Source organism: Macrotis lagotis, chromosome X (genome assembly GCF_037893015.1).
Source record: "Macrotis lagotis isolate mMagLag1 chromosome X, bilby.v1.9.chrom.fasta, whole genome shotgun sequence".
NCBI classification, from domain to species: domain Eukaryota; kingdom Metazoa; phylum Chordata; class Mammalia; order Peramelemorphia; family Peramelidae; genus Macrotis; species Macrotis lagotis.
Window position 1 is genome coordinate 448,583,109 of NC_133666.1, and position 72,089 is coordinate 448,655,197.

The 72,089-nt window shown below is 35.2% G+C and overlaps 1 protein-coding gene across 5 annotated transcripts; it reads left to right on the forward strand.

Annotated features, from left to right (window-relative positions):
- The first annotated feature begins 31,936 nt into the window (after positions 1-31,936).
- AQP4 (aquaporin 4) lies at positions 31,937-49,401 on the forward strand. 5 transcript variants are annotated; one of them, XM_074200510.1, is made up of 6 exons: positions 31,937-32,022; positions 35,443-35,857; positions 36,733-36,897; positions 37,179-37,259; positions 39,877-40,041; positions 48,465-49,401. In XM_074200510.1, the coding sequence occupies exons 1-6, from the start codon at positions 31,991-31,993 to the stop codon at positions 48,468-48,470; spliced, it is 864 nt and encodes a 287-aa protein (XP_074056611.1). In that variant the 5' UTR covers positions 31,937-31,990; the 3' UTR covers positions 48,471-49,401. The 5 variants fall into 5 exon arrangements, with proteins under 5 accessions (XP_074056611.1, XP_074056610.1, XP_074056607.1 ...); XM_074200509.1 differs by lacking the exon at positions 48,465-49,401 and adding an exon at positions 43,750-45,250; XM_074200506.1 differs by lacking the exon at positions 48,465-49,401 and having other exon boundaries at positions 39,877-45,248.
- The last annotated feature ends 22,688 nt before the right edge of the window (positions 49,402-72,089 follow it).

Genomic DNA, 72,089 nt, shown 5'->3' on the forward strand with positions numbered 1-72,089 from the left:
TCTTTGAGTCAGAGATGAGGAAGCAATTCAGTACAGAAATTAAGGATAATCAAGTGTAAAGTTATGAACGCAGAGAGTCATATGTGAAGAACCAAGAAGATAAATTAGACTGGATGAGAGTAAGTAGAGGGGAATGATGTTTAGTATGACTGGGAAGATAGTTTGGGGTAAGCTTTAAAATATATAGTCATTTTATTTGATCCTAGAGATTAAGAATCTTTGGAAATAGGAATGATATGGCTAAGTATGTGCTTAGAAAGATTCATTTTGACAGCATGTAAAGGATAGACTAGGACAGGGAGAGGTTTGAAGTGGGAAGACCAATTAGGAATCTGGTACAAAAATCTAGGTAAGAAGTAATGCCTGAATTAAGATGGTTGCTGTGTGAGTAGAGATGAGAGACATAAGAGACATAAGATGGGTTTAAAAGTAAAAATGTCAAGATATGACAAATTACTGGATATATGGAGTGAGAGGAGAAGGAGTCAAGAATAATAGAGAGGTTTAAATTTGGAAGACTAGAAGAATGATGGTGCCTTAACTAGAAATAGGGAAGTTTGAAAGAGAGGCATATTTAGGAGAAAAGATTAAACTCTGTTTTGGATTTGTTGCATCTGAAATGTCTCTGAGACATCCAGTTTGAAATGTTCAAAGGACAATTGATACTATGGGATTGAAATTTAGAGGAAAGATTTTGTCCAGCTAGGTAAATTTGTAAGGTATTAGCTTAAATATGAGAACTAAACCCAAGGGAATTGATGAGGTCACCATGAGTGACCCTATTAAAAAAATAGAAGAGAGGGACCCAGGTCAGACCCTCTAAGAATATGAACAAAAGTTGGAGGCTAAAGACCCTCTCTGTTTCACTTCACCTGCATGCCAATCAGTGATCTCAAGAGAGGAAAACCTAGTCACCTCTGTGGCTAAGGGGAGCCAAACCCAAAAGTGTAATGAGGGGAGAGAGAGAGAGAGAGAGAGAGAGAGAGAGAGAGAGAGAGAGAGAGAGAGAGAGAGAGAGAGAGAGACAAAGACAGGGACAAAGACAGAGAGAGAGACAGGGACAAAGACAGAGAGAGACAGAGAGAGAGAGAAAGACAGAGAGAGACAGAGAGAGAGAGAAAGACAGAGAGAGACAGAGAGAGAGAGAGACAGAGAGAGAGACAGAGAGAGAGGGGGGGGACAAAGACAGAGAGAGAGACAGAGAAAGAGAGACAGAGAGACAGAGAGAGAGACAGAGAGAGACAGAGAGACAGAAAGACAGAGAAACATTTAATTTTAGGCTAGGACATTTTTTCTGTTTTTGTTCCATGTCTTTTATTAATATGCTAAAAAAAAATTTTGTAGATCTACCTCGCAAAAGGAGAAAAGAGGAGACAATCAAATGACCTCAAAGAGGCTGAATAGATAAATTTAGCACAGTAGCTGTATCAGAGAACAACTTGGTGATTATAATACCAGTGAAGATGTTAGGCATAGATAAGGAAGGGACCAAATGCAGAGCAGAGATGTCACAGTCAGCAGAAAGCTCCTGAGATATCACCAGAGAACATCACCAGCCATGCAGCTGTGTGTGATTGTGCATGACTTTCTTCAGTCACATATAGACCCTGGCTACACATACTCCCATGTGTATACCCTCCATGTGTATGACCTGGTCATGTACTATCTTATATTGGCAATTTAATAGCTAGTGGATGAGTATGTATTTAGAATATTTTTTGTCTATCGGGGTCTATCTCCTATTTTTATCCATCTTCCATGGTGTATTTTTCTCTTCTCAGTTTTGTACCTCTTAAGAGGGGAATTGAGGAATAGGAAAGATAAAGGCAAACAAACTAAAAGCAAAAAGAGGAAAGGAGGGAAGGATAGAGGGAAGGAAGGAGAAAGGAAGGGAGGAAGAGAGAAAGGAAATTTACACAGAAACAAAGAAAAGAGAGGGGGAGGGAGGGAAGGAGGGAAAGGGGAAGAAAGGAGGAAAGGAAGGAAGGAAACGGAAGGAAGATGAAGGAAGGAAGGGAGGGAGGAAGGGAGGGAGGAAAGAAGGAATCATATTGATATGGAGGTGGATGTGAAGAAAGCTGCTGCCCTATCCTTTAACCTTCTATTGACTGTCCTGTTCCCTAGAGTTCAATCATGCCTCATCTCACTCTTACAGCCCTAGGCCCAATCAATTTGACAATATGTTATTTTAATAAATGCTTTTTCTTTGAAGTCACATGTCTTAATTTTGAATGTTAAAAATAAGCACATAAGTTGGGGCTCATGAGCTATGATTATCAGAGTGCCTTGAACCCTGGTTCACTTTTCAGGTGGCCCAGCAAAAGAATAACACCCATAAGAGTATAAGTGAAGCACAGGATAAAGAACCCATCCTGGGAAGATGCAGACCCTAGACTCTATCTCACATGAGGTTTTGGGACAGAGAGAAGCACTTACTGTAAGAGGGTAGCAGAAGCAGCAAGGACACCAGGGTCCCAAGTCAAAATGTAATTTCCATCCAGAACTTATCTTAATATGCTTCTAGATTATGCTACTGAAATGATTCTATTGTAGAAGTGGCGTTAAGAGACTTTCCCACTTAGTCTTAGATCCCAATCTGTAAAGTCATGCCATCAGCTTAAATGCTCAATAGTCTCAATGGCTGTTCAGAAGAGGTTAGTATTCTTCCCAAGAAATGCAGCAAAATTTCCTATTTGCATTTTTCTTCCTCCAATAAATTGCTGAACTATTTTTCCTAGCAACTACCATCATCAGTATTGGGGAAGCAGAATGACTATTTGGGGATCAATGCTATATCCAGGTCTTCTCCCCCTTCCCTAGCCTGGCACAACAAGGCAACAGGAAAGATGCAAAGTTGGAATTCAAGGTGGAAATTTCAGGGAGGAATTTACTGTAGGAATTTATGAAAGAGTTTATTTTTGTATATAAAAAGGATTTTCTTTGTCATTTATTTTATTCCAGCATTATTTAAATGTCTTCTGCTTTGATCTAGTTGTCAGTATTAGTTTGGTGAAAAGAACTTCCCACAAGCAGTGGGTTTTGAATTTGCTATTAACCTGTGATACCACATGCCTGGGGTAGCTTGAGAGGTAGGAGGAGAAGGGTGGGAAGAGTTGGTGAGAGATACTGGCTACAACAACTGCTGTTTTAGCAGAAGACTGAAAGGCAAGGTAAGAGGATACAGTGGAAAGACAGTTGTATTTTGTATCAGAAGACCTCTGTCAAATTCTAGTTCTGCTACTGACCTCTACCACATTTTTCTGTGTGATCTGGGGCAAACCTAACTTCTCTAGGTCTCCATCTCTTCATCTGTAAAATGAGGGGTTTGGATTAGGTGACCTCCAAATACCCCACCCCCAGCTCTAAATCAAGGATTCTGAATAGCAAGGAAGTCTACCTGGTGGAACAGGTAAATAGCTACCTCCATGGTGGGAAATGTAACATATCATTGTTAGATATGAGACATGTCCTAAAATTCTCACCATTAGAATCACTTCTCAGGTTATACAAAAAAAAGTAGAGAAATTGTATCCAGAACCAAAAAACCACTTTAAAATAACTGTACATAACCTGAGACAGAAGGGATGCAAGCCCTATTGTACTCTCCCATTAGTACCTTAACAAAGATTAGTTGTCACCTTGTAAGATAGCCCTGAGGATATAGGACACACAGATAAATTAGTCTGGGGATGGGGTGGGGGTAGGGAAGAGATTGTGGAAGACTGATCAGGAGAAGATAGCCCCTAGATATATATTGGGGTTTGGGGAGAGGGCTCAGTTTAAAAATGCCAGATTGACTGGACCTAGGGCTGTGAGAGTGAGTTATAGAGATGCGGCATGATTGAACCCCAAGGAATATGAAGTCAATAGAAAGCTAAGGGACAAGATAGCAGCTTTTTTCACATCCAGCTTCTCCATCAATATGATTCCTTCTTTTTTTCTGATCCTTTATCTTTCTGTGCAAAACAGAGAAAAGGAAAATATATCTACTCTGGAAGGATATATTGGGGGCAATACACTAGGCAAAAAAAATTCTAAAAACAAAAAAAATAACTTTTAAATGGGATATGGGATATCTAAGCAGCCTAGCCCTAAAGAAATGCATTCGAAGAGTAAAATTTTTAAAAACAAAAAAATCAAATATATTGTGACAATGGGGATTACACTATGCTGTGTAAAGCATAACACCTTTCCCTTCATTGATCTCTGTTTATCCCTCTTGCTCTTTATCTCATCTCAGGAGAGAGAAATGAAGATGAAGGGAAGTAGGAGTATTAGAGTCAGAGAAGGAAGAGAAAAAGGAGAAAAAAACAAAGGAGACAAGAAAGGAGAAAGGGGAGTAGGAAAGGAGATAGCAACAAAACAGAAAAGGGAGAACATGGGCATAAGAAGATTTGCATGAAATTTGTGCTACAAAATTTATAAAAAAATTTAAGACTAAAATAGCATTTATTTACAAGATGCATTTTTATTGTTATTTTCTTGAATAATAATGAAGCAGAGAGGGGAGGAGAAGCCTTATGGCAAGGAGAAGGACCTATCATTTAACTTAAGGCTTGCTGCAGTTTAACCTGTAATTAACCATAATGCCTGATGAAATACTCAAGTTTGAACTTTAAGTAGATATTTTTTAATCCCTACTAAAGAAAAGGATACTAGCTACTGAGGGCTGCTTTTGAAAGGGACTAATAAAAAGTGAGCTCTTCTCAGTAAGTGAAAGTCATCCCCAAAATGACTATATAAGGGGCATCAAAAACTTTAAAAAATTAAAAATTCATGAAGTGTATCATTACAATATGAAAAATACTATATATTCACGCTGGATCGAGAGCTGAATTTTACTATCATTAACCCACATTGACAAATAATGAACCCATCTTGTCTAAGGTGACCTCTGCACCAAGATTCATTTAATGTCATTATGTGTCTATGCCTCAATTTTTTTCACATTTGCAAAATGGGATGAATCATTTTTGACCACATGATTCACAGGAATGATCCTAATTAATGAATGAATGATCTGTTTATGTATCATCTTTACATTTGTAGTTTTTATCGAACTAAAACTTGATTTTCAAGCTGTGATTGATCACAATTAATGTCTTGAATTGATATGGCATGTTAAAAATTGGCTCTAGGCAGGAAAGAGAACAGCTCTCACAGTTAAACTCTAGTTCAAACATCCCCTGGGTTTTCTTTCATCATATGGATCAAACCAACCTCTAACCTGTAGATGGCCAATGCCTAACAGAGCAGGTTAGAGACAGGAGAATCAGAAATCCAACAGAAGTTTAATTTCAAAGGGAGGAAAATGGCTTGCAAGCAGGATGGCAGAGTAGACACATGTGCTGGGCTCCTGCCCCTAGTGGGAGGACCCAAGGTTTTCTGGGGAGATCTCAATACTAATGGCCATGGCTATACAGTAAGCTATAGACCTGATAATGAAGGGTAACAGCAACAATGAGACAAGTTTGATTAATAGCAGGGCTTCCTGACCAGAACATGGATACTTGTCTGAACTTGTCTGGTACTTGTCCAATCAGAGAAAATGCCTGGTGATCAAAGCAATACAATAATTGTGATTTTGCCAAAGGGTGAGATCATCCAAAGGATGAGCACAAAGCATTGTAATTATGCCAAGCTTAATGGCACAGTTTGCTTTCTGGACCTTAGCCAGAAAACAGTTTTATCTCTGAAGATCTTGATACCTTCTTTACTGCCCTTCTCAATTCAGTCAGTTTTAGAGTTTCTTCAAAGTTTTCTGTCCCACCACTGCTACCCATCTAGCTTGAGCCTTAGTAGAGACATTTTAACTCTTTTTTTAGTAATCCCAAAGCAAGACTTTGTTGTTTTTGTTTTCTTTCATTTCATTCTTTTTTTTCTAAAAAGAAAACAAATTTACAAAGACTAGAATTGTTACATTATAAGGCAAGGAAATTCTATGGAGAACTAAATTAAGACACAGTGGCTGATTCTATTTCCAGACCTAATCAGCCCTACTCTCATTTAACTAATCCCTAAATCTAAACCTGACCTGTCCAGGTACAAAGCTGATTAAGTGAAGGTCTATTCCTGCTTGATCTTGGGTGAATCCAGCCTCATTTATTTTCTGTTACAAAAATGGCACCCATCTAACAACTCCCAAAGTCAGTGTTTCTAGATACCCTTACTAATAATAACTATCATTGATACAGTGCCTACTATGTGCCATGCACTTTGCTAAGCCTTTTATAAATCTTATCTCAGTTGTTCCTCACCACAACCCTTGGTGGAAAGGGCTATTATTATCCTCATTTTATAGATGAGGAAAGTGAGGCAAATAGCTTAAGTAACTTAACCAATGGCCACACAGTTTGTAAAGTGTCCAAGGCCAACAATCTATTCTTTGTGTCTAACTTCCCATTAGACAAAAACATATGCATGAGTTCAGTCATTCCCTAGAATTTTATATGCAATTTTAATTTCCATAAAGAGTCTTTATTATGCCTTTGGTGCTGCTCAGAACACAAGGATGATTAGCAGAATTCCAGATTTTTCCTCCAGATAGTTTGATATCCCATTCCTCTAAAGTTCTGTTTTGATGCTTGATCATTGGCATGGGGTGACTCTAGGTTCTTAAAGCTGATTGCAAGGCACCTAAACCTTGAACTTACCAAGCTAGAAAAATATAAAACTACAAACAATGTCATGTCATTATAGCAGCTAAAATTGAGGTAAACTGAGACAAAGTTCTGAGTATGATGCATTTATTAGCAAAGTGCAAATTTATTGATAAATTGGATCTCAGTTTCCCTAGATAAGCTAAGACCCAGAATGAGGAGGAAGCTCAATTTTATAATTTTGGGGAGTACAGAACAAAGAACAAGATTTCAGAGACAAGGAACAAATTATGATTGGTTAAAAGAGCTAATCATCATGAATAGTGAAATCAGTATGGTTGGTTACAGAATTGAAATGTGGGGGACAATGTGATTGATTGGAAATTGGGAATAAGGGGCTAGCAATAATTCCTTCTTCCTTCCTGTGACTAAGAAATGTTCATTGTTTGAGTTCATCTGCAAGGTAAGAGATAGTGAATGAGACATCTTTGGATAACAAACTAGACATCCTTGAAGGATACCTTGAAGGTTACCTACCTACATTCTTCAAGGGTAACATATTTCCCTGACCCAAGAATAGAACAGTGATTAACAACAAAAAAAATAAATTTCTAAACTTAGACCAGTCTAAACAGACCAGTTGAATTTCTGAACTAAATTTAAAGACAAAAAAAAAAAAAAAACACCTATGCCCTGGGCAACTACATAACAAAATCAACTAAATGAAAATAGACTCCAATGAAAAGTGACAGAATCAATATGATTATTTCATCACTAATGTCCAGTTAAACCAAGTATAGCAACATTTCTCATTAGAAAGTTAACTCTCTCGTCATAAAATTTTTTGCCATAATAAAGGAATTAATATATTAAGCCATGTGGTATAAGGACTCATCTAAAGTTTGTCTCTCTCTAAGACCTTGCAATAGAGCTCTGCTTACAGTGCATTCCCAATGAACATTTGTTGAGCAAATGAATGGATGAATCTATACAATAGATGAAGAGTCTTATCAAATTCACAGTGCACATAGGTATAAGCTTGAGTCTCCTGATTCCATTTTCATTGTTACTACAGAAGCCCTAAATATGAGGTTGAATCATACTGGCTGGCTTAGTTTGCTATTTTTGTCTTCTAGAGTGTGATTTAACTTTTTTAATATAATTATTCAAATATGTCTTTTGAAGAACATGAATGTAATACTTATGACAGTGTAGTCCTGTATGACTTCATATGACTTAGCTAAATTGTTATATGGAAGAGATAACTGAATTGCACTCTACTAATGGGTAGGAACTGAATTAGCTGACCTCTGAGACTCTTTACAGATCTGATAATACAGTTCTCTGATCATAGATGTACCTAAAGTTCCTCAGTCAGTTACAATACTGTAATGACTAAATGTTGTGCTAATAAAAGTATAGCTTTAGTATTAGGCTTCTATTTGACTCTGAGAGACTAGAGACATTAATATCATTTGCTATGGAATTTTGCAGAAAATAAATCTAGTGGCATGTCGATGTGGAGGTTTTAAAATATAGCTCATTTGTCAAACAATATACTTTTCCCCCCATCAATAGGGATTTGATCTAAAAAGAAAGCCCATATAACTATTCCTTCTAAGGAAATGCCGGATCCAAATAGATGAACTTGTGAGTTATTTCTTTATCCAAACCACTTTTAATTCTTCTTAGAAATATCTTTCTATATAAGAAATGCTGATCCCAGAAATACTCAAACCCTAATCATAAATAAAACCTCTTTCTTTCCATTTTTATCATGGAAACAGAGAACTAGCAAGTGTTTTTTTTAAGAAACACCGAGTTTCAAGATAAGCTGAGATATCATTTAACCTAGCCTCCTATCAACAAGCTGAATTGCCCTCTAATCATTTCACAAAAGGCAGCTGTCAACCTTTTCCATTTTACACAGGCAGATTTGGTGCCCTTGTCACATTCACTATGACTGCAAAAGTAAAATTGAATTTAAAGGGCTTGCTCTCCAAGGAAGACTTATCTATTTCATGAATAAATAAGTTAGTGGCTTAAACACAGAGTCAGTACACTCTGTTAAACATAATTTTCATTATTCCAATTCATTTATGCCTATTTTCATCTTTATTACATTTTCCTATTGTGTTTGGAATAGCTTTTTACAACAATTATGACTTTCTTTAGCTATAATGAAAAGAAAAATATAATTAATATGAAAGTTTTATTAATGATGCTCCAGTACCCATCCAAGGAATTTTCCATCAAAGCAATTTCCAAACATTAATTAATCTTATGTCTTCTCCTTGAAGAAGCAGGGAAGGTTTAGTTTTGCAATAAGAATGTCTTACATTTATGAACTACTTTACTTTTCAAAATGCCTTACACACATTATTTAATAGTATGCTCATAGCAATCCTATGCAGCATGTAGGCAACTATTTTTGCAGTTGTTAAAACTGAAGTTGAGATGTTAAGTTACTTGCCCAAGGTCACATGACTGAAGAGAGTGAATCCTACCTAGTAATATAAATTACAAAATTAAACCCTTTCTGGAAGTAGCTAGGTGATGCAGTGGATGGAATGCCAAGCCTAGAGTCAGAAAGACTCAACTCCCTGAATTCAAATCTGACTTCAGACACTTAACCCTGCTTGCCTCAGTTTATTCATTTGTAAAATAAGTCATAGAAGGACATGGTAAACCATTCCAGAATCTTTGCCAATAAAACCCCAGATGGGTCACAAAAAAAGGATGATAGAAATGTCAGTTTTTGGTCTTCTATACACAAAATCTTCATTTAAAGCCTACTTAATAGTAAAAATTATTAGTCCTAGTTTTGTCTGGGGTTTTTTTTTCATATCCCAGGGAACCTCTAAGTATTTCAAGAGGTATCATGAAATTCTCATTTTAATTCATTCTGGCTATACTTCATAAAAGACTTTTTAGAAGGAAAGCACAAGAGAATCATTAAATCCAATAAACAAGATGCTGTTGTGGTGCTAACAAGTTGAGGATCATTAATATGCAGGATTGTTAATATTATGTGATTGAGAAGAATCTTTTTCCATTGGCTTTATAGCTGGAATTATTGGTGTCTTCAGAATGGTCTGGTCCTTGGCTTTTCTTGGTACAGGAAATGAAGTCTCTAATCTGTGCTGGAAGTTTAAGCTACTGGAATCCAGGAATACAGGCCAGTAGTTTTAACCAGTCCAACAGACTGAACAATAACATTTCTCTTTCTTTTTCTTGTTTCTTTTTTCTAGAACATGACTAATGAGGAAATATGTTTTGTATGACTTCATGAGTAGAAGGAAAATTGTAATTCTTGACTTCTCAAGTGACAGGCAGCATAAAGGGAGAGAGACAACCTGGAAACAAAAATTTTTTAAATAGGTACTTCTTTTAAAAAAAAAATACAGATAACAGGAAGAAAGCCTGAGAGAAATATTAATGAACAGCATAATTTTGAAGACTACTGCCTGAATTTATTATATGTTTTAAAAGTAAACACAAGCTATACATAATAGAGATATGTGGCCTCATGTACTATTCTCTCTCTTTTTTATTCTACTATGTATGTACCCATTTGGTTTGGTGTTTCTTGAGTTCAGAATAAAAGTAAATAATATTTAAAAGAATACTTTACCAGTAATTTTTATGGATATTGTCACATTATGCCTCTTCTATTATTTCACCTGAAAATAGAATTTTCTCTCTGAATGCCTTTGGTATTTGATGAAAGCAGCAACTGAACTGGACTGTGGGGTCTCAAATTCACCTAATACTTATTAAATCAAGATCCTAACAAGAGAATTATCACCAAAAGAGTACTGTAACATATTCACTATTGCATTGCTTTAACATTATTAACACTAGAAACTTATGTCTCTAAAATCTAGCTTATGGAAAAACAACCCCTGGAAACACCATGTGAATGTCTATGTCTATGTGAGTGTATGTGTGCGTACATGCACAAATTAAAGTCTACATTACTTTTACTTTCTATTGCTCTTCTGACTTGACCCTCTTGTCTTGGCTCCCTAACAAAACCGTTAGTGTGGACAATGGGGATTTCATAAAGAACTCTTTTCTTAACTGCTAACAAAACCTTAGCAAATGTGTTTCCCTCTTACCCACAGTAAATGTCTTTCAAAAAGGAAACAAACTAGGAATAATCTACATTTTAGTAAAAACAGCATTCCAAAGCTTTCCTATTCCATTGAAATGCTGAGACTATGGTCACTTCATACAATTCTGAGAAATCACTGGGTTTAGAGGATGTTTCCAGAAAGACTGGCATTCTCCTCATTTTCATGGCTGATTTAAGCTCTTCCCTTTCCAAGTATATTCAATTAAAAGCAACTGTTGACTCCCTCTCAGTGTGTGTGCCAAACTCCTAAACTTGAATGATGAATAAGAAATTTTCTTTTCCTTTCCAAAGTTGGTGCTCTGGTCAATAAACCTCTGAACTCTACCTCTTTCAATGTCTCCTTCTAAAATGTAGATTTCAAAGTTTTAAAACACATTAAACTGACCCCTGGAGCATAAACTTTCAAAAGACATAATAAGTTAGGACAGCAGATCTGTTCTGCTGGAAACCTTTGCCAAAACAAAACATCAATATTGTGTTTACATTAAGAGATTTTTCAATTATTTTAGAATGCTGATTGCTATTTTCATCATCAGTGACAATGTGGAAGTCACCCATTTGAAGTTAGATTTCTCTTAGCAATAACAACTCTCTCCTTGGCACAAGTGTACAATAGGGAGAGTGGTGAATGCATTGGATTTGGAATCAGAGGACTGGGGCAGAAATCCCAGTCTTATTACTACTGGGGTGACCTTAGACAAGTCACTGAAACTCACTGAGTCTCAATTTCCTTATCTGTAAAATGGATGGGGAGAGAACATCTTGAAGATTTTTTTCAGATCTATTCCCATGATCTTATGATCCTGTGACATGTGAGAAAATGACATGTGAGAAAGTAAATAGAGTATTGATGATAAAGTGAATAGGAAACAAAGACTGACCAAGCCAAGTATACACAAAGAAAAACAATGAAGAGAGAACACAATTTTGAAAGCATTGAGAGATTGGTCTTTTTTTTTCAAAACAGTTCAGGAAATAAAAGATACTTATAGAATAGAAATAGTCTTGAACAATACTATTTCCAAAAAGGCAGTTGAGAAGACTTTTGACTCTACCTCTGTCACTTATGACACAAAAATTTGGCCAAGATGCTTGACCATCCTGTATCTTACTTTCCTCAATCATAATATAAAGGGGTGACTGACTGGATGGGCTAAAAAGATTCTTCCAACCTGAAAGCTATGATTCTATAATCCAGATGATTATTTACTCTTGTTCCCTGGGCAATGGTGAAAACCTAAATTGGTGTCTAGCCTTCCATCTACATTTCATTTTCCAAAGTATTAGCTAATTGTATATGTCTTTAAGCTGTTCAACTGAATGTTTTAATTGCATGTCATTTTTCCCTTTCTCCTCACTCTCAAACTAGCCAATAGTTTTACTGTGTACAAAAGAGATTTAGAAATGACTCAATTCCAGTAACTAATGATTCCCTGTTTAATTTCAAATTTTGTGTTGTTATTTGATCCACATTATATAGGCCTTTCTAAATCATCTAGCAATCTTTGGTTTCTTTTGTTTCTTTATTTTGAGGTACATTTTTTTCTGTACTCCCTTATTCTGACATTTACAATGAAGTCACCAAGTTTACAAATGATTGATCTTATCAAGTTCTTCAAATAATTTCTCTATCTTATCTCCTCTTTAACAGATATTTATGCATAAGCTTTAATTATTAAACTTTCTGCAGATGCTAATAATAAGTACTACAGTGTGAAATAGCAAAATGCTTCATGAAATCATGTTCCTCATTGCTGTTGAATATTTGACAAAACTACCTCTGTCAAATCCTTAATTTGCCTCTCTGAGAACCTATGAACCATTCTTCTTTTAAGATGTAATTTCCTTTTGCCTTCTGAAAGAACTTGAGAAAAATTCTGCCCATCTCCTGTTCCCTCTAGTATTTGATCTAGAAGTCTTTTCTGTGGTTCTTTGGGGAACCCTAATTTCCATAGCCACTTGAGGTCAAGAAATGTTAGTGACTATTGCAGCACATTTACAATTATTTTAAAACAAATAAAAGAAGCAAAAATCACTCAATGTATGATTTGTAATGGCAGAAATAGTCTTGAGAAGTTTATCACAGCATGATAGATTTTCATCTTGTTCTCAATAGCTTCCTTTATGAATTTGTTCTCTGTGAAACTTGGAAGAAGAGATAATTACCATCAAATTTTGTAACTAAAAAAACTACCATAGCAATAATTCTGATGAACTAGTAGTTAAAATTCACTTATTGGGAAATGAGATTTTGCAAGATAATTAAAATTGGGTAGCAATATTTTGAATATATAACCTAAAGATAAAAGTATTGAACTTGTGATTTCAGTGATCTAGGATAATCTAAATGATTAAATTATTCTACCAATGAAGGTCAGCATCTTCTCCACAATGTTCCTCTCTTGGCTGTGCCACTAAATTTCCATATTTCAACACCATGCCTCAAGTGTATTCTTTAATTCTCTCCCTTCTTCCAATGCATCTCCATTCATTCTTTAGTCATTCATTTGTGTATTGTGTTTTTTCCTTTGGAATATAAGCTCCCAGAGGGCAGGGTTTTCTTTGGGTTTTTTATTTATATTTGCCTCACCAGTGTACGTAGTAAGTGTTTAATAAATACATATTGCTTTAACCATGTATTCTTAGTAACTAGCCTGAGTGATTTGCCTGAGAGGTTGTCACTTGTTCAGGGTCATATTGCCAGTATATTCAGTGGCAGAACTTAGGCCCAGATCATTTTTCCTGGGCCGTGCTCTTTATCCACTATGCCTTTAGCTGGGCCATATGTATGGAAAATGCAAAGACTTGAATAGTTCATTTTGAACAATCTTTTTAAAATGCATTAATTGTGGAATCTGGTATTTCACAATTATCATTTCAGGATGAACATCAAAGAATAAAACAAGTCCCCTTAATTTTTATTGCTCTAATATTCTTTGAAACTTAGGTTTTGAATGTTTCTAACATCTTATAAACAGAGTTGCAAGGAGTTTAGTCTGACCAGACTAGAGAGCCCAGAGCAGAGGGAAAGAAAAGTTAATCGGGGAAAAAGAGCTATCTATTCTCTCTGGGTGTGAGAAGGAAAGGATGTCTTTGGAAACATTGGGTGAAAAGAAAAAAACAAAAAAAGCTAGCCAGAATCAAAAACTGCTCTAAGTTAGTTCTTTCATTTCAGAGTAAACAAAATATTGTTTCAGATTTACAGAGAAAGAAAATGAAAAATTGCCTTCAAAATAGTGCCATTGGAAACAATTGATTTTAGTCATTGAAAGAGAAGTTTGCTATGCATGAATTATTGGGTTAGCTGAAAATTCATTATACATGTCCCAAAGTACACACATGGTATCTCCATTAAGGTTCTATTATATTTTAGCAAATGTATAATGAGATTAGATTAGTCAAACCCTCTATAACAAACAAGATGGTCTGAGAGAGCTGAACCTGTGGTCAGGAAGTTCTGGAGTTCAAACCCTGCCTCAGAAGCTTATACCTGGTTGATTCTTTATAACTTGGCCTCTTTTCCAGTCTTCTAACACCTTGCTCCTTCACACATACACTTTGACCCAGTGATACTGGTTTTGTGCACCATTTTCTCTGGTTCTCCCCCACTCTTAGAATGTTCTCCCTTCTTCACACTGACTACTGACCTCCCTTGGTTCCTTTATGATCCAAATAAAATCCCATTTCTACAGGAAGCTTCCTAGTCCTTCTTAATTCCAGTACCATCCCTCTGTTAATTACTCTGAATACAGTTTACTTTGTATCTATTTGTATGTTGTCTCCCCCCAGAAAACTGTGTGCTTCTTGAGGTAAGGGATTGTGCTTAGCACAGTACTTAGCACATAGTTGGCTCTTAATAAATATTTAGCAATAAACTGATCCTTAGAAAGTCTCTATTTCTATCTCTTTTTCCTTATAAAATGAGGATGATATTAATTGTAGCCTATAATCCATGACTACTATGAGAATAAAATGAGATCATGCTTGTAAAGCACTTTGTAAAACATAAAGTATGCCAGTTGTTTTTTGATTCTTTGGGGGTATTATTAAAATTATTAAAATAATAATTGAATTCTGAATTGTAGAATTGTAGAATTTTCAAACTGGACACCGCCTTTTTCATCTAAGTTGTCTAAATCTTTAAAAGGTAAAAGATTAACTCTGAAATGTAATATGGAATGTTATGGGGGACACTTTTTACAGAGTGAAAACAAAGAGTAGTCATGAACAGTTCTGATTCTTCTTAACCTCTGCAGTGAAAATTAAAGTGCATTCTCTGACAAACTTGTAATCTCATTTACAAATAATATATTTCAACTCTCACTTTATAACTAATTCTTCCTAGTTGTAAAATGAAGGTAAAATTTGACATGTTCAGAAGTCATTCAGCACATATTTATTAAGTGCCTGTTATGTGTCAGGGACAACTAGGTGGCACAGCAGATAGAGCACCAGCTCTGAAATCAAGAATACCGAAGTTCAAATATGGTTTCAGATATTTACTAGCTATGTAACTCTGGGTAATTCACTTAACCCTTTTGCTTCAGTTTCCTTACATATGCAATGTGTTGGAGAAGTAAATAGGAAAACAATGCAATGTCTTTGCCAAGAAAAACCCCAAATAGAATCATAAAAATGTCACCCCTCAATGCTATCTATTACAATAACTTCATTTTATGAGGGAACTCAAGCCAAGAGAGGTTAGATGTGGTATCCTTACTTAAAGGTAGTAATAGAGGTGTCAGATGAAATTTGTACCTTTATCCTCTAACTTCTGGGAATCACATCAGCTGGCTTGCCTCAGTTTCTCATCTATAAAACGGTCTGGAGAGGAAAATGGAAAACCACTCCAGTATCTCTGTCAGGAAAACTTCAGAGTCATGACAAGATTGGAATGCTCAACAACTACCTCTAATTTCAAAGTCAGCATTTTTCCTACAATGCTCTACCTTCTATTCCAGTAGAAAGACCATCTTTTATTATGTGTGTGTATAAAAACAATTTGTCATTGCTAAAAACATTTTGTCAATCACTAGAAAATATGTCTTGTCCTCCATGTTTGCTGAAACTGAAATACTTAATTATCTTTCATTGGAGGCTATTACTGTAGCAAATTTCCAATTTGCAACATTTTCTTCACTTAGAGCTCAGTCATTGTGGGTCTAGCTAAGGTTTTGTCTACAGTTATTTTCCTACTTTTTCCATAGCTTTTCTCTGATATTTGTTTTGAAATGTCAATATTTGTTCAAAGGAGCTTTATGTGATTTATAATTAGCCAATTTAAGAGAAAAAATAGTACAATGGAGAAAATGCTGGATATTTATTTAGAAAAATCTAGGTTTAAGTACCATATTACACATGTACTATTTGGCCCCTTGGCAAATCAATTAACCTCTCTGAACCTTGGTTTTCTCATCTATAAATAGAGGGGAGGTGTACTTGGCCTCTGATGTCCTAACGTCACTAAATTGTAGAATTGGGGGAGGGAGTGGAATGTTAGGTGAAAGAAGAATGGAAAGGTAAGAAGAAGGAAAGGACCAGGTAGCAGGATTTTAAAATTCAAATACAAAATTTTATAATTGATCCTGAAGGCAATTAGGAAGCCACTTAAGTTGGTTGAGTAGGGGATGGCATGGTCAGGCATGTGTTTTAGGAAGATCAATTTGATAGCTGTGTTGAAGATAGAATGAAATAGAAAGAAGGATTGAGAAGGGGAAACCAACTAACCAGAAAGCTGTCCCAATAGTCCAGGGTTAAAGAAATCAGGGCCTTCACAAAGGTGGTGGCAGTTTCAAAAAGAAGTAAGTATATGCAAGAAATATCATTGCAGCAGAAACAATAGAATATGGCAATTGACTGATTATGATAAAAGAGAGATAGAATAAAGAATTGATATGATACCTAGGTAGCAAGCATGGGTAATTAGGAGGATGGAGATACCCTTGAGAGTATTAAGGAAGAATAGAAGAAGGGAGGGTTTAGGGGAAAATATAACATTCAATTTTGTACATGTTGAGTTTAGAATGTTGACAAGATACATGTCCAAATGGCAGTTGGAGAAGCAAGACTGGTCATCAAGAGAAAGATTAGGGCTAGACAAATAAATCTGTGAATTATCTCTACAGAGATGATGATTAAATCCATGGAAGCTGATGAAATAGTATAAAGTGAAATAGAATAAAGAGAGAAGAGAAGAGGGTTCAAGTCAGAGCCTTGAGAGAACTCATGATTAGCAGACATGAACTAGAAGCTGAAGGTTCTGCAAAGGAAACTGAGGAGTAGTCAAAAGAATGGGAGATGGGTGGCTAGGTGACATAGTGGATAAAGCACTGGCCCTGGAGTCAGGAGTACCTGAGTTCAAATCCAACCTCAGACACTTAATAATTACCTAGCTGTGTGGCCTTGGACAAGCCACTTAACCCCGTTTGCCTTGCAAAAACCTAAAAAAAAAAGAATGGGAGAGAACAATGGCACAAAAGCCTAGAAAGAATAGAGTATCAAGAAGAGAGTTATTGTTGCTGTCAAAGATTGCAGAAAGGTCAAGAAGAATGAGATTGAGAAAAGGCTGTTAGGATTTATCAAATAAGAAATCATTATAAGGAAAAAGAAACTGAAAATATGGAATACCAACTAACCAACTGTATGACAATATTCATTCCCACTAGGATTATATGTAGACAATGCCAAAGATCATTTGGTCCAATCCTCTCACTTTATAGATGAAAAAACTGAGGCCCAGGGAGGGCTAATGACTTGCCCAAGGTCACATAGGTAATGATAAAGGTAAGTTTTAAATCCAGGTCCTCTAACTCTAAAGCCAATATCTCTTTCTACTGTGCCACTAGCATTGGTTGAAATCCAATAAGATGATGTAGTTTATCTTTCCCCAATTTCATGCTAAAACTATTTTAACACTTAAGCAGGGTTTTTTGAAGTTTTGAGTTTCTATCCTATCCCTCTGTCCTTTTTCTTCCCCTCCTCTCTGAGACAATAAGGAAACAGGCATAGGTTATACATGTGCAGTCCTGTAAAATATTTCCGTATTAGTCTTTTTATACAAGAAGATTCAGATAAAAGAAAAAGAATGAAAGAAAGAACAGCATCTTTTGGTTTGTATACAAACAATAATCAGTTCTTTCTCTGGAAGTGAATAGTATGCTTCATCATTAGTTTTTTGGGGTATTTTGGATCATTGTATGGCTGAAAAATAGCAAAGTTATTCACAATTTATCATACAATATTGATCCCCCTGATTTTGCTATTATCTCTTTGCATCATTTCATGTAAGTCTTTCCATGTTTTTTTTAAATCATCCTGCTTGTCATCTCATATAGCATAGTAATATTCCATCACAATTATATGCCACAGCTTGTTCAGACATTCCCCAATTGAAGGGCATCCCTTCAATTTTTAGTTCCTAGCCCCCCCAAAAAAAAGCTGCTCTAAATATTTTTGAACAAAAGGTCCTTTTCTCTTTTTTGAAATATGGTAAGAAGATTTAATAAGATAAATATAAAATCTTATATTTTGGATAAAAAACAAGCTTCAGGGGCAGCTAGGTTGCAACAGTGGATAGAGCACTGGCCCTGGAGTCAGGAGTACCTGAGTTCAAAACCGGCCTCAAACACTTAATAATTACCTAGCTGTGTGGCCTTGGGCAAGCCACTTAACCCCATTTGCCTTTCAAAACAACAAGCTTCATAAGCACAAAATAAGAAAGCATGATATATATATTTTCTAAAAGAAGAATACAGCTAAGGGTTTTGGCTCAATATGAAATTCAATTTGAATGAGCAGTGTGACATGGAAACCAAGAAAAGTAATGTGATATTGGCTTGGACTAAGAGAAAGACAATATCCAGAAAAAAAGGAAGTGATGTCTGTAATAACTCAGCCTTGGTCAGAATACATCTGGACTGTTATTTCAGTTGTGAACACACATCTTGGGTAGTTAGGATAAATAAACTGGAGTGCAGAGTAAGACAATCAACATGGTACAAGACATAAACTTCATACCACATAATCATTAAAAGCAAGTAGGGATAAGAAGACAGATTTATGGAGGGCTGATTGCTCTCCTTATCTGAATGGTTACCTATAGAAAAGGGATTAGCTATATTCCAGTTAATCCCATAGGACAGAACCAGTAGCATTGAATAGAAGATTCAAAAAAGAAACATTTATAACTACTGTCAGGAAAAATCTCCTAACAACTAAGGATAAAATGGGCTGCCCCAGAAGTCAGTGGATTTTCCTTCATTGAGAGTCTTCAAACAAAGACTGGATGACCACATCTTGGGTCAGATGTAGAAGAGATAATTGCTCAGGAATTGGAAGAATTAGAGGGCCTCCATGGTTTTTTCCCCAACATTGATTTGATTAACTTCACAATTCTTTTATCTGCCTAAAAGAATAAAATAACAGTAACATATTAATTCTATAAATAGAGAAATCAGATAGGCCCCTCAGCTTCTTTTCTCGGAGTCCAGCAGAAGAAGCCACAACCAGAAATTCAACATATCTGTTAACAAGCACCAAGCAAGAGGTCTTCATCACCCATGGAAATACCACCATTGAAGTTGATCTCTGCCCTGCAAAAGATCAATTCTAATTTGCTGTGCCCAGCAGTACTTGTACTGGCATCTTGAAACCCTAGAGCTCCAAGATAAGGGAAAACTAAAGCAGCTAAGTATGTCAATAAAACTATTGTCCCAATTTTGACTAGCAAGAAACAGAATGTTGTGTAATAGGAGGATGGTGACAAATTTATATTAGAGATATATAACACTAAGAATAAATCTAGAATTAATGCAAATGTCATATTTGGGGTGTCTCTGGTTGTTTTTAAGCCCAGAGCTGTGAAGAGTCTCCATACTGCTGACCTTGTAAGCAATGATGAAGACATTGAACTGGTTCCAGCCTTCAACATGATCAATAATTAACTCCCATGATTCTAAGAAGCTAACAATGCAGGAATTCATGTTCCTCTCTATTGGATCAGCAAACTTCAAGGAGGTCATGAACATTGGAGTTGAGGAAATATGATTTGAACTAGAAATCTCCTGGTGAGTCCAGCAGAAATGTCATTCTAAATGAACTTGGGGACCTTTATAAGACCTTCAACAAGGACTATTCAGTGACATCTATTAAAGTTCTCTTTCACCAGTATGATTGGGAAGCTTGAAAGTCCTTCACTGCTATTGCAAACATCAAAGTGATAGGGGATAAACTCACACTGACCAAGTCAAAATAACTTAAGAAGGTTATAAATGAAAAAGCCTACAAATGCCTTCTATTCAAAGAAAATAGATTTTATCTATGATTGAGAATCTCCTTTCCCATAGTTCTGGGGAGACTGAAGATACTTTCAATGCAGACCCAGTGGTATATCTCTGTCCTGAGCAGATCAAAACTAGTGCCTCTTACTAATCTGAATATCTGACCAAGTTTAATTAGATTCTAGGAACTGAAGAAAAACTGAAGAATTTTCTGGGAGAGATTTCAGAACCCCTCAAGTCAAGAAAGTTTGATGGTCAGGAGGACCCCAGAGCTAGCAAGCATAGTAACCTGAGTAAATATTTGTTACAGTCCTAAGAATGGATAGTTCCAAATGTCAGAATTCCTTTTGTTAGCTGGGGAGATCTCTACTTCTTAATTCCTTTCTCACCTCCATCTCTCTGTAATGCTCTCACTACTTTGTTAGAACTTTCTCATCAGAGTCTGCAACCAAACTTTCTGAAGAAAGACTTCACTTTGTGATCTTAAGATTGAGCTGTTCTCATCCTCTCCCCAGAATCATATATTTGTATTAGTCTTTGATGAACCCCTAGGTCAAATCCTTACTGATTTTTATTTGCAGAATAAAAGTTTTCAATAGCCCATGAAAGAAGGAAGAAAGAAAGAAAGAAAGAAAGAAAGAAAGAAAGAAAGAAAGAAAGAAAGAAAGAAAGAAAGAAAGACGAAGGAAGGAAGGAAGGAAGGAAGGAAGGAAGGAAGGAAGGAAGGAAGATCAGACTGTAGATTAAATTATTCATTCAGGTTCATATAACAAATTAGTAGAAACAGAAAGGGAATTCAAGTTCCCAGGTTCTAAATTTTTTGCTGTATTTCACAGCATAAATAATTACACTTGTAATTGGGAAACTACAAAAGAAATCAATTCACATCCTACCCCCCCAGAATATGTAATTGAAAAAAAAGAGACAGAACTAGTTAAATAAAAATGAAATAGAAACAAGTAAAAATTAATAAATACTCAAAGTAAAATCATAAACAACTATAAAAAAAGTCAAGAACTATTGAAAACTATTTAGCAGATCCAATACAAATTCACATTATCTAACCTCAAATTGACCCTCACTGTTCCTCAGCAATCTTTTAATTCACTTCTTTTCTATTCCTTGTCACATTCCCTACAGTACCTATTTCAGACTTTTTCTATTTTCTCAAACCCTAACTGCACTACCAAAACATTTGCTTTCTATTGATGACCTTACTTTACTGCAAAGTCATGCAAAGTAAATTCTCTTAAATCCTCTCCTCACACCCCTAAGATTTCTGAATCTTTGCCCCAAAGAAAGGATTTCTTTTTCATTTACCTATATCTTTTCCTGTCCTTTTTTCTTCCTTTCTCAGATGAAGCGGGGGCACTAGCCCTTGCTAAGATTAAATCCTCCATCAAACTACCTAATTATACCCCACACGTCCACTGGCTCTTACTTCTCTATATATATTTATAAAAATTAGGTTTACTTTATTCTAAAAATTCATTTCATCAACTAGGCTGCTACCTCCAATATGTTTCCTGATACTTATAAATAAAAATAGTCTTAAAATAGTCTATGCTAACTGCCTCCACTTGCCTTCTAACTATTCACTCCTCAGTTGTGTTCTATCTCCCATTCCCTGAAACTGCTTTCTCAAAGATCACAACTGATCTCCAATACAAGGATTTCCAACCTTTTCAAGTAGAACTATTCCTTTTCAAAATATTAAAACATTAGGTGTATACCCTCATGACTGTTCTTATATTATTTGTATTCATTGACTGAGAAAATATATAATTACAGAGCTATTAATTCAGCAGTATTTTGAATTCATTTACATTTTACACAAATGCATTTTGTCTGCTACTTCTTCTAATGAATCATTTAACATGATTTAACAATCAGCATCTCCAACCTCATTAGAGGTCCATGGCCTATAGGTTAGAAAAGTTATCCTAATAAACAAATGAAACTTCTATATCTTCACAGTCTGCCGTATTGACCCATCTATAGAATGTAACATTATCAAATACTCTTTACTCCTTTGTTTTCTCTCAAATAACTTTGTATTTAGATACTTTATTTGTATTTATTTCCTTGTCTTTTATCATATATGCTCATATATGTATTGTCATCCCCCTTAACAGAATGTAAGTACATTGCAAGCAGAACTCATTTCATTCTTTGTCCTTGAATATCCAGTGCCTAGAAAAAATCTCTGATATATAGAAGACACGTTCCTTCCCTCCTCAGATTCAGACCCAAATTTCCTATTGGTGATAAACAGATATAGTACTCATGCATGCTCATTATCTCTCCTTCCATACTCTCTCCTCTCCTAACTGCTTCCTTCTTTCCATAGTCCTGTTTTTTCTCCCAGTAGTCTACACCTGAAAAACTCTCTATTTCCTAAACTGCCAGTTACACACCCAGAGTTGCCTGCAAAGGATCTCCATAAGGACCTGAAACTCAATATATCCAAAGCATAATGCCTTTTTTGCTCCTCCTTCTGATTTCATTGTTTCTATCACTATTTCCATCTTTCACCCATGACTTCAATCGCTGAAACCTTGAAATGATTGTGTTAGCAATAATTAAAATTTATGTAACATATTAAAATTTACAAAACATTTTGCATTCATTACCTTACTTAAACTTTAAAACTACTTTGTGAGGTAAGTGTCATAGGTAATTATTATCCCTGTTTTACAGATGAGGAAACTGAGATTCAGAGAAAGTAAATGACTTCCCTAGATAATAAGTGTTAGAGGTCATGTACTTCTCTTAGAGTACATGTTCAGTATCAATACTCTATCCGCTACACTGGAGGTATCAAACTTACAGCCCCTGAACTTAAACTCCATAGTCTATCCTGAACCAGATTAACTTAATTAAATGCAATTAGGGGACAGCTAGGTGGTACAGTGAATAGAGCAATGGCCCTGGATTCAGGAGTACCTGAGTTCAAATCTGGCCTCACTTAATAATTACCTAGCTGTGTGACCTTGGGCAAGCCACTTAAATCCATTGCCTTGCAAAAAACCTAAAAAAGTATATAATTATGAAATTTGTTGTTGTTCAATCATTTCTGTTATATATGACTTTTTAATATGATCCCATTTGGGATTTTTCTTGGCAAAGCTACTGAAGTGGTTTGCCATTTCCTTCTCCAGTTCATTTTACAGCTGAAGAAACTGAATCAAAGAAAGTTAAGGGACTTGGACAGACTTAGACAGCTAGTTAAGTGTCTGAGGTCAAATTTGAACTTGTGATATTCCTGATTCCAAATCCCCTTCTATCCACTACCATCTAGTTGTTTAAAAAAACAAATAAAAATATAATAGAAAATGATAAATTATCATTCTGTATGTTGTAAGTCATTAGATGGCCTGCAGGGATAATGTCCGTTTTAACTTGACAGCATTGCACTAAACCACGCTGCCTTTCATTTATCTTTTAATTGTTCCCTCAAGGTGCAGGTCTTCCATTAATACCTAACAACTTCCTAATAGCTCTTCCAACCTTCATTCTCTCCCCCACAATCTTTTCATCATCATCAGATGTGTTCATTTTACTCCTCTTCTTTAAATGTTTCAGTGGTCTATTGAACAATATTTAAATTAATTCAAGACCCTAAATGACTTGATCCTACCCTACTTCTACAACTTGAATTCAAACTTCCCTTCACCCCACTTTCTTGGTTAAGTATTCTCCATTTTCCAAGCTCATTCTACCCTGTAATTTTGTCTATATGATTTTGCTCACAGCACCCCTTACACCCAAAATGTACTTCCCCTTCCAGATTAGTCTGCTGAAATCCAAAGTCTGAAGCAGGTATCAACTCATCTCTGAAAACTTCTTTCATCCCCCTTTGCACCTAATAGCCAGAAATAAGAGATGATGGATGGATGGATGGGTAGATAGATAGATAGATAGATAGATAGATAGATAGATAGATAGGTAGATAGATCCCATTCTTATATTTTAGTATGTTAATTTTAGTATGTTAATTCAAGTAAGTACTGATTATAGCAACTAGGATTTTTTTTTAACCCAGAGAAGACATAATAAGTGAAGGGCAATCATGACAAAGAGAGATTAGGCTTATACTTTTCTGTACAAGACAGAACTGGGTGTTAGTTATGGGTGGGAATTGCAGAAGCATATTTTGGCTCAATGTGAAGAATATTTCCTGGTAGTTGCACTTGTGGAGAAGCAAAATGGGTCACCTAGGAGGCAGGCAATAAGTTATCGATCACTTGGAGTCTTCAACAAGGAGGCAATTGTTAAAAAAAATTCCACTTCAGAAATTTATTAAATGTCTCCTAGTACAAAGCACCACAATAGACACTGGAGATATGAAAACAGATATAATGAAACAGTCCCTGCTTTCAAAGAGTTTTCAATCCACAATCATTACTATGCATTTATTAAATACATATTTGTAAAGAGCCCTATTAGTCTTTGGGAGAGCTGTAGCAGTCAAGAGAAAGGACAATCCCTGACTCCCAGAAGCAGAGTTCAGTAGAGGAATAAGAAATAAATACATCATGTGTAATACATAACAAATGTAACAGAAAGATAACATACTACCCAACCACATCTTGATTGAAATTTCTTATAGGCAAATGTCTTCATTTCTCTCACAGAAATAAGCGCAGTGCTTTGCAAATAGGAGATAGTGATTTTTTAAAATTATCATTTATTTTAACATTTCTTTTCTTTTTAAATTGAGTTCCAGTTTCTTCCCTTTCTCCCATCCATCCCCAACCCACTGAGAAGGCAAGTAAAGTGATATCAATGATACATGTGAAATCATGCAAAACCTATTTCCATGTTAGTTATAAAAAAATAAAAAGAGAAAATTATACTTCAATTTGTACTCAGAATTCATCATTTCTCTCTCTCTGGCATTAGATAGCAGTTTTTCATCATGAGTTCTATGGAATTGTCTTGGATCATTGTATTAATCACAGTAGCCAAGTCGTTCACAGTTGATCAACATTATAACATTGCTGTTACTGGCACAGTGATTTCCCAGTTCTCACTTCAGTTTACTTGAGTACATATAGGATTTACCATGTTCTGAAGTCACATCCCCCACCCATTTTCAACAACACATAGTGCTCCATTACAATTATATACCACAACTTGTTCAATCATTCCCCAATTCATGGCATCCCCTCAATTTCCAGTTCTTTGCCACTACAAAAAGAACTGCTATAAATATTTCTGTATACATACATATATATATATACATACATATATATATATGTGTATATATATATATATATATATATATATATATATATATATATATATATATTACTGGATCAAAGAGTATGCAGTTTTATAGCTCTCTGGGCATAGTTCCAAATTGTTCTCTAGAATGATTGGAACAGATAGTGACTTTTAATCAAATTGAGTTCACATATGAGAATTACACAGAATAAATAGAATGAGGCTATGGTAGCCTATATTAGCTTCATGGAAGAGTGAATTTTGAGCAAAGTTTTAAAAGACAAACAACGAATCATTCATGAAAAGATCAAGGAAGGAAATTCTAATTGGGAAGAATGGCTCATTGCTAGAAGAATCCAAAGTGAAGGTGGGCAAAATGTATGTAAAGTCAATTTTGCTGCAATAGCTGGAATACAGTTAAATAAGGTTGCCCCAATGATATATTTGAAACCTCTTGTAGGTCTATTTTTCAGATATTACTGACTATATGACTATGTAAATGTTAAAATGGAGATGAGAAGAGTAAAAGGAGTTTAAGAAATTGAGAAAAATATGCAAAGAAAGTCAAGTTTTAGTTGAGAGAAGAGGAGCTTGGGATGCACTGAGGAAAGTCCTCAAAGTAATCTGATTACTGATTCAGTCACTGGTCAGTATTGAACCACAGACTCTAGTCACTCTTTCTCCTTCTTTGGAAAACTTTTTATGTTTTAATATTGTTTTAAAATTCTCTTTCTTAATTACCAGAATCACTTATTCTTGTGTCCTCTCCATTTTTCACTCCTTCCTTTCACCAACATTTCAGACTTACTATATGTTCTATTTTAAGTGGGGAGAGGAGGTAGGCTAGAATGAAAACAATGTGAAAACAAAAAGGTTCTGGGTCATTCAATGACCATAGTAAATACTAGGGTCTATTGTTTCATTATTGATGCATTCAGATTTAATTTGGGAGGTTTGGACTGGAATTTGTGATTAATTGGTGTAGGGAATTCTCTTCAAAACTACTATGTCTAGCAATGTAAATTATCAACCATTCTCAAATTTCTAATTTAAGAAAATTTCCTGGAGGTACTGAGAGGTTAAGTAATTTGTCTAAGGTTCCATAGTCACAATTTTTTAAAATCAGAATTTGAACCCAAGTCTTTCTGCTTTTAAGGCTAACAGACTAGATCTTCAAATTTAAACTGTGAAACTGTTACTCTCGAGTATTACTCATAAAATTGTGATTATTGAACATGTCAACTATTTAGCTTTAGCCTTCTTTTCTTCACAAAGAATTGGTTTTCAACTATAGTTGTCTTTAAAAAGAGCAACTAAACTTCAGGCTGTCACCTTAGCTAGGTAAGAGATAAGGGAGTAGGAAAATGATCCCTCCACATTTCTGGTTTCTTCCACAACCTTCTGATGAAATTCAGTCACACACACACATACACACACACACACACACACACACACACACACACACACATACAGACACACACACAGAAACACACCCCTCCCCCTGTCATTCCCTTGCTCCTCAGAACAGGGGAACCCTAAACCTTTTGCAGAACTGCCAGAAGCTTGAAAAAAATCTCTTGACTATTTTCCCAGGGAATTCCTGCCTTAAATGTCAATGGTGTGCATCCCTCCAGCCAAACTAGAATAAGCCTGGATCTAAATCAAGGAAAAGCTTTCTGCTGTACCTAACAGAAAGGTCTGTGTTGGTGGGGAACACAAGGACCTGAACTTTTGAGATGACTATGTCCCTATGGAAAGAAAAAGTCATTATCTAATTTAGTTCATTAGGAAATAATAGTAGTGCCTATTTTTGTAATAGAGCAAAGGAAATAGAGTAAGAACATCTCAGTTTGAAGGTAATTATTGTCAGTCAATCAATAAATTTTTAATTGATCAACCAATAAAAAATTGTAAAGCACCTGTGCTGTCAATGTTGAGTCTACAAAGAAAGGCAAAAGACAGTCCCTACTCTCAAGAAGCTAACAGCCTAAATGGGAGATCTTTGATAAGTCACAACCTCCCTGAAACCTCATTATTTTCATCTGCAAAATAGCAAAATATTAGTTGCTTTAATTACCTAGTAGGGTTGTTATGAAGATCAAATGAGATGGTGATTATGAAGCGTTTTGTAAACTTTAAGCACTATATACATGTGGGTCATAATTATTATTATTATTTTACTTATTCAGCAATTGACTCTATTTCTGAATATTGTACTAGATTGTTAAAATATAATAATTTCTACTTTAAAAGAGAACAAAGCTCTGTTGGGAGTGGCAATTTTAAGCATGCGCTGATACATAAGTGCTCTAGTAGGAATTCAATGACAGTGAGATTCATGAAAAGCAAAACAAGATTTATGAGCCACAATAGACACTCTGCCCCCAGCAGCCTGCAGACAATTTTTTTTCTTCCTGATGACTGATATATAGCAAAAAAAAAACTGTGCTTCTTTTATTTATTCTCTTTGAAATTTAAAGATTTGAGTAAATCTTAAAAGAATTGGCCAAGGGACGTAGGAAAAGGACTAGGCTAAATCAGGATTTAAGGGAGGGAGGCAGTGTGGTTTGGTAGCAAAGAACACACACAAAATCACAGCTGCTGTTAGCCTTCTGGCTGCCCTTGATACTTCCCATTTATCCTGGGTTCGGTTTCTTTATACATAAAATGAGGACAATCACACTGAGCTACTACTTCACAAGGTGATTGAACTAATAATTAACAAAGTTGGCTAACTAATGAGATTGATTACATATCAGTGTACAAATAAAAGCATGCTCCATAACTCTTCAGATCTATTATGTCATAAATCAAGGAAGTCAATAAAATTTGATTTCTTTCACTTTTAAATGTGGATTTAGTTCTTGCTAAAGATACTATTGGCAGAAGTTTGCCATTTTAAATCTATCTGGATCTTGGCACAGGAAGTACCCATAGAACCTAAAAGTTATCACTTTTATCTCTTAGGGGTTCTTTTTTATCCATAAGCTCCTAACCATAAAATATTATTCTGTTTCTTTCACTTCATTCCCTAATAGTTGACCCTAGAGAGCTAACTTAGAAGTATGTGGCACTGACTGGAAGAGAACCAGGCAAGAGAATGTGACTGCAATTAGCACAAATCCATCATCAATATTGGCCAGGCAGGGTGGATATGGGCAGGGGGTCAGGAAGTTGAGGTGGGTAGAAGGGTGGGATAGCACATCTTTACTGACTTTATTAAGAAACTAAAAAATAATTTATATAAGTTATATCTGCTGAAAAATCATCAAACTCTGGCATATGAAGGGTAAATCTCTATTAAGTCCCTGGCCTATCTTTGAAGACTACTAATAAGTATCAGCTAAGTGCCAATTAGAGTAGCACTTTCTGTAATAGGAACAACTATCCCTGGACTGTCAACCCATTTTATTAGAGCAGTAAACATTCAGTAAGAAGAAAAGGAAAAGGTTTTGAGAAACTGTGGTAACCAAGTTTTGCTGGCAATTTACAAAATAAGAATGTGAACTGCCAAGGCAGTTCAATGAGTGCTAATGAAACACAGTGGCTGGCAGCTTGTGAAGAACAGACCTGAAAAAAAATGTGCCTGGAAAATAGTAAAAAGCCCTGGTGGGATAGGACTATTGTATACGGATCAACTGAGCACATTAGGGGAGAGTGGGAGGTAGAGAGTCTAACAAAAAAGAAATCAAAATAGTGCAATACTGTTTCAATAGATTTATAGTCATTTAGTCGATTTTCTTAAGTTCAGATGCCATCAATTTAATATATCCATCCAGAAACAACATGGGCAGCTAGGTGGTGTAGTGGATAGAAACCGAGTCTGGAATAAGGAAGACTGATCTTCCTGGGTTCAAATCTAGACTCAGGCACACATTAGCTATGTGACCCTGGGCAAGTCACTTAATAATATTTACCTCAGTTTTCTCAACTATAAAATGAGTTGGAAAAGAAAATGGCAAACCATTCCAGTATCTTTGCAAAGAAAATGTCAAATGGGGTCACAAAGAAGTGGACTCAACTGAAAAAATTGAACAATAAGAAATGCCATAGTCAATTTTGGAGCATTTCATTCCTGTTTTAACTTTGTTTAAAAAAAATATTCAAAGTAATTAACTTAAAATGTCAATGTGAGGGATGACTAGATGGCACAATGGATAGAGCACCAGCTCTGGAGTCAAGAGTACCTGAGTTCAAATCCGACCTCAGACACTTAATAATTACCTAGCTTTGTGACTTTGGGCAAGCCATTTAACTCCATTTGCCTTGCCAAAAAACCTAAAAAAAAAGTCAATGTGAAGGGGGTAGCTAGGTGGAAAGAGCACCAGCTCTGGAGTCAAGAGGACCTGAGTTCTCTGGAGTCAAGAGGACCTGAGTTCAAATCCAACTTCAGTCACTTAAATATTACCTAGCAGTGTGACTTTGGACAAGTCACTTAACCCCACTGCTTTGCAAAAACCAAAACCAAAAAAAGAAAATAAAGAAAGGAAAAAAGTCAATGTTAAATTTCAGGAAAACATAGATGATAGATAGATAGATAGATAGATAGATAGATAGATAGATAGATAGATAGATTCTAATAGTTTTCACTTCAGTTCCTTCCTCCTCTTATTTTCATTCATTTGGACTTCTAAGCAGCTTGTTAAGAAAGTCCAAACTTTACAGTGTTGTTATTATTGTTTAGTATTTTCGGTGATGTCTAACTCTTCATGACCCCAATTGGCATTTTCTTGGCAGAGAGACCAAACTTGTTTGCCATTTCCTTCTTCAGCTCATTTTTACTGATGAGAAACTAAGGCAAATAGGGTTAAGTGACTTGCTCAAGGTCAAATAGCTAGTAAGTCACTGAGGCCAGATTTGAATTCAGGTAAATGAGTCTTCCTGACTCCAGATCTAGTAATTTATCTAATGCATCACCTAGCTGTCCAATATGTATAATACAATACAGTAAAAATCAAATAACATTCCATTCCTGCTACATAAAAATATAGATCCCTTCAAAACAGTGGTTGGATAAATGAATAAAACAATAGGAAATTTGTTGAAGTGGATTTTTTACAATTTTGCATCATTTTTTTTTCATCCATCTCCATCTTTCAGATACCTCATTTAGGAGAAAGAGAACTAATCACTTTTTTTTTAGGTTTTTGCAAGGCATTGGGGTTAAGTGTCTTGCCCAAGATCACACAGCTAGGCAATTATTAAGTGTCTGAGGCTGGGTTTGAACTCAGGTACTCCTGACTCCAGGATCGGTGCTCTATCCACTGCACCACCTAACCACCCCCAATCACTTTTTATTATATCTTCTTCTTCTTCTTCTTCTTCTTCTTCTTCTTCTTCTTCTTCTTCTTCTTCTTCTTCTTCTTCTTCTTCTTCTTCTTCTTTTCCCCCCTCTCTCTCTCTCTCTCTCTCTCTCTCTCTCTCTCTCTCTCTCTCTCTCTCTCTCTCCCCTCTCAGAATTTCTTTGTCTCCAGTTCTCTTTTTCATAGGAGCACACTCAATTTTTTTTAGTTTTTTCAAGGCAATGGGGTTAAATGACTTGCCCTAGGTCACACAGCTAGGCATTTATTAAATATCTGTGGTTAAATTTGAACTCAGGTCCTGACTCTAGGGCTGGTGCTCTATACATTGCACCATCTAAATGCCCCAAGCACATTCATTTCTAAAAATCATTCTATCTTCAGTGTGATGGTGACAGTGATCTGAGTCCTAATGCTAACTTGCATTTAATTTCTAGAGCCCACCGTGTTAAATGTTCCAAGGGTTCATTATTCATTCCATCTCCAAGCTTCTTAAATTTACTATTTTTTATACAACGCTCTTCCCTGAGAAAAATAAACATAAGAAATGTAGCATGGTATAGTAGAATAAATGCTGGTTTAGACTATAGTCAAGATTTGGGCTGGTCTCTCAGGCTCTGTACTTACTAGCTATGTAATCTTGGACAACTCATTTAACATGAGTCTCAGAAAATCCCTATCTATATAGTAGAAATAATGGTATTTGAATTACTTTTCTCTTGAGGTTCATTGTAGAGAAAGTTTTTGTAGAGAAAGGGCTTTATAAATCATAAGGTATAATATGAATGCTATCCTTTTTTTCCACTTTGAATTAGCCTTATTTCCTAGCAAACTGTCTAAATTTTCCATATTTTTATTTGGAGCTCATACAACTATAAATTGCTGCTTCTCCAAATGGAGAAAAATTGAGAATAGAAAATACAAATTACTGGATAATCTTCATTAACTCAAAAATATTAAAAAAATAATTTCCACATAAGAAAGATCTGTTTTGCAATATTTACCCCATTTCAATTACAATATCAGCAAGTAAGACAATTCCTTAGGCAAGAAGAATAAGGATAATAGAGTTAAAGAAATTCCCTTTAAAAAACAAAAATGACCAACCAAAAGAATATTATACATAAAATATGTGTTTCCTTTAAAAATAAAAATGACCAATTGAAATATTATGCATATATGAAGATATATACATGTAAGCATGTGTGTGTGTGTGTGTGTATTTCCTATTCCTGAAATGCTCTGCTGGATCTATAGTGATCAGGTAAGGAAAAGTTATTTCAAGTTCAAATATAACTTAGTGATTGCCACATGGTTCAAAATCTTTCCACCCCTACACTCCAAAAACCCAATCAGACAAGTTGCAGTAATCTGACTCCGAGTGCACTCGGGCTGTAGTCTGAGCTATTAGAGGGCTGTCTCCTGTGCACTCTGTCCAAGGAAGGAATGAGTGACAGACCAGCATCAGGGCGTTGGGGGTAAGTACCTTGTTTTCCTTAAGGGAGCACAATAGAAAAGGCTGCCAAGCTGAGAACTGTTGTGTTTTAATATGAATAGATGAAATCTCAGAATCTGGAGGATTCCATCCTTAGTATGTGGGTAGTTCTTTGAGATCTGGGTGCTGAAAGTATTTGTTAGAGAGGTACAGAGATCAGAGAGCCAGAAGATGCTTTTAAGTAAATCACAATTAGGGAATAGACCTTGGAAAACACAAAGAAAGTACCCTATGGAGGCAATCAGCAGTATCTTTGCTCAGAAAAGTTACTCACCCAGGTGTCTGGTTGCCCCAAAATGGATTGGACTAGATAAGCAAGCTTGGTGCTCAGTTAGAAAGCAATGTGCACAATTCAGTAAAACCGTTCATATCAACAAACCCTGCTTTGTTCTAGAGCAAAAGAAGCAAAACATATTGCGTTGATGCATTTCCAAAAAGTGGGAGCGTTTAAGGGAACTTGAAGGATAACTGTTGTGAACACTTGTTACATTAGAGACAGGTTGCTTAGTAATATTGGGGTTCACAAGGAAGCAAAGCTGTCTGACTCAACCCTGGAGTAAAGCAAATCCTAGTAGGTTTCAGGGGAAATTCTAAAAAAATAGTTTAAAAGATGTTCATTTGTTTGTGATTTCTATGGCTGGCACAGATCAAAAATTTAAGAAACAACAAAGTTTCTTGGACTAGTTCTCTGGGGAGGCAGGCAAGTGGTAAGAAAGAGAAGGAAGAAGAGGGAACCTGGGGAATTGGGGGAGGGAGAGATCCACTGAGGTTTAGCCAGGGAGGTGGGCCCTTTCTTTAGGCACCTCCTCCCCCTTGTGTTTTCTCATGAGATCCTTTTCTTTTACTTAACTAAAAGAAAAAAAAAAACTTCCTGCTCACCCTACTTCCCTGACTTTTCTTTTCTCCCTCCCTTTTCTAACTCTTTTCTAACTTCTGACTATTACCTTCCTCTATGCAAAGTTAAAGAACAACACCGCTGATAACATCCCCCTTTACCATCATCACTAGGGCCTTTGCCCTCGGGTAAGTCCAGGACAAAGCCTCTACACTTATTTGGTTTCTGAGTTAGATTTTTCTACTTCTTTCCCAGTCCTTCCTCTTAAATTGTGTGGGATACTTTTGAAAAGCTTTTTTGTTTGTTCGCTTGCTTCATATCATAAAGCTGTTATTTGCTTGTATAGGTTCTAGTTTAGAGGGTTGCTACGAGTCATGCATATGTCACTTAGACAAGTTCAGTTAAGCAAGAAAAACTTGGGACACCCCACTGATGTTTCTCTTCCAGTACCTCCTTTCTTATTTTATGATAGGTCAGAGTTTTTTACTTTCCTACCTCTGACCTCAAAACATCAACTCAACCCAAAAACTGAGCTGTGAAATGGATCCTAAAATGTTAACGGCAATTTCCTCTTTAGAACCCCAGAATAGAGAGTAGGGTATGTGATGTGAGGGATGGGTAGGTAGGGGAGGGATGACCTGATTGCCAAGGAATGCATTGGTGGATGGACTCTGCTTAAGAAGTAATTCTGTCCTGCAAAAGTGCTAGCTTAGCTGGCTTGCCTCAATCTCAACCTCGCTCTCAGTGCTGAGAACCATTGAGCAAGATTACAGATCTGACCTCAGAGAAAGTCTCTTCCATTCTGAGGTGGCCTCTGAATGGTCTATCTACTCAACAATTCTGGCACTGGCTTTTCAAAGGGCTTTGCCCACAAATGCTAAAACCTGGATGGATGTCCTTAGGGCAACTTTGGGGTGCAACCCTTAACCTCCCCAGGCCATTGTGAAGCATGGCCTCATAATCAGCTATATTATTTATGTATTTCTAGGGTCATTCGTAGAAAAATCCTGAATTAAGTCCTGATGACGTGAACCTATAGGAAAGCTGGTAATTTCATCTAGCTTCGCCTTACCCAAAAGGGTCTGGAAATGGGAAAGTGGAAGGGCAAGGAACCCCTCAGTGCTCCTGATAAGGCAGTAAGGGATAGTATGGGAAAAACCAATGCTAATCGCTCCCTTCGCCCCCCCCCCACCTCCACCTCCACCCCACCCTGCATCGCAGCCTCCTTGAGTACTTAGCACCACGCCCCCTTCCAAAGAACCCCCCTTTCCTTCTGGCTCTGTCCCTCAGAGGCAGCTCCCCTTTGCCTAGCTCAGGTGCCAACCTATTGGCTCTTCTCCTTTCTCTCTGCGAGAGAGAAAGGGGTCACTGAGGGCCAGGCAGGTACGGACCATCCTTTCACAAACCCAGGGCAGCAGGTTGAGCACCGGACGGAAAGAATCTCCTTGAACCGGCCCTCCATAATGGAACAAATAAAAACACTAGAGCGAAATTCAGCCTAAATTGCACCCTGCACCTAACCGAGGTCAATGACCAGCAAAATTTCCCTACCCTCGACTAATATGCCCCAAAGGGGGAGAGTGGAAGGGCACACCCCCTAGTTGTGTCCTGGAGTGTGAGTTGCCTCTATTTATTCAGAACCCTGGCTCTGCCTGGGCTCCTAGTGATGGCCCCTTTGGGGGGTAACAGGCTGCTTTCCTACGAATTCAAAGAGACTCTCTCCATGGGCTCTATTCTGTACCCCCGTGTGCTTTGTTCGGTGATGATGCTTCACGGAACTCTTCTTTCAGTTCTGGCTTCACTAAGACACTCATTGTGACTCGTGGGTTGACAACCAATTAGCGAATTCCTCCTGCCTTCAATTTACTGTAATCCTGCTCCAGGTTCAAAGAGAGAGAGGGAATGAGCTTGTCTAAAGCCCAGTCTGATTCTGTTCACATCGCTGCAAACTGAGAGAACATTCACTTCGTGGTTTGTTTTCCCTTCTAATTTGCCTGCTGGGGTGTTTCGGTAGCAAGAGACAGGAGTCGAATTTCTGCCTTCCTAGCAGGTTTCCTCTTAATCCGGGGTCCCTAGAGAGTGGAAAAAGAATGACCTCTAAGTCCATTTTCAGAATATTTTTTCGAGGAAACAATGAAAACAGAAATAGTTGAAAAGGACTTTCCTGCTTTGTGTCCACAAGAGTCTATGGTCTTAAAGACAGAATAAAACTTGATCTGATGGAAAGCCAATAGCATAAATCATTTCTATTATTCCAAAGAATTTCATTTAAGCACCTTCCTTTCAGGGGCCAGTTTAAAATGTGATGCTTATTGCTGATATACATTGTATATATGAAAATATAAGTATCTATACTATCTAGTAACCTAAAAAATCAACTTGAAAAAATTACAGAGATTTGCTTCAATGTAACTAGGGTTTTTATTGGTATGCAAATAACTTTTGCTAACTCCTCCCTACCACGCTCACCATCACTGAAGGACCTGCCAGTTATAGCCATAAAACCTTGCAGTAAAACACAGACTGGTTTAGTGGCTTCTGATTCCGACTTATTTTCCTCTTTTTCAGTAAGTGTGGACCTCTGTGTAAACGTGAGAGCATCATGGTGGCATTCAAAGGAGTTTGGACTCAGCCTTTCTGGAAAGCTGTGGCTGCTGAGTTTTTGGCAATGCTTATATTTGTTCTCCTCAGCTTGGGTTCCACCATCAACTGGGGAGGAACAGAGAAGCCTTTACCAGTAGACATGGTCCTTATCTCCCTCTGTTTTGGACTCAGCATTGCAACCATGGTCCAATGTTTTGGACATATTAGTGGAGGCCACATCAATCCTGCTGTGACTGTGGCTATGGTCTGCACGAGGAAGATCAGCCTTGCTAAATCTGTCTTCTACATTGCTGCTCAGTGCCTAGGTGCTATCATCGGGGCAGGCATCCTCTACCTTGTCACACCTCCCAGTGTGGTGGGAGGCTTAGGAGTTACCACGGTAACAACTTTCACTCTTACTTTTAAACCAAGACTGAAGTTGATGATGTTGACTCTGCTATTAAAAGCCAAAGAGAGCTTCCCCAAAGTGGCTAATTTAATCTTAGCGAACATCCTATTCATTGGGGAACCTAGATAATTATTAGCATGGGCAAAAAAAAAAGTATTTTGGAAAACTGACAGTATCATTGTGAAATCTTTGGGGACTATTGAGTGATTTAAAATACTGCTAAGTTCAGAAGCATCAAAAGCTATCATTTCCCCCTCTATCTTTGCCACCCCCATTTTCTCTACTGACTATAGAATTTGGTTATGACTTGTTTCTTAAGATATATTCATTAGTTGGGGGAGGGGGAGGGAAAATCTGTGGGAATAATTTAGTTTCATTTCCATTAGACTACTATGTTTCTTTTACAAAAAAGTATGTGTTTACATCCTAGCTTTGTCCTAAGCTGATAAAGAATATCATTTGTAGCTCAGCACCACAGCTGATTAAAAATTCGCTAGAGCCTCACGCTGCTTAAAATTTAATTGAAATAGAAATTAATTAATTTAAACCTAATTAATGAATTTCTAATCGCATTATGAAATTACAATGCTCTCAAAAATGTTTTATAAGTTGAAGTTCAGCACCAACAAAACTGACTTCCTTTGTAGAATTGGGCATTCAATGTGAGTTCAATTTGGTCATTATGAAATTGCTTCTAACTGCCAAAATGAATAGAAATGTATTCTGGGGGTTTTCTCCCCTCACAATTAAAAAAAAAATCTTGAGTATAACAACCACCTTTAACCCTGATGAAATTTGGCATTTGCATTTATAAATTATTATTAAAAATGTATACTTCTGCTAAGAAGGTATTCTTTTTTTTTTAGGTCCATGGAAATCTTACAGCTGGTCATGGACTCCTAGTGGAATTGATAATCACATTTCAGTTGGTGTTTACTATCTTTGCCAGCTGTGATTCAAAACGAACTGATGTCACTGGTTCAATAGCTTTAGCAATTGGATTTTCCGTAGCAATTGGACATTTATTTGCTGTAAGTTTCCAACTCTATTTAAATAATTGATCCATTTCATTTTTCTTCTCCTAAGAAGTAGACCGAAGATGTATTTAATGGCCATATTTGTTTAGTATTTAACTTACTGTTCCTTCATTTTAAGGGATAATTTTGTTAATTCTGTCTTAAGAAATGTTGCTATATCTACCAAAAACTAGAAATCTCCAAATGGGCTGGCTAATGGTATCAAGTGGCATTGAATGATGCTAAGAGTAACCCTTTTTCAATAATGCCTGAAGTTGATTTCATTTTTCCCATAGATCAATTATACTGGTGCCAGCATGAACCCTGCCCGATCTTTTGGACCGGCTGTTATCATGGGAAACTGGGAAAATCACTGGGTAAATGTCTTTATTATTGTTATTATCTTCCTATAGCTGAGAACAATGACCAATTGCTTGTTCCTCATTTGTTTATCGTTGTATTTTTCCCTTTTATGGCACCTTCCATAAAGACTAGGGAAATACTAACACAGATCTGCTGCAAAACATCCCATCTTACATCTGTTCTATGCCTGCAGGAAAGATCTTATAAATGTCCTGCTTTTTGTGCTGTATGTGATAGCTGTGTGGCAAAATTTAGTGCATACTTGTAGGTGGCCTATTTGAAGCAAATTAAAAAGTGAAAGGGTATGATGGGTTAGTTTTTCAAGTAAACAAAAACAAATCCTGCTCAGCAGTGAAAAAAAAGCAAATCTTTTGAGCCATGAACTTGAAAACATTGTTCAGCCTAGACGTGTTTACCTTCTTTGTTCATGAAAACATAAATCCAATTAATCTTATGGAAACTGGAAGCATAGCAGATCATGTAGAATATATAACTTAATAGTTATTATGGAAATTAAGTTTTAAAATATTATATTAAATATACATATTTATATATATTTATGAACATATAAAATTATATTAGATTAAAGAGTATGTTTAGTCTTGTACTGAAATAAATAATGTGGTGGTACTTCTTCAAGACAATATGCTGTCTGCTTTCTAACTTAAAAACAGTTTTATTTGGGTAGGTTCTTGGAACCGGTCTGAAAAACTCAAAGGGCAATGCACTGTTTTAAAGACTGATCCCACAATAAAATCTCTAGTACTTGTTCCAATCAATCCCACTAGAAACAAAGGAAAGAAATTTGAATAGATATTAGAGATATAGTTGACAAAAATATACAAAAATGATCACAAATATTTAAATATATAGACATACCTATAAATGCATATATGTACATGTATGTGTATATATTTATATATTTAAATAATTATTTCAGTTTTGTATTTTGCTTTAGTGTTCATGGTCCAAGCCCATTCCTAGTTTGAAGTTCCTCTGAGAACCAGGGGAAAAGTGAAAACATGAAGAAAAAAACTAATATTTAAATCCATTTCAAAGAAAGAATCTACTGTAACTAAAAACCAGATAAATATTGTACCTAAACAATAGTTAAAAACAGAGATTTTTTTTAAAAAAACATAAAACTATTTCTCAAAATAAAGGTATCTTTATGCAGAAAATTAGTATTTAGGTAAGAGTCTCTGTTCTTTTTGAAGCTGATTGTACATACAATCAGTCTTACTAATCAAATGAATTCTTCCAAAGAAACAAAGAGCAAAGGCATTTGGAAGAGGGTTCTCATTTCCCACTTTAAAAGGAAATAAAGAAAATAAACTCTCTTACATTTCTTTTCATGTTCAAGATAAGGAATCCATCCCTACAGTCACGATGCCCACAGTTTGATGAATTGCTTGCTGCAATCACAGCTTAAAGTTGGAATTCAGTTTGTATTTTGCAGTGAGAAACCTGTGTATAGGAATTTTCCTGAGCTCTAATAGAACACCATTTACTATGTGTTTTCAGAGGGAGACAAAAGTATCTAAAAATTGCTTAGTAATCCACCATAGATGCTTTCTGTGAGGGGAGAATTACATTTCATTAGAAATCTTAATATCAACTCACAGATGATCTCACTCAACTTTTGCTAGTTGATTTTCACATTCCAACCCAGATAAAACCATAGGTTGTTTATTACTCAGATTATGGTGGAAAGGTATTCCCCATTGTTAAAGAGGAAGCTAAGTGGTACAATAGATAGAGCACTCGACTTGGAGCCAGGAAGACCTGAATTCAAAGTCAGTCTCAGATACTTATTAATTGTGAGACACTGGGCAACTCATTTAACCTCATCTGCTTCAATTTATGTATCTTAAAAAAATAGTAATAATAACACCTGTGTTCCAGGGTTATTCTGAACATAAAATAATATTTGTAAAGTCCTTTGAAAACCTTAAATTGTTATCTAAATGCTAGCTACTGTATTTTTTAAAAACTAAGAATATTTAGTATGATTAAGAACAAGAATGAAAATATTATGGCATTTGCAAATAAAACTAATTCACCAAAACTTAGGAACAACATAAGTGAAAAATAGAGCTCTCTCTAGTTATTCTTCTCACATTTCCTTCTGTATATTTTCAGTGGGGTGCTTTATAGCTAAATCCAAATATTGTCAAGTGTGTACTGTGAACATGACCTCAGAGAAAACCAGTAAAAGACTGGCAACTCTAAGGAAGAATAAAAACACCCCTGGAAATTCTTTTGTATTTATTTCAAGTACAAGTAGAGAATTCATAACATATGTATGGTTTTCAATTCAGTCAAGGAAAAAAGTATTCTGACTTTAGAGAACTAAGACAACAGGAAGAAAAGAATTGAAAATATTTTTGTTTATTTTTTTAAAGGAAGAATGGAAGAAAGGAAGATTATTGTTTTCTATTCAAAAATTTTTCTCAAGAGGTTTAAGGTTTGGGTGGATTATTATAATGCCTTACTTCTTTTTATTTTAGTTCATTTTTCCTCTCACATATAAACCCTGACTAATCCAGTCAAATTCTACATTCAGTTGGGTTTTGTTTTCTTTTGGAATAATAATTTTCAACAGCATTATATTATTCCATCTTTCTGCAGATCTACTGGGTAGGACCAATCATTGGAGCTGTCCTTGCTGGTGGCCTTTATGAATATGTCTTCTGTCCTGATGTAGAACTTAAACGTCGTTTTAAGGAGGCCTTCAGCAAAACTTCTCAGCAAACCAAAGGGACCTACATGGAGGTGGATGACAACAGAAGCCAGGTAGAAACCGATGATTTGATCCTGAAACCTGGGTTAGTGCATACAATGGACATTGAGAGGGGGGATGAAAAGAAAGGGAAAGATCCGTCCAGTGAAGTTTTGTCTTCAGTATGACTATCGAGTGGCACTGAAAGCAGAGAAGACCCCTCAGATTTCCTTCCACCCATCAAAGAAACAGATTTGTTATGAATTACACACAAGCAGGTCTTCTAATTTTTGAAGGAGGAAGTAACTTCTCAGCTGCTTTATGTCAGAGTCTCTCTTTCTATCTGCCAAAATGGGAAGGAGACCTGCAGTGTATTCCAAATTCTAAAAGGTATCCCTAGGCATACACCCAAAATGAATATACATAAATGTTTATTTCTATCCCTATTTATTAGCAGTCAATAGTGAACTGAAAGTACAGATGTTTAAAGTGCAGATTGACAGTTGAGACTTGCCTGGAAAGTGCCTATGGACATATATTTATCAGATTGTTCTTCTGACACATGACGAACTGTTGTCAGCCCCAATTAGGCTATTTTACTATATTATGTATTCTTTACAGATTTATCATTGGCAATGTACAATAAGGTACAGATTCATCCAAACTAAAGGAGGAATTACTTATGTTACCCCACCCCCAACCCACCCATATCACCAGGTAATCACTTTAAAAAACTGAAACCCTGAAAATTATATTTTAGCAGGGTTTAAAAAAAGTAGAGGAGCTATTACAAATGGTTCTTATTAAACTGATATTACACATATAATCTTTTACAATGCAAATATCACTTCTTTCAGATATAACAGTTAATCTGAAAAGTCCAAGGTTGAGACATTCTCAAATACTGTTCACATAATATTGTTTTCTATGTCCTTCTGATCAAACATCTAAATCTTGAGGTTCACCTATTGAAATTTAGTCCTTCCATGAGTCCCAGAATCATATGGGAATCTGTATGTTTCCATATTACAGTATAATTAATGTAAGATCAAGGAAATGTGGACTCTGGTATCAAAGGAAACAAAGGTTAATCTGTTTTCAGTGCTCTTTCCTAAATAAACTATTCTGTGTTCATTTTTTTTAATCTCAACATTAACCATAATTCTTTTTAATTTATTGGAAAATCTGGGGTTTTGTATGCTTGTGTGTCATTAACTTTGGTTAACTTTATTTAACCTGTAGATAAGATATTTTTGATAACAGAAACACTATATTAATTCTGACTGTTATTAATAAACTCTGCTTACTCATGCCCATAGCAAAAAAACTTAGTGATCCAGTTAGTCTTGTTAAAGAGTCCTATTCAATCTCATTGATTACAAAGCCCCCCTCATTTCTCATTCAATAATCACCATTACAGGCATGATGTCTTATGGGTAAGGGCAATTGAGAAAGAGACTTCAGGAAAAAAAACTGGGACCAGATAAAAAGGAAAACATCAATATGTGGTGTGTGCAAACATGATTTGATGACTGACTTTTGACTTTTAAAAGTGTTGTAGACAACCCAACAAAAGTAAATTTAATGGATTTTTATTCCACACTCATTTTTTTTTGTTCTAAGGATACTTATAAATAGTTTCTATTTGTTTTGCTTTTGCCTTATGTCAATACTCTGGAAACCCCAGTTCACATAGTTTTAACTGTCTAGGCTTTAGTCTAAAACAAAGAGCTGCAATGTCAATTTTACTGAACAAAACCTAGTAGAAGTGAAGCAAAAACCCATCACTGCAAGGGGTAGCTTGTAAATAGCTGATAACCAGGAGCTCCCCTCTCCCAAATACAGCTCCAACCGAGAAGTACTTTTTAGCGTTAATGGCAGCTGTGTGTCTGTGGCAGTGAGATAATGGACCATTATTAAACCTGATTCTCTTCGGTGCTAGGAAAGCCGCAAGGCTGCCTGAGAAACGTAATGCCAATGCAGCCAGCTGGGTAGTGCCATTGGCAGTTGGTGATGGTGCCTTTCCTAGGTTCTAGGCACCATCCTTGGGATAAACACCAAAAGTAGAGCTCTACTTGGCCAAAAATTCACTTTCTCCATCTCCAAGTTACTTACTTGGCACTGGTTTCTATAGAGCCAAATGTGAAAGTCACCTGAGGTTCATGTTTGGCTGCTATTCCAAATGCCTGAATACTACACTGTCAAAGAGCCTTAACATCGGTGCTTATATTTTCCTAGTATAGGTGCAGCTATCAATTATCAGTAGATAAGCCAGTTCAGATATAAACTGGGTTAACCAGTCAGAGTTAACAAATTCCCTGCTCCCTTTCACAATTAAAAAAAAACCACCTATCATAATGACTTCCCTGATGTTACTTTTAGCAACATTCTTCCACATTGTATTTGCATACACTCTTCTATGTACATGAGAGACAGCCACAGTTACTTCAATGCTCAAATTAGAGAAGAAAAATGTATGATTTCAGTTTTCAAAACATTTAATTTGAAGTTTAGAAACAAAAATAATTGTTTGAATAGATGTTTTTGCTTAATATTTCATAAAGGCATGCTTTTAAGGACTTATTAAGGAAAAATATTACAAATATAAGAACTATTAAAATGTCTTTCTTAAATTCTAGCATTTCAAAGGCATGAATCAAATGAATACAGAAGTTGTGAGTTCAGATATAATTTTTTTGCATATGAGGAAACATTTTGTATTTCACTCAAGGCTCTGCCAGTAAAAAGTAATGAAATTGTACCTTTCTAATGACATCTCTGCAGCAGGGGTCTATTGCCTTGTGGATGACACCAAATTATCCATGTGTATTAGGAGACTGAGGCTTTTTCCTTTAATCTCTTTTTATTAATGAAGTGCATAGTGTCTGTCCCAGGAGAGCACTACTGATATACAGAAGAGAGATCAGGGAGAGAGAAACTAGTAAAGACACAAAGGAATTATGCCTGACCATGAAATTATCCTTACCTTTCCCTTCAAAGGTACACAATGGAAAAGTACAGAATTGTGGGTGCAAAGAAAGCTCAAGTACCTCTGAATACTAAAATAGCCCTCTTACTGAAAATCTATTTTGTCAAAAGTTATGAACAGCAAGCTTTGGATTCGGGGGCTTAGGGTTTGGGAAGGAGAACATATTTAACATCTCTGATATAAAAAAGGCAGCTAGACAGTCCTAACTAGGCCTTTACACTAAAAGGAAGAATTGACATTAATTAGATAATAAACTACCAAAAAAATCAATATTTCAATGCTTTGTATCACTGTTGTCACTTTGTTCTGTAACCCTGAGCAAATCATTTGCCTCCTTACAGTTTGTATTTCATAGATATGTTCCAAGGCTACCATACACTCAACTTCAATAGAAATTTGAAAGATTGGGAGTTGTTTAGGATCATAAAATTTTAAATTTGGGAGGAACCTTAGAGGTCATATTGTCCATTCTCATTTTTCATATGGGGAAACTGAGATCCAAGATCACACAGCATTTTTTTTAATGAAAATAGTCAGGATTCACAACCAGATCTTCTGATTCCAAACTTAGAGTTCTCTCCTCTACTCTATACTGATTCTAATTTGTTTGGAGTTTAATCTCACCTTATCCACTAGGGAGAATTTCCATACAGGCTCACAGTCATAGTATTCTTCTCAGACTGTGAACACTGGCAAAATGTCATTGATAAATTGCCTGAAAAATCTAAAAATGGAATTTTATATCCAAATGCTAAAATAAATTTTACTTCCCCCCCTTTTCTTTCCATAACAGATCACAGTTTGATCTCTACAGATGATAATGCAATCAATATAAAGGCCAATGAAAATTATTATGTATGGTATTCTATAATACACATATCTAAAACATTTCACTAGGAAATAATTGTCTTTCCAAATTAGTTTAATAATGAGATTATTAGAAATGAACAGTTATCTAGAAAAGCATTATAAGATTAATTTAACTCACTTCATCTCAGATGTCTTCCATTTACATATATTATGTATATATAACTTTAGTTGTTTGTGGCAACTGATTCTACATCTTTATTTTAAAAGACTTTTCAAATTCTGCGAAAGATCTCTGAGTAAAGAAAAAAATTAAAAGTGTGTATTAAATTAAATTAAAAAACTTTTTCCTGTTAAGTTATCAGAAAGGTCCAATGAATTCCATCTCTGCCAAGGGGATCCTGTCATAAATTAAATAGGTTGCAGGTTGTAAAGAGTTTTTGTGAGAATTCATCCCACTTAACAGCTAAGCTCCAAATCATTCAGTCCCTTTACATTTCCCATAATACTGAAGTAAAAATAGGTGGGAGTAGGAATTGCTTGTAATTTCCCAGACATTGTGATCAATATAAGACAGAACTTGGTAGAATGCATAGTACAAATGCCATCTCTTCTACCATTTCTCTGAGTACTAAACAACCATTTTCCCACTGATGATAACAACATTCAAAAATAAGCAATCTGCCACACCCATCCAACACAGCACTAGGAGTGCCAACAGACAAGACCCCCTCCATTATATTCAACCACCTGGACTTTTATTTTATAGCTACTAGTTTATTGTTGTAAATATTCATTATCAATACTAACAATAGTAATAACTGTTATGTTAGTAATCAATGTTAATAAGTAACCAAATGTCCATTGTATTTGACTTACTGTTACTCAGTGTTCTCTTTTATCTTTTTGTTGATCTTTCTTCTCAGAGGTAATATGTGCTACTTCTGTTTATGAAAATAGAATAGATTTTTGAAACTCATATTTCTTTGAAATAAATGATAAAAAATTTTGTGCTAGATGAAAAACCTAGTAGCTCTACTTTGCTAATGTCTGGGGCTTTTGAAGAAAATACTTCAAATATTATAATCTATGTGCTGTTGGCAATGTACATCAAATTTAAGCAAAGTTAGAATGTTAATCTTTCATTGTAAAGAGTGTCAAATCATAAGGATGAAAATATACCTAATTTATGTAACCCACCATGATATGTGTTTAGAAGCTTTTCAGGATTAATTAAATAAGCAAGCAATGCATGGAAATGTATAAACAAGTATTTGTCACTTTTATGACCCAAGTCAGAATGAAATTGTAATTCATGATAAACTAAGGAAAATAAACTGAACATATGGCTATATTCACAGTTATTTATTAACTGAAAAAGATAGTTATTTCTATAATATTAGAACTAATGTTACAGAGCTTTAAACAAAAATGTATTGCATTTGGAATAATATATTAAAATATGATCAAATTGGTTGATTTCCATTAATTATATTGTATCTCATAACATTACACTTTTGCAAATAAACTATTATCTGTTTAAAAAAAAGTAAGCATGGTATTTGATATCTTCAAATTTTTGCTTCTTTCCCTCCAAGTTAAGTTTTGTAGCAGGATATATTATTTTGCCCAGAAAATCATTAAAAATGTGTCTGGTCTTGCAAACTTCCAAAGGAATGAGTAGTTCTTAAAGACACTTGAATATGTTCCTCATCAAATAAGTAGTGGAGCTCCAACAGTCAATAAGAGATTATCAAGTGCACTCAGGAGGAGGCCCTAATCTAGACAGCAAAAATTCAATTCCAAAGGTCAAAGTGTTTATCTATATTCATTTTGACATGAAATATACCACTGCCTATTAACCTTTATATCTAGAGTTAAACATATACTCAGGTGTGCGATTTACTTGGGATAAAGTAAAATAATTAAAATTATCGGCATATCTTAAAACTTTTGAGGAACACCTATTTGGATTAAAGTTCTTACTAAGTATCTGGGCTGTCATTCTTGGTAGCTTGTTTTTTAGGTTTTGTGGTTTTTTTTTTTTTTTGGTAAGGCAATGGGGTTAAGTGGCTTGCCCAAGGTCACACAGCTAAGTAATTAATAAGTGTCTGAGTTTGGATTTGAACTCAAGTACTCCTGACTCCAGGGCCAATGCTCTATCCACTGCGCCACCTAGCTGCCCCCATACTTGGTAGCTTTATTGCTCTTCCACCAAGTTGATGGCTTTCTGCTCCAAGACAGAAAAGCTGTTGTTGATTTGTTATTTGGCCATCAGTCAAACACTTTTTCCCGTTTTTTTATGAATTGAAAACTAATAAAAAATGATTCACAAATTTTTACATCTTTAAACATTTTGTCATAAGCAAAATATCCTCCTTTTGCAAGTCACTTTTTTACATAATTAGTCATGGAGTCCACAAGATTTTGACATATATTATTTAATTCTTCATCATGAAATCACACTTCTGTCATATTAGATATTACAAGTAGTGTTGATGAACAATCATTTCTCAAGTCTAATATTGATTATAGCCCACAAGTTTTCTTCAAAATTTAAATCAGATGAATTCTCAGACCAGTGAAAGCATGTTTATTGCCATCTCTTAGTTAATTTCCTTAATTTTCCATGACGTGGTCTGGTGCAAAGTCATGTAATAATATTTAAGATCTTTTTTTTTTAGTTCTAGAACACACTTCTGCCTCTCTTGTCATCTTTGTCTCTGTCTTTCTTCTTCTTGAATTCTTCTTCTCCTCTCTCCTCTCTCTCTCTCTCTCTCTCTCTCTTCCCCTCCCCCCATCATTATTCCCTCAAAAGGGATGAGATTTCCAGACAGAAAGGTATTTTTTACATCTGTCCCAAAACATTTGGGATAATGTTTTATAATTTGATAAGTATTCATGCCTTTGAAGGATGAATAATAACATCATAACATCTCTTATTTCTGCCCCATTTTCTAACAACTACCCTGGCACTGATCCTCATTCCATATCTGGACTATTGTGGTAGTCTCCATCCTCTACTTAGAAGTCAACTTGAGCATCCTAATGCACAAATTTAACCATGTCAGTCAGTAAACTCTAACTCTCTCCAATAAATTCCCATTACCTCCAGATCAATTATAAAATGTTCTTTCAAAATTTTTCATAACCTGGCCCCTTCCTCACTGATCTTGGCAATGATACTGGCCTCCCCCTTCCTCACTGCATGAATTTTCACTGTTCCCATTTTTTTCAATTTTTTTCCAATTTTCAATGTTCCCAATTCTGGGAACTTTCATGCTTCTCAACTCTGCCTCCAGGATTCCCTGGCTCCCTTCATTACCCATTCAACATTCTACCTTCTTCAAGAAGTCTTTCTCCCCTCTTCATCTTAGAGTCTTTCCTCGGAGACTGTCTTCAATTAATCTTATCTTTATGCTATTTGTACAGAGTTTGTTTTCATATTGTGTCTCCAATCAGACGGTGACTGTGATCGTGTGTAAGTTCACAAGATGTCAGGGATATATTAGGAGTTTAATAAATGCTTATTGACTGACATTGGTGTAGTCTTGGATAATACTGAGTTTCATCAATAAAAATTACCACTTTCCAGTCCAACTACCTTTTCCACAATGCATTTTCTTGCCACCAAAAACCTTTATTTTCTTCATAGAAACCAGTTAGCAACTGTTTGTTTTATTTTTACTGGTCTTTTTGCTGTTCTTCCAATTTTGGCAAGCCTATCACACACTGTGAACAAATCAGTTAACTATTCCTTCACTTGTCTGGTTACTCTGAAAGTCTTTATTTTCTGAGGATTAATTAGGCTGTTTTGCAACAATACCTTGTCCATTATTGTAGTTTTCATCTTCAACCACAATTTCGTTTGTACTTGTGTGGATAATCATGTTTTATTGTGAGCTTGAATTTTCCACTTCAATAGCCACTGCAACATCTCAAACAACCATTTCAGTGTGCTCTTTTAATAAATGCAACTTTTGAACTTTTCCTCAGAGTAATAACTATTATTAAAACTATTATTAAAACCCAGAATTGAAAATACAAAGATAAATGCATATATATTGGGCAAAACCTAGCACTCACCTAACATAATTAACTAACATAGAGAAAGCAATGCAATCTGGTTTCATCTATTCAAGGTCAAAAGGCATAAGTAGGTTCAATAGAAGGACAAAGTCATAACCATTGTTATCACAAGATGAAATCACATCAAAATTAATTCTCACTATTAAAAGCACCCAACTGTAACTAACCTAATGAGGATGATGATTCTAAACAGTTTATAATAACAACATTATATAGTGCTTTATAGTTTTCATTGTTGTTACATGAACATTTCAGTCATGTCTGACTCTTTTATGACCCTGTTTAGGGTTTTCTTGGCAAAGATTCTCAATGGTTTTCCATTTCCTTCTCCAGTTCATTTTATGGATGAGGAAACTGAGGTATACAGCACCAAGTGTCTTATTTAGGATCACACAGCTAGTAAGTGTGTGAGGCAAGATTTGAACTTAGAAAGATGAGTCTTCCTGATTTCAGGTCTGGAGCTCTATCCCTCTTGCTGCCTAATTTTTAGCTTACAAAAAAAATCCATGGAGCTTTATTGTTGCTATCGTATAATATTGTTTTAATTAAAAACCTTAGCCAATTAACTGAACCTTTTTAAGCCTGTTTCTTCTTCTGTAAAATCCCTTCCAGTTCTGAATCTATGGTTCTATGTTCTGCACAACAACATTCAACATATATGAAGCAGGTATTTTTATTTCCATTTTACTGATGAAGAATCAAGGCTGAGATAAAATAAGAAGTTTCTCCAAGGTCACACAGTCCAAAAGTGAAAGAGCTGGGACTCCAAACTAGATCTTCAGACTCCGAGTACTATGGGTATTGTTTGCACCATGACACAATAACTACAATGATCCATCCTATGAGCTGTTGGTCCATTCTAATGACATCTGACAAATTTGTACTGTCTCCCTTGATAATATTGCTTGAATAAATATGGAATTTGAATTATTTATATGACTGTTAGATTAGATAGGAACAATTTTTTTTAAGATTTTGGATAGGCTTAGCCATTCATGGCTGCTCATCCATTCAGGTAGATTAAGGAGATGATATGACTAGTCAAGAGGCATGAGGAAGTTGATTGTGGATGTAGGAGCAATAAGGGAAGAGAAATGTGTGACAAGGAAATGAAAAAAAATAGGAATGTCGGTGGTTATCCAAGGACAATTTCAGTAAAGTGCCCCAAAGAGCTACTACCTTCCTCCAGGTATTTCCTTTCTCAACCACAATGTGAGCTCCTTGAGGGCAAGTAATGCTTACTTTTAGAATTGTATCCTCATTGCTTAGTACCAGGTCTAAAACATAATATGCTTTTGGCCTGGAGAAGAATATTTCATTGAACAACCTCAATAGTCAACAAAGTGACCACAGCCCTAGTGAATGTGACCTATAGCCTTATGTCTCAAGAAAACATTAAGAACTGCCTCAGAGCTTGAGCTCTGTTGGGCTGAGAATGAAATACACTTATTTAAAAATGATCTTTCCATGTAAATCTTGTACTGTAACTGAAATATAATTTTTCTGAATGTTCCCTCTACCCCCACTCCCAAACATGCATCTTACCACCAACATTTATGTAATTTTATGTAATAAAACTTTTTCCTTTTAATATAAAACAAAACAGTTAACTTTTACTACTTTATCATTAAGAAAAAGCTAGGTAGGGTGGCTAGGTGGCGTAGTGGATAAAGCACTGGCCTTGGAGTCAGGAGTACCTAGGTTCAAATCTGGTCTCAGACACTTAATAATTACCTAGCTGTGTGGCCTTGGGCAAGCCACTTAACCCCATTTGCCTTGCAAAAACCTAAAAAAAAGCTAGGTAATGCAATGGATAAAGTATCAGGCTTAGAGCAAAAAGACCTGAATTCAAATCCAGACTCAGATGCTTCCTATATGACCTTGGGCAAGACAATGTAATGTTGTCACTTTCCTCATATGTAAAATGGGAATAACATAACCTACCTCCCTAGGATTATCATGAGGATAAAATGAGAAATTATTTGAAAAGTTCTATGCAAACCTTAAAACATTATATAAATACTATTATTATGATCATTATTATTCATTCACAGAAGAACTAAATATTCTTAGGGGTCATTGTACAGTTTGTTAAACTGAAAGTTTCTCTTCTGCACAATAATATGCAATGACTTCTAAATGCATCTAAGTCAAATAGAATCTAGGGGGAAAGTAATATCAACATTAAAACTCACTAAAAAGTACAATACAATAAATAATTTTATTTTTCTTTAAACCAGTTACTTACTGTTGGATGACTACCCTATGTATTTAGTGCTTTTTATTCCATACCAAACTCCAATAGAATATGCCTCCCTCTCATCACCACAAAAAAAGTTAAATGCACAGAAAGAACTAGAACTCACTTGATTTCTCAAAGTTATGCTTAATTCTACCTCTTCATTTTCTATATGTATAATTGTAATAATAGTTTGTCAGCAATAATGGTACCCACTTGTACCCATGGAGTATAACAATGGTTCACATTTATATGAATCTTAAAGATTTACAAAGTGCTTTCTTTACAACAACTCTGTGGTAGGTAGTTCAAGTATCTATTACTTCATTTTAAAGATTTTTTAAAAATGGAGACTGAGCCCCAGGTCACTCATCTAATAAATGTAAATGTCAATTGAGCCAAGGTTTTTGAACTCTAAACTCTGATCTTTCCATTATATTAAATTGTTTAAGCAATACAATGTGTTTTTGTTGTTTTCTTTTACATATGGTACAGGAACTAGGTATTGACATTTGATGCAATGAATATTTCAGCAAGCAGAATGTTTTAACAAGCCCTCCCAAACTTTTTAAGGAATACTCATCTCAGTTTCAAATCCTGCTTCAGATTCTTATTACTCCAGGAGAGTTGCTTAATCTCTCTAGTCCTCAGTTTCCTCATCTGTAAAATGAGGAAAATCCAATTACCTCTAAGGTCTTAATCTATGATTGTGTTTAATCACACGATATGTAGCCCTCTTTTGCAAGATTCACCAGTCCTAAAATAGAAGTCATAGATATTTTAACAAGAACCTATGAGAGACTGTGTGTATAGTGACGACTGAGATTTGTTCCAGGATAAGAAATGAGGGAGGATGAAGAGGTATGAGGTTAGAGAATGTGAGAGGAGTCCACACATTTTCCATCTTGAAGGAAAGAGAAATTTATTGGCACCAGGATCCCCAACTTATTTTCTTCCTAGCATTTGCATGCAGTAAAATTATGAAAACCATGACCTACAGAAATGGTGAATTGTAGGAGGTATTCCTTATAAATTGGAAAGGGATATGGTTTAAATGAGGCTGGCCCTTAGCAATGCTTCCTCTTTCTGGAAAATCCAAGCAGAGGAAGAAGGCATTGATAAACAAGTCCTCTTCCTAGCACCTAAGAAGTAAGATCTTTCCTGCTCCTTGTAGTGAGAAAATAACTAACTACTATATTTCCACTGAGTTGATCCACACTGACCCCCATTACTCTCTTCATAGAGTATACTGTTTTCTCCCCCACTTTATATTCTGATTTATTCCCCCAATATATAAAACTAATTTAGCAAAATAGCTTTGAATACATGATAATACAGAAAGTAACAAAAGTAGAGAATGAGAGAGAGTTGATTTAGAATAAACAAAATAGAACATTCAGCTCTTGGCAGGAAGTGGGCTTTAAAAAAGTAAACAGTGGGCTCCTTCTAAAAACTGACAAAACCCTACAGAGATGTGTTCTAAATCAGTTCTGATTTATGACCATGTGCTAAATCAGTCCAAGATTATCAGTGGGAAAATTCAAGACCAGAGAAGAATATTTATAATGGAACCTAAATTTCTCCTATATATAAGCCACATACATATATTATATTTTAACAAGCCCAGCAGGCAAGAACAAAAATAAGGTGAAGAGAGAAAAAGGGAATTGAACTGTATAAATTTGTCTGGGTTTTTCTCTCCTTAGTACTCAACCCTTCACAACATTTGCAGACTTCACCTTCATCTCTATAGGAATAAACCTGCACCAGAGTTCTGCATGCTACATATACATACATACATATATATATATATATATATATATATATATATATATATTCCATTAAAAAAGGAGGTAATTTGACTTAATTCTTTGGCTTTCTCCTCCCCAGTCAATAGATGTGAGAACCTTATTGATTAGAGAAGAATGAAAAAGGGCTTCTTGATCCTTCTATATCTTCTTTTATTGACATCACTTCACATACCAACTTCTACTTGTACCTGCCAGTAGAGAAAGATGTATTCAGGTAGCCAGGTCAAACCACACTCTTCATTTTACCTCAAGGAACTTTTAGTTATAACAAGATTGAAAATTTTAATAGCTCACACTTAAAATGAGGACCAGGAAATGAGTAGAAAGACTATTGCATTATTAAATATTTGTTGAGCTGTAGATCTGGCTTGACAGTTGGGACATTCAAATATTCAAAGAGATAAGTGATGTCATCAGCACGTATATTCCCTTAAAAATGTAGATTTTAATCCATTCATCCATCCTATGTAACTTCCATGTAAGTTATCCATTTTTAAAGTAAATTTACCATTAAAAGGTCCACTAAACAGTCTAGAGATCTTCTCCAAGATATTCTGACATCAGTGGACTATGGCAATTGTCCATTAATTATCCTTACTCTCACCAAATAACCAATTTAATTCTTTTTCTATCACCCATTTCTTAGATTATACCTTTTATACCAATTCTCCTTAATAATTTCTTATTTACTACAGTTTCTCTTTTTTTTCAGAAGTCTTTTTAAGTACATTTACTGGCATGTATGTGGAAGAGTTTGGATTCTGATTTAAACATTCATATCACTACCTTAACCAGAAATTGTCTATATGTTTTTGTAGGGACTTATTTTTTTTTGTATTTTTGAACCATATCTGTGACTTCATTAGTATAGTTAATCCAAATAAGGAAATTTACTCTATCAATGATAATTCTTTGTTTGCAATCCATTTCAGTTTGATAATTCCCTTTACTTCTCTAATGAGTTTGGGAGTTTCTCAGTTTAATTCTTTGAAAGCTATGGTATTACGTGATTTATAATCTTATAAAGTCACTAGTATAATATTGGTATTAAAATGATGCCCTTTGTTTCAGGAGATGCATATGATCATTGAAAGAATTTTACTATTTCCTAAATGTAATCCAGGTAAACTTCCTGACCTTCTCAACTCAGGGACTAAATCATTCTCCAATGGTAATATCTATAGAAGAGAAGTGATATCAATATTAATATAGGTATATAAGTAATGATTGATGAGTTTTATAAGCTTTTCATTCAACTATACATATCATAATACGGACAATACGAATTCTTCACTGACATTATTATGTCGTTTCTGCTGTTTTTCTTGGGTGAATGGAGTAAATTATTCTCAATTATTATGGATCTCATAGAGGAGGCTCTGGAATGTTCCTAGGCTTGATGAAATCAATATAATGTCATCAAGAATATACAATCACCTTCCCAATGTCAGCATATTTGAAGAATTAATCTTCAACTTGGATTCAGGGTTGTATCTCTTTCATGATAGAGATGAAAACTTTTGATGGTCATCCAACTCTCTGACTTGATTTTAATGATGAAAGGATCCTCAAAAAGGTTATCTCTGCCATTGACTTTTTCAAAGAATCTTTATGATTTTGATGTACTCTAGTATCCTAGGTTCATAAATGCTGAGTTGGATATTCTAGCTCCAACATCTGCATTTTTATATTATTTCATAATGTTTGGCCTTGGAGAATTTCTGAAGGGCATTCTTTGAGAAATCATTTTACTTTATGTAATCAAATGTATGAAAATAAATGTTTAAACAATTTACAAGCAATAAGTAAAATGAATACTTGTTTCCTCTCTGTTTTTCAATCAATTGTGTGATATTAAAGATATCACCTCCATGGAATGTCACATAAAGATGCCTATTCTCTTCCAATACCATCATCAAGGATGTACTTCTCAATCCTACAATAACAATGAAATTATTACCATAAGAATCTGTATCACTTTAGAAAACTATTTTTTAAAATTGCAGTAGCCTTGAAAGCTATGTAAGGAAAAGTACTGAGGGATGATTAAAAATATTTATCATTTGAGGAGAAATAAGACTTGAATCAATGTGAGACTGAACATGTTGATTTTGATTTAAATATGTTGATATTTCCAGCTTCTTTTCATTATTTGCTTTCTCTAGTACCCATGCCTTTTCCATATCCAAAAGATATGCTAGCATGTTTGAACCTTTAAGTTGTACCATATGTAACCTTTGATAATCAGTTATGACTGCCTTTGAAAGAAAATCTAAATGTTCAAGTACAAATACCACAAAGATAAGTTAGTTTACCTTACTCACACGGTATTTCTGGAGAAATATAAAATTATTGAGAAAAGACTTTTGTTACTTGTACTTAAACAAATCATTGTCATTCTGGAGACAAATTTGGAACTATGCCCAAAGGACTATAAAACAGTCTATAAAGGCATATCCTTTGATTCAGCAATACTACTGCTAGGTCTATATCTCAAAGATAATCAAAAAAATAAGGGAAAAGGACATATTTGTGAAAAATATTTATAGCAGCTCTTTTTTGTGGTGGATAAAATTGGAAATGAAAGAGATGCCCATTAATTGGGGAATGACTAAATATGCTGTAGTATACAATTGTAATGAAATATTAGTGTTCTGTAAGAAATGACAAGCAGAATAATTTCAGAAAAGTCTGAAAATACTTACATGAACTGATACATAGTGAACAGGAGAACCAAGCACAAAATAACAATATTGTTCCATGAAGAACTGTGAATTATTGATCTATTCTCAATAATTCAATGATCTAAGACAATCCTAAAGTAATGATGAAGCATACTATCTGCCTCCATAGAAAGAACTGATATTGACTGAATATAAACCAAAGCATGCCATTTTTTCCCCTTTCTTTCATTTTTTCTTTTATTCAAGTCTTTTTGTACAAAATTATTAATATGGAAAATTACTAATGTGGAAATTATATATATAATTGCATATGTATAACATATCTGATTGCTTACCATCTCAGGGAGGGGAGAGAAGCATAATGGAAGAAAGGAGAAAATTTGGAACTCAAAATTTTACATAAAAAGTTAAAAAAAAATTTAAAACCAGTTGTCAATAACTTCTTCCACAAGTTCATCATTTTTACCAATGTCTTCCTTATATTCTCATGCTTAAAATCCATTGCTGTTCCTTAACCTTTAATTCTTAATCTCAACGACTTTCTTAAAGCTAACAAAGATTTTCTTTTAAATATCCGTAATCATTCGACTAATCAACAAATATATATGAACTAAAATATTTTAATAAAGGAATGAAGATAGCTATGCTTGACAAGAAATAAGAGAATTCAAATCATGGCTTGCCTTTTCCTTTCAAAATAAAGAGAACTTAATTTTGTAAAGAATATTATTTATCAGTCATCAAAAATAAAGTCCCCTTCTTAAATTTTGATAGCTTTTTACTATATATCTTTCCAGCTAAATTACCAAAGAATCACATTAATAAGATGTCAATCATTCTAGGTAACAATTTTCCAAATGAAACTATCAGATTCCTTCAATGATAAATGGGAATTTATGGGAAATTTATGGGAAAAAATATGTATTAACAAATAAGGAATCACACAACAAGCATTTATTAAGTATCTGCTAAGTGTTGGAATGATAGGCTTTTTTGAAGATGAATACAGAAAATGAAACAATTTCTATTCTCAAGGAGTTTACTTTCTGTTAGAGGAAATAATGTGTATGTACATTGTGTACACAAAATAAAAACAATGTAAATCTGAGGGAATTAGAGAGGGAAATAGAAGTTGGGAATAATTAGGAAAGATTTATGAAAGAGGTGGCACTTGAGCTATATCTTGAAGAAACTAATGGTTTCTGAGGTGCAAATGAAGAGAGAAACATTCCAGGTATGTGGAGATTCCAGGGATAAGGGAGATGTAGTACCAAATATGAGGAAGAGAAAAAATCAAATTTGGCTACATTGTAAGTACAGAGAAAGGAAAAATACACAAAAAGACTATAAAGATTGTAAAAGACTAGAAAAGTTCAACCACCACTACTTTACTCCCAAAAAGGGGAAGTATATATTTTTATCCTAGAAACAATAAGGAAATCGTTGAGTAGGGAAGTAATATGATTAGCTCCTTGTGTGAATTTTAAGATATATAAACATATATACATATGTATGCATACATATGTATATATGAACTCATTTGGTAGGTGAGGGACTATTCAATTACCTGTCATTCATTTAGTGTGCATTAAGCTATCTTCTTTACATTGGTTTTTTTGTTTGTAGTTTGGTTTGGTTTGGGTTTTCCCCCCCTTGTATTGAGTGCTAGTCCTCCCAAGTAGCCATTGATCTTTCTCATTTAGGAATCCCTGGTAGCATTCAAGGCATAATGTAATCAATATAATTTTTTCTAAAAACAAGAACTAGATGTCATCACCTTCTATATGGAATCTCTCTTCCACTGGGACTTTGGGAGTGTTACACTCATCATCACTTTATGCAATACCTTTGTTAAGCATGACTTCAAGTTTTATGTTTTATTTGACGTTAAGAGAACTGTTTATTACATGTTTATCATATGTAAAAATGTTGTGCTGAGCATTGTGAATATAAATAGAAATGCAGAGATATTCATGATCTCAAGGATCACTGATTCTCATGGAGAAACTGTACACATAGCAGGTTGGAGCTGCAAGTCAGATAAAAAGATCCCATGATCCTTAGAGTGCAACTGCAAAAAGGTTTGTGATTGTTATTTTGGACGCTTCATGATCTCATTTGGGCATGCAATTTTCTTGGCAAAGATACTGTAATGGTTTATTATTTCCTTCTCCAACTCATTAACAGATGAGAAAACTGAAGCAGGTCTTACCCAGGGTTAAACATCTCACTCAGAGACACATAGCTTGTATGAGTTAAGATTTGAACTCAGTAAGATGAGTCTTCTTGACTCCAAATCCAGAAATCTATCCATTGCATCACTTAGTTGCCACAGTGTAAAAATGAATCTTCTTCAATGTTTCCACTGAAAAAATCCAATTCAAGATGTCTAATAGGTAGTTGGAAATGTGAAAAAAGAAAAAGATTAAGACTGGACGAGGAAATCTGGGAGTTTTATCTGCATAGAGATGGATGATACTAAAAACCATGGGAGGTGGTGAGCTTCAAATGGACTCTACAAAATATCCACAGAAGAACTACAAAGATGTTTGACTTTCTTTAGCAAGCTATAATAAGAAAAAGTTGAGAAACACTAACGTAGATTATTCAGCCTTGTGGTGCAAGTATAATGTAGTTCAATCATTTATAATTCTTCAAACTAAAATGAAAAAATTCTTATCCAACAATGATGACATTTTCATCTCATCAAAGTTTAATCCCAAGAGTATTGTAATTCTAAATTTCTTCACCTCGGTTCAAATTGAAAGTAATTGTCAGATGTCATTTTAATTTCTACCATTACATTCATTTCTACACATTCTTCCTTACATTATTATGATTCGTTTTTATTCTCTAAGAGTTACTCAGCCCTTAATTTTTTCTATTCTTTCATCTTTTAAAAGGAACCCTCACCTACTTTTAAAGACCATATTTAGAGTCGATAAAAGAAGTATCTGAGTTAGTGTATTACCTTGACGATAGAACATTTCTGTGAATACTTAAGGAAATGAATTGTCTACTAATTTGCATGATAGTAAACATAATCTTTAGCCCACCACTTCTTTATCCATGAAATAGAAAATGTTTTTTTTTCTTCTTAGTCAAGTGTTTTTATTGAAACCAAGAGACTCCACTTTAAAAAATGAACACAAAGTTGGAGGGGGGGTGGAATGGTAAATATAAACTTGACCCTTCCATTCAAATTACATGAAAAAAAACTTTTGAAAACACATCTTTAGTAAATTAACCATATAAATTAGATTGTGCCAAGGACCAAAAATAAATTTAGGAAATGATCTTTACAGCATATGATGCTATTATTAGGTTTGTGTAGAAATTTGTATTTTAGCAAATTTAATATTTAACTTTAGGATGATATATAACTTGTCAACACATTGCAGCATTACATTTCAAAGAAAAAGAAAATAACCTCTAAGAATATATGATCATAGACTTGGACCTAGGAAATCATACAGTGGAGCACCTTTGTTTGACTTATGAGTAAACTGAATCCCAGTAAAGTGAAAAGATTTGCTCGTGATGGCTCTCCTTTTTTTTTCATTCTGTCTTTCCTCCCCTCCTCCTCCTCCCCCTCCTCCCCTTCCCCCAATCACCCTACCTCCACCTTCTTCTTCTTCTTCTTCCAATTCTTCTTCTTCTTCTTCTTCCTCCTCTGTCTCCTCCTCTTCCTCCTCCTTCTATCTCCATTTAAGGTAGGCATTGTCAGTGATCACTGCTCTTCAGGCTGCCATATGGACTTTTTCTTTGTTGTTACTGTTCAGTCATTTCAGTCATATTTAGCTCTCCATGAAATATTCCATAAGAACCTGTGAATCTGTTTCTCACTCATTTTAAAATAATATCATGAAGTCTATGTGTTGCTCTCCTTGCTTGCTTTTATCTTTGTATATTCTTATGAATCCCATTTATGAGAAATAGCAACTTCTAACACTTTTTCCTTTTTTATACTAGAGTATTCCTCCTTTTACTCTCTTTTCTCATTTTCATTTTCAAACTTTCAAAATAGAACCAATATTCCCCTCAGAAATCTATTCTTTTTCTTATTGACTGCAATCTCTTTTAAAGATTTAAGACTGTGAAGGGACATTTGTTTCTTCTCTATTAGAATTGGTAATATTCCTTCAAATTGTTTGATTAAGATTCTAGGTCAACCTATTTTGCTCTGAATTTGATTCAATTAAATAAATATGTATTCAAGAATCTACTATGTTCTAGGCATTGTACTAGCCCCAAGAAGCTCACACTCTAATGGGGGGAAAGCAACACATGGAAAGAGATTAGAACATTCAGTTTTGATCTATATTTAGCATGGTTATAAATGTAAAGCCTATATCAGATTGTTTACTATGGGGGGGGAGGGAGAAAGGGAAAAAATTGTAAAACTCAAAACCTTGCAAAAAATGATTGGTAAAAACTACCATTGTATGTGGATGGAAAAATAAATAAAGTATTTGTTAAAAATAAAATCCATAAGAAGAAAAAAAGAGCTAAAAGGGGGAGGAGGAGAAACTCATGGGCTATCCTATACAAGGGCATCTTACTACTTGGAGTTGAAGTCAAGCAGAGTGGAAAATGAAAAGTGGAACAAGATGGAAATTCAATTCCTGCCTTCTACAAAGGAAGGCTTTGGGAGGGTGTTACCATTTTTGCCCTCCAAACCTCTAATAAGAGGGGAAAGGAGGTTGAGAGAAGTATTATCAAATATTTTATTGAGTCAGCAGATCATAAGTGATGATTTTTTTCTGACAAGGATAACTTTTTTTCATGGAGTTGAAACCAGATAAGTTCCTACTCTACTCTAATCTCTTCACCAGAAGATTTGAAAGTCTTCTATTCTATTAAAAATTCATTTTTTTATTTGTAGGAATATCCTCAATTTTGTAGAATAAATTGTTCTTGGATATATGTCTTTTGGAATAATGTCTTCTCATTCATAGTAAAAGTTTTAAGCTCTTGGGGGATCCTGACTCTTAGTACCTCAGCATTTGAAAAACTTCATTTTAGATGCTTTCAAAATTTGAATGTGGGACCTCTGAATTTTAGGTGTGATATTTATGAGACTTTGTTTTTGGATTATTTTCAGGAAGTAATTAGTAGATTCTATCTATCTTTACTCTTCCCTCTAGCTCTAAAAGATATGGATAAATTTCTTTTATGATTCCATATATAATGTCCAGGGTTTTTTTAATCTTATTTTTTCAGAGAACCCAGTGATGTTTAAATTATTTCTGCTATACAGATAAGTTGTCTCCCTTAGGCAATTTTATTGTTTTGGGCTAGATTACTTGTCTGGTGAGGATGACTGACCCTTTCTCCACAGGAGTAGCTTCCTTGAATTCGAACTATAGGATCTGGTATGGAAATAGGACTGGTAGAATGGAGGAGACATAACTATTTCTAAGTCCTTTGTGTTCAGAGTTCTGGGATATTTCCATCAAGGTCTCAAAGGATGTGGGGGTCAAGGTGTAACTGTTGGTAGTGTTTGAGTCGGGGTTTCATGTCTGTTTTATCTCTCTCAAAATGCCTTTTTTGCTACTTAATTCAGTAAAATTGAGTCAATCAAAGTGTATGATAGTCCATTTCCTATCAGATTCCAAATAAATGTCTGAAAAAGATAGTGTCAATTGTATCTCCAAATTTCTTAGAAGAGTAGTGCTATTAACAAGTCTGATAGAAAAATGAAGATATGTTATTTTAAGAGTCTCACTGTTCTTAAAATGTATTAGAATGGGTGCATGGAAAACAGTGGATTTTAAGTTCAAGGCAATTCATCAGCAAGACATTGTGTGAAAGTAGGTTACTAAGATATAGAATTTGTTTATTATTAAAAACTGAGTGATGCCCTTAAAGACATCAATTCAACTATAAGGAATTGCTAATGAAATTCAAATTATTTAATCAAAAGAAAGAAAAATTTAGATTTACTCAATGGTGACCCTCCACCATTTTACAGAATGTTCAATCATTTATATATAAAACATTTAGAATTGCTAGACACTCTGCTATGTTCTGGGAATGATGAATATCTTCTCCAGCAAGGAAAGAAGAGACATAAAATCAAGTATTGATAACATAGATTAAAGTGAGGTAAAAGGCTAAAAGCAAGGGGACACAGTTCATAGAGTACTAAACCCAGAGTCAGAAAGACTTGAATTCAAATCTGGTCTCAGACATTTAACTAGCTATGTGGCCTGGGCAAGTCATTTAACTCTGTTTGCCTCAGTTTCCTCATTTATAAAAGGAGATGAAAAAGGAAATAGCAAACCATTTTAGTATCTTCCTCAAGAAAACCCCAAAGAGGGTTATGAAGAGTCATACACAACAGAAACGACTGAAGTACAACAAAAAGGTATAATTTGATAAAGTCCTGTAAAGATTTATCAAGGAAAGTTATAAACTCTCCTATTCAAAAGTCTAAAAATATGAAGATTGCCTTGCTGGCTAAAGGAAGAGGAAGAAGGACCTGGGCAGGCTATCCTCACATCAGGATTCTATGCAAATCCAGTCTCATTACGTAAGTTTCTAGGAAGAAATTGAAACTAAGTAAACAAAAAATTGGGTTGACTGGTCTCTGCCATTGTTCACACCAAGTGAAACAGAAAAAAATAAATAAAACTTAACCAGGTCTGACATTCTGTGATTTTATGATATGAACAATGGAAAATAACCTGGACTATATAGTTACAGTCATAACTTACAAGGTCAAGTCAAAAGCATTTGTGGCATTCTTTAACAGTATTTCCATAATTTTATCATTTTATTACAATGATAGATTTACTATTACTTATTTAGAAAGTAGATAATTTTATCTGAGATAATGTGGAAGTTTGAAGTTATGAAAAAAAGTCTTCTAATATTAATACCACCTGAAATATGATGTTTATATATTGCTGGTATTTATATCATCATTTTAAGGTTTTTGAAGCATTAAGTGTGTGTAACTTGATGTGATATTCACAACAATTATGTGTATATAGTTCAATTGTCCTCATTTTACAAAAGAAAAAAACAAAGCTTAGAGAAAGTCACAGTAAGTATCAGAAGCTGGATTTGAAGCCAGATCTTAACTGACCTCTAAATAAGCATTCTTCTATTCCACCACATTGCCTCTCACCCTATCACTATAAAATATTTTCTTATGTTCTACTTACTGCAGCTATTATAAATCAGGAGGTAAATTTCTTTTATAACTCAAAATAAAAAAATATTTTTCAACATCTATTTTTCTCTTTTACTAATACATCATTAGACTCCTTTAGAGTTATAGATTTGCCACATCCTCTTCCCTTTCAAAAAAAAGCCTGTTTTGATGTGTTATCTATAAGCTTTGTCATGACAGCTTTGCACTCTGCATCCTGGGAAGATTAGTGTGACTTGGAAGTTCACTTAGTTGGTTAAAAATAGAGAGAAAGAAGGCCTGATCTTGGATAATTGCAGAGCAGGTAATCTCTTGGGATTTGCATTCTAATTTTTTTTCTTTTCAAACATTAAGAGAACACATTCTCCTAAGACCAGTTGTTGAAGTCCAGGATGTGAGTAAATGACAGCTAAAGATGAGGTTGATGACAATAAGCAACAATAGCAATTGGAAGAAATAACTGTAATGATAGCAATAATCCTGGAACTGCCACCAGAGCAAAAGGTTGTTATAGAAACCCTGGGAAAATGGAAGGAAAAAGGGAGGTAGGAAAAATCTTTGTCAATAGAATGCTGTCCCTGAAACTTCTAAGAGCAAGCTTCTGTATTGTTGTACTATGAGAGAAGACTCAGATAAACACTAATCTATAGTGATTATACATGACAGAGTTAAGGACAAAATGACTTGCCAGGATCAGGAGTATATACCAAGATGATGGGCTGTTCAGTTTGCCTCAGGTGGTGCTCTAGAGAAACAGCTGTACAGCATCTTCTCCGGGATGATTCAGACCAGCTGCCCTCAAAAGGATGTATACAACAAAGAACAAATGTTCAGAGCACAGTGTTTCTTTCCCTCTTTTTTTCACAGCTGTCCAGAATAAACTGGCCTTGATAGGAACACTCATTGCTCTTAAGGCAAAATATGATGGGGAACTTTCGAAGCCTCAGGATTGAAATGTGAATGAATAAAGATCCTGCCAGCTTGTTACACAAACATCAAATACAGAAGAAAATCAGAAAGCCCATCTGGATCATTTTTGAACTCAGTAGATATAGTCAAATATATTTTATTTTTTTCAAAGTTCTAAACCCTTTACATATTTATCGTCTTACTGAAATAGCTTAGTTTCATGATGTCCTTGCCACCAGAAAGTCAAGGACAAAGTTTGAATGCTACTGTCAGTGATCATTTCACAAGTAGGACTACTTAAGAATAATAACATTTTAGTTCTTCTGAGCATTATCAGTATGGGTCCATCCCTTAATGTAGATGACATGCCTGCTCCAAGCCTAGTGTATAGCCTGTCTGAGTCACTGTGACCAAAAACTTATTTGTCACCTAATTAGTGATGAATAAGTCATTATCCCATTTCAATGATAAATTTCTCTGAACTTCACACTAAGACTTGTCTTTGAACACCAGAAACACAATCTATCATGAAACCCAGACAAAAATCCTTCCAGCTATTTAAGATATGGCAAAACTATGAGTTTCAAGAGAATAGTATCACTTCATAAGAGTGGCATTTCAGTGACATACTAATGAGTTTCCCTCAAAGTCTACTCTGTCATCATTCCAAATAGTGAGGGTGAGGAGAATAGTAAAGTAAGAGAATACTAACCTAGTCAATATAAGGTAGAACCTTCTCATACGCCAAAACTGTTAGGAAAATTATAAAGACCTATGAGGGACCTCAAAACCATGATGATTTAGACTCTGGCAATATCACTGATGGAGTTAGCACCAGGATTACTTTGATTTAACTGCAGAAGATTCAAAGAAATAGATGAGGTACATAGGACTACACACTCTCTATTCTAAACTACCATGATGATCAGCTTGACATAAAGGGTGGCAGAACAACTGTCTCTCCTTTAAGTTCTGGTACTCCAAGAGAGCAAGGCTCTCCAACACAAATACTACTAGTCCACCTGCTGAAAAAGCATTGGTGAAAAATGCATGACCAGTAAGCAAGCAAACAACTAATGTGTATAAAATAGCTTGGACAAAAATGATTTCATTATGCACCAGGGCTTTAACATAACAGAATTCAAACCAAATCCCAGGCAGTTCAATCAATCAAGCAGTCAATCAAGTCCACTTATTGTGGACTAACTATGTACCACACATTAATAGCCAAGGAATTCATACTGATTTTTGGCAATGGCCAAGAACACAACAATCATAAATATAACTTTATCTCTAATCCTAGGTTATGTTAAATAATAGATGAAATCAAGGAAATACAAAAATATGAAGAAAGAAAAACTGAAGAATTTCATGCCTTTAAAAAAGGATTTGTTTAATTAAAAACTCCAAAAATTATGCCCAATAATGAAATGAGTAATAAAATAGTCTTATTTTGTGATAGACTTTTATTTTTTGTTTTTTGAAAGGCAATTAAATTTGCCCAAGGTCACACAGCTAGGTAATTTCTAAGTGTGTGAGGTCACACTTGAACCCAGGTCCTTCTGACTGCAGGGCCAGTACTCTACTCACTGTGCCACCTAGCTACCCCCAGATGATTTTTAAAAGGAGAGAGGAATATATAGACTGAAGTTGCAAGACACTCTTTTTGAGTTTTATGGCATGACTACAAGTAGGAGATCAATTATGTCAAATATAAAATAATTCAAAAAATGGCACCCACTATAACCAGATTGAATGAAATTATTCTCCCACAGTATTTGACAGAATGTAAAAAATCTCTAGACCTACACAAAATATTATATGCAACAGTCACAATAATAATTAAGAAAGAATAGTTATTTATTAGTAGTAATGTTAGTATTAGTCATCATATTATTACAGATGTTATTACTTTTGTCTTGATATATTTATTATATTCTATCATAATTATTATACATTATGACATGTTATATATTTGTTATAAGTATAAATTATATTTGCTGTTGCTATAATTGTTAATGATAATATTCAGCATTTATATAGTATTTAAGCTTTACAAAGCTTTTTATGTAAATTGACTCATTTTATCTTCATAATAACCCTAACAGATGAGAAAACTGAGGCAGACAAAGGGATTAAGTGACTTGCTCTGCTCACACAGTTAAGAAGTGTGTGAGGCAGAGTTGTCTTTCTATTTTCAAGTCAAATGCTTTATCTTCCATACTATGCTGCCTCTATACCAAGGAATATTCCAAATGATGTGGTAAACTTAGATATGATAAAAACAAAGTGAGAATCTGTTGAAAATCTGAGAATGGTACAAGTAATAGAAAAATTGAATATCATATAGCACAATTAAAGTAAAAAAACATAAAAATTCTATTTTACAAAAAAGTAGTTAAAAATGATTATTGGTGCAAATGTCATAATGGTATTTGAATTACTAATAAAGCACTTTACCAACTTCCTCTCAAATAGAAACCTGAACCCATCTTTTTTAAAATTTTTACAATTTTATTTTACCCCAGTTACATGAAATAACAAGTTTCAAAATTGCTTCCAAAACCTTGAGTTTCAAATTCTCTCTCTCTTCCTCCACCCCACTCATCCCATTGATAAAGCAAGTTACTTGGCATAACTTAAAATTGTGTAGGCATGAAACATATTGCTACAATAGTCATATTGAAAAATAAACATAAAACCCCCAACAAAGAAAGAGAAACCTCGAGAAAAGTAAAGTAAGGGAAAAAAAGTATTCTTCAGTCTGTATTCAAATACATCAGCTCTTTCTTTGGTATGGATAGCATTTTTTATCATAAGTCCTTAGAGAAGTTGCTTTGATATTTTTTCCCACAGTTGCGATTGCTAGCTGTATTTTCCTCCATCCTATTCCCCCTACCTCCATTTATTCCATCCTATCTCCTCTTTCACCCTGTCCTTCCTCAAAAGTTTGTTGTATCTGACTACCTTCTTGCACGACCTTCCTCTCTCTTCTACTTCTACATCCCTTTCCCATCCCCCTTTCCCCTTTCTCCCTTCCCTTTCCTCTCCTATTTTCCTGTAGGATAAGATAGATTTCTATACCCAATTCAGCGTGTATGTTATATCTTCTCTGAGTTACTTCCAATAAGGGGAAAGGCTCACTCACTCCCCCTCACCTTCCCCCTCTTCCACTCCTTTGCAAAAGTTTTATCTTGCCTCTTTTATGTGAAATAACTTACCCCATTCTACCTCTCCTTTCCCTTTCTCCCAGTGCATTCCTTTCTCGCTCATTAGCTCCATCTTTTTAATATATCATATACCTTCAAATTCAACTCCCTCCTGTACGTTATCTATCTATCTATCTATCTATCTATCTATCTATCTATCTATATATATATATATATATATATATATATATATATATATACATATATATGCTCCTTCTAACTACCCTAATAAATAATAAGGTTCATATGAGTTTTCAATATCATCTTCCCATGCAGGAATACAAGTCCCTCATAAATTGCCCTTCCCATCTGCCCTCTCTATGGATCACCTGAATCCTATACTTGAAGACGAAACTTTCTGTTCAACTCTGGTCATTACATCAGAAAAGTTTGAAAGTCATTGAATAGCCATCTTTTCCCCTGAAAAACTATGTTTAGTGTTGCTGGGTAGTTGATTCTTGGTTGTAATCCAAGCTCCTTTGCCTTTAGGAATATCATATTACAAGTCCTAAAAGTCCTTAATGTAGAAGCTGCTAAATCTCATGTTATTCTGACTATAGTGCCATGATATTTAAATTATTTCTTTCTGGCTAATTATAATACTTTCTTCTTGACTTGAGAGTTCTGAAATTTAGGTATAATATTCCTGGCAGTTTTCATTTGGGGATCTATTTCAAGAGGTGATTGGTGGATATCAGGGCAATTTTTCTAGAGAATTTCTTGAAAAATGAAATCTAGGGTCTTTTTTTTTGGTCATGACATTTAGGTAGTTCAAAAATTTTTTTTGGATTTTTTTTTTGCAAGGCAATGGGGGTAAGTGACTTTCCCAAGGCCACACAGCTAGGTAATTATTAAGTGTCTGAGGCCAGATTTGAACTTGTACTCCTGACTCCTGGGACAGTGCTGTATTCACTGCACAACCTAGCTACCCCAGGTAGTACAATAATTTTTAAAATTATCTCTCCTGGATCTGTTTTCCAGGTCAGTTATTTTTTTAAATGAGATATTTCACATTTTCTTTTAGTTTTTCATTCTTTATGTTTTGTTTTATTGTTTCTTGATTTCTCACAAAGTCATCAACTTTCCTTAGCTCCATTCTATATTTGAAGGAATTATTTTCTTCAGAGAGTTTTTGTATGTCCTTTTCCATCTGATCAATTCTACTTTTAAGGCATTCTCCTCATTGGCTTTTTGAACTGTTTTTTTTTTCCATTTGACCCAAACTGGTTTTTAAGATGTTATTTTCTTCAGTATTTTTTGGTAATTCCTTCACTATGATTTTCCCATATCACTCTCATTTCTCTTCCCAATTTTTCCTCCACTTCCCCTACTTGATTTTCTTTCTTTTTTTAGGTTTTTTCAAGGCAAATGGGGTTAAGTGGTTTGCCCAAGGCCACACAGTTAAGTAATGATTAAGTGTCTGAGACCGGATTTGAACCCAGGTACTCCTGACTCCAGGGCCGGTGCTTTATCTACTATGCCACCTAGCTGCCCCCCTACTTGATTTTCAAAATCTTTTTTGAGCTCTTCCATAGCCTGAGACCAATTCATATTTTTCTTGGAGACTTTGAATATAGAAGCTTTGAATTTGTTATCTTCAGAGTCTGTATTTTGATCCTCCACAGGACTGAAGTAATTGTCTAGGGTAAGATTTTTTTCTGCTGTTTGCTCTTTTCCCCATTCTATGACTTGATTTTAACTCCTTGTTAAGGTGGGGCTCTGTTTCCAGGGTGGAGAATGTACTGTCCCAAGCATTTGAGGATTTTTGCAGTTGTTTTCAGGGATACTCCCTCCAGGACTCAAGTCCTTCAAGGACTTATGAGAGGCTCTGCCTGCTCTCCTAGCTCTGATCTGTGGATAACCACAAGTATTTCCCTCTACCCTAGATCCATGAGGAGGGTCCACACTCCACTATGGCAGTAAAGCTCCTTTTCCTGCTTTCCTGTAACTAGGGTCCCAGACTGCTATCTGATCTAAGCATGAACAAAATAACAGAGTCCTGCCTCAGAGACAGCAGAGAGACCTCGGCAGTATCCCCCCCCCACCCCCACTCTCTTATTGTCCGAGGATTGAATGCTCTGAAAGCAGATGCCAGGTGGTTCCCTGCCAGATAGTTCCCCAGACCTGCTCCCTTGTTCCAGGGAGCTGGGGCTGTGCTGAGGCCTGTGCTGGACTGCGTTCCCCTCTCACCCTGGTGCTTCACAGTTTTCCTGCTGCCCTTACAAGCTGTCCTTGGAAATTCTTGGGCTAAGAAGTTTGAAAATTGTCTCAGATCCATGGACTTATGCACACCCAGGGACCCAGGCTCCCCATGGGCTGTTACTGAATGACTAGATGCTCTAGCTAGGCCAAGGTATACCACTTGCACCCTTCTAACCCCAGTGTAACAGATCTTTCCTGTGGATCTTCCAAGATGTCTTGGGGGGGGGGGGTGGCTAAGTGGCACAGTAGATAGAGCACTGGCCCTGGAATCAGGACTACCTAGGTTCAAATCTGGTCTCAGACACTTAATAATTACCTAGCTGTGTGGCCTTGGGCCACTTAACCCCATTTGCCTTGCAAAAAAACAAAAAACAAAAAAACAAGATGTCTTGGGCTGGAATTTTGTTTCATTTAGTCTTTCTATGGGTTTTGCCCTTCTAGAATTATGATTAGAGTCCTTGTTTAGAGTTATTTGGAGTGTTCTGGGAGGGGGGGGGGGAGCTTGTGGGAATTCTGCCTTTATTCCATCATCTTGGCTCCATCATTAACCCACCTTTCTTAATAGAAAGTATTATATATGCATTACCAAAATATGGTAACATTATTGACCCTTCTAAATTTGGCTAGTCATTTACTTATGAATTTTATAAAAAAAAATTTACACTTTGTATCACCCTTGTAAAATCTGTAAACTTAACAAAAAATATATTAATTGAGGAACAAAAAAGTATGCTAAAAAATCCCAGGGGCACATGGAGCAAATTATTATTAGTTCAATAATAATTGAATAAGCTGTCATAAAATGCTGTAACACATATAATACCTTTTTTTGATTGTTTCAAAGTCTTTGGCCAAGTTCTACATATCTGGCTTATCCATCTACATCAAATATATAAATAACTCAAGTGTTGTAAGAATGCCAAAGTATTTTATATCCATTTAGAAAACTATTCTCTTTTTTTTAAGGTTTTTTGCAAGGCAAACGGGGTTAAATGGATTGCCCAAGGCCACACAGCTAGGTAATTATTAAGTGTCTGAGACTGGATTTGAACCCAGGTACTCCTGACTCCAAGGCCGGTGCTTTATCCACTAGGACACCTAGCCACCCTAAACTATTCTCTTTTTTTTTTTAGGTTTTTTTTCTTTGTAAGGCACATGGGGTTAAGTGGCTTGCCCAAGGCCGCACGGCTAGGCAATTATTAAGTGTCTGAGGCCAGATTTGAACCCAGTTACTCCTGACTCCAGGGCTGGTGCTTTAACCACTACGCCACCTAGCTGCCCTAACTATTCTCTTTTTAAAACATACCATGAACACAATTTTGTCAAGAATAATTTTTAAAACAGTATTTTTTTTTCAGCTTTATGGCTTAAGCCCATTACAGTTATGCCTAGAAATCCACTGTTATCTCTACTAGAATTAAATATGACTTCTAAATTAAAGAGGAAGTTTTAAAAAAACCATCTTAGTAACTGGATATATGTGGATGAGGTCAAGCTATATGATTCTACCAAAAAACACATTAAATACTGAAATATTTCCAAAAATTCATTTGGACTTATAAAATTTTTAGCATATATTAAGAAAGAAAAGATGGGGGGGGCTAGGTGGTGCAGTGGATAGAGCAACAGCCCTGGAGTCAGGAGTACCTGGGTTCAAATCCGACCTCAGACACTTAATAATTGCCTAGCCGTGCGGCCTTGGGCAAGCCACTTAACCCCATTGCCTTACAAAAACCTAAAAAAAAAAAGATACTGAATGTTTCAGAATTGAACTGAGAGCTCATTTCAAACCACTGAATAAAGGTAATTGTCTACATATACCTTTGTCTTCTCCAGACAAGACATCTTGGTATATTAAGAGGCTTATTAGTGTCCTAAAATTGAAGCCAGATGATAAAAACAAATTTGTTAATATGTCTATAATACCATATAATTGGCAATGATAAATTTGGAAAGTATCCTGACAAAAATCAATAAAATATAAATGAAGAAGTGTCCATTACCTTAGGAAATTCCAGAAAGATCTTTTTTTTGGTGGAGCAAATCAGAGTTAAGTGACTTGCCCTGCATCACACAGCTAGTACGTATCAAATATCTGAAGTTTAATTTAATCCTCCTGACTCCAGGGCCAATGCTCTAGCCACTGTACCACCTAGCTGCCCCATTACTTTCTTTTTTTTTTTTAGATTTTGCAAGGCAATGGGGTTAAGTGGCTTGCCCAAGGCCTCACGGCTAAGTAATTATTAAGTGTCTGACGTTGGATTTGAACCCAGGTACTCCTGACTCCAAGGCCGGTGCTCTATCCACTGTGCCACCTAGCCACCCCTACCCCATTACTTTCTAAACAATAATTTTCAACTTACTATGAAATAGATTTGCAGCAGCATCTCCATGAATTCAAAATAAGTTATCTACAGCAAGTGGTAAAGTAACTAGGTAAAAAAGGAGAGATCTATATTGGAAAAAAAATTCCCTCAAAATAAAAAAATCAAACCATTGTTATAAAGGACCATAGCAAGAATTGTCATAATTTCCCCACCCTGTTTGCTGAAAATTAACAGGGGCACCTAGTACTTTGTGTTCCTATCAAATGTCAGACTAGAGAATCCTAAAGCAAAGCGATAATGCAAAACAAGGAAAACAAACAAAAAAGAGGAAATTTCTTTTATTCACCAAAAAAAGCTATATGAATAATAGATATTTTCACAGGACAAACAGGAAAAAAACTGGTTGACATACTTTAAGCACACATTAATCATTTCACCAAGCAATAAATTGCAATAATAATACTTAATGATGATGATGACAATGGTAACATTTATATAACATTTACTTTGCGACAGTCACTATTCTAAGACATGTGAAAATATTATCTCCTTTAATCCTCACAACAACCCTAAGAGACAAGTGGTATCATTAGCTCTATTTTTAGAATTTAAGAAACCAAATCACCTGGGGTCACAAACATGGCAATAAGGATAATAAGTGACTTTTTCTTTTCCCACATGATTTTGGTCTCTGCTAGTTCTTTGTGTTTTGAAATTTTTTCATCCTGTGAAATTTGGTTATTATTAATATTTGGTGTGGTGATATCTATTAAAAACATTCATATCAAGTTTTTGTTGATCAGTGCTAGGTCTGGGCCACAGCTTGGTTAGTGATAATGGCCACATTTAAATTCTTCTTCTTGACTCCAAGCCCAAAGCTCTAAGCATTTCACCATCTAGTAACTCCACCTAGATTGATAATAAATGTCAAATGTAAATATAACTGTGAGCAGAATCTATAAAACCCAAGAACAAATCCATGAAAGCTATTTGCATGAACTCAGTCAACAGTATGCTACAAATATAGCAAAAAATAATATCCTTAAGGATTAAAGAAATAAACTGAACTGGAAATAGAACTTCATCACAGACAAAGCTATTGCTCATAATCACCAGTACATAACATTGACCCCCCCAAAAAAAATTTAAGAACAATATTTTCAGTAGATGACACCATACCAAATATTCATAACCTCCCAACACCGGAGAATGAAAAACCGTTATATAGAGACATCAAAGAAGAAATCAAAACCATGTAGGCTACCTGGAGTTGTCTCAATATGCTGTCAGTGAACCGACAAAAGATGGGCATATAGCCCAATGTTTTTATTCAACTACAAAAAGCAGCCATTTTATCCCATTGTTCAAGTTTCCCAAATAAAAATCATAAAACAACACTATTAGGGCAGTTAAGTGGTGCCATGGTGCACAGAGCAAAATGTGGCTTCAGACACTTACTAGCTGTCTGATCTTCGCTTCTGTTTGCCTAGGTTTATGCAACTGTAAAATGGGGTGATAATAGCATCTGCATCTCAAGGATATTGTGAAGATGAAATTAGATAACATTTTTCAAGTTAGCACAGTGTCTGGCACATAGTATGCACAATAAGTGTCTATTGATTGATATAGCACTCTATGATTAAAAAGGATCATTCACATTTTTCATGTCATCTGAAAGTATATGTTTGATTCAGGAC

Coding starts and splice junctions, on each gene's coding strand:
- AQP4 (XM_074200506.1), top strand. CDS start 31,991: ATGAGTGACAGACCAGCATCAGGGCGTTGGGG. Junction 32,023..35,442: donor CCAGCATCAGGGCGTTGGGG/GTAAGTACCTTG, acceptor CCTCTTTTTCAG/TAAGTGTGGACCTCTGTGTA. Junction 36,898..37,178: donor CAATTGGACATTTATTTGCT/GTAAGTTTCCAA, acceptor TTTTTCCCATAG/ATCAATTATACTGGTGCCAG.